This window comes from Neolamprologus brichardi, chromosome 9, assembly GCF_056152115.1.
Source record: "Neolamprologus brichardi isolate AB-2024 chromosome 9, ASM5615211v1, whole genome shotgun sequence".
Taxonomy (NCBI): Eukaryota; Metazoa; Chordata; class Actinopteri; order Cichliformes; family Cichlidae; genus Neolamprologus; species Neolamprologus brichardi.
In genome coordinates, this window is record NC_142112.1 from 10,657,772 (window position 1) to 10,729,860 (window position 72,089).

The window sequence follows — 72,089 nt, forward strand, 5'->3', positions numbered from 1 at the left end:
TCTGGTGCAGGTCTACAATTCTTTTCCTGGTGTCCTTCGAAAGCTCTTTGGTCTTGGCCATGGCGGAGTTTGGAGTCTGACTGGTTGAGGCTGTGGACAGGTGTCTTTTATACAGATGATGAGGTCAAACAGGTGCCATTCATACAGGTAACAGGTGGGGGACAGAAAAGCTTCTTACAGAAGACGTTACAGGTCTGTGAGAGCCAGGGATTTTCCTTGTTTGAGGTGACCAAATACTTATTTTCCACCCTGATTTACAAATAAATTCTTTACAAATCCTACCATGTGAATTCATGGATTTTTTTTTCACATTCTGTCTCTCACAGTTGAAGTGTACCTCTGGTGCAAATTACTGACCTCTGTCATCATTTTAAGTGGGGGAACTTGCACAATCGGTGGCTGACTAAATACTTTTTTGCCCCACTGTACCTCTTTTACAGCAGAGTGTTAACTTTATGATCTTTTTGCAGCACCTCTGGAATCTGTTGATCCAGGAAAAACCTCCAGGATGCTTCATATGTTTTGCTAATGTTTGTTTCTCTCTAAGAGTGCTTGTGGAGGATTCGGCACAGACACAGACAGACATAAGTGAAACGAAACAGGTTGTGTAGTGATTACAGAACATCTTACTGTTGGGCTCATTATCATATCACTGTTGGGCTCATAGTGTGAAAGCACGTGAGTGACATTACTTAAGAAAAGTCACTGGTTACGGTAGTTTTGATTAAACACATGGGGTGATTCATGATTTGGGTAAATTATGGCAACAATAGTGTTTTTAATTATCTGGGGACATAAACTGCACATGGCACACTTGTGTCTGTGGTGTGGGATGCCTTATTGCTCCTATGACCCTACAGTTGTTTCTAAGTGTGACGTTTGTACTTACTCACCGATTTTGGTTTCTAGGTAATTGTGGTGTGGATGCAGGCTCCAGGCAGAGCCAAGAGTTAGACCCACTTAACATGACATTAATGCTGATTTTAGTCTTTAACACAGGGTTTACAGGGCTGAAGCGACATTACTCCGGAGGAGAAGCCCTGATGTTGTCTAAGAATTTGTGTAACTAACCTTTTCCTTTTTGTTATTCTCCTAGTTCTGATGAGTTGACTCATGGGAGAGACCATGTGTCAAAAGGAGGGATTCTAGGTTTAACATGAAACAGTGTTTTTGTCCATGGCTTTTTTACTGTGATTTGTGGGATTAACAGTTCATGTACAGGTATTAAAACCTCTACAGGGGGGTTAAGTCCATGTTCAGATAAGGTTTTGATGTTCTATAAGTAAACTTCACTGAACTGAAAGGAAAATGTGGTTTGAAGCCTCGCTTCTGTCAGTCTGCCCCAGGGCAGCTGTGGCTACAACTGTAGCTGCCTCCACCAGTGTGTGAATGTGAGAGTGAATGAATAGTGGAATTGTAAAGCGCTTTGAGGGTCTCCAAAAGCGCTTTATGAATGCAATCCATTATTATTATGATTATTATGGTTGACATGTTTTCCAAATGGTTAGAAGTTTTTCCTCCTAGTAAAGCGATACAGGTGCAGGAGCCAGAGTATTATTGGAAGAAATCATCCCAAGGGTGGAATCTCCTGACTGAGTCTGGGTGCTGATCAGAAGTCTTCAGAGACCCAGCGAGAAGCAGGGACCATTAATAGCATAGCTGACAGCTCAGGCAGTGGTTGAGGTCAAAGGTCGTGCAGTTTGGGGCCCTACTAGTCATCATGAGAAGATTCCAGAACCACAGCAATAACCATAAAACTGCGTTAAAACGAGAGGGTGAGGGGTGAAAAGAGGGCCCTCCTCCAACAAGGGCGTGCCAAGCTCCAACTCAACGACTGCAGAGCAGACTCTGTGCCACCCAAGAGGGATCAGCGAATGAATGCAGATAACACCTGCTTAAACAGCCAATCAGTTTCCCTGGAAAGCTTAGTATGTTTTTAAGTTGAGGAGGTCATTGGTGTGACGTTGATAATCATTTTATAAATGATATGCATTTACAAAACTCTCCGAACATCACAAACTCTGTTAGAGTCCTGAGCATGAGTAAAAGTGATTGGAGTAATTATAGCATGCAAGTTTATAGCAACTTGTGCGCATTTTGTAGGATAGGTAGACTGATTATCTAGCATGTCAGTTCCTGATCAGTTCATTAGGCCTTTGTTGTCTGAGTAAACATAGTAACAACAGTTGTGAGTTCTTTTGACATGTGTACTCAACTTTGACACATTGTTTGACACCGTGAAGGTAAGATTTTGGGTTCATCACATTTTATTGAGGGATTTTGATCGGCGTCAAACATGCTGGAAGCACCTAAAGAAGGAGGTTGTTCTTCCAGAGTTAAATGTGGTTGGTTTGGTTTCCCCGATTTTTACTACCAGAAATCGTGAAGCACAGGTCGAGGGGGCGGTGTGGCAACAATTTTTCACACCAGTCTATTAATTAATGAAAGACCAAGACAGACTTTTAATTCATTTGAAAGCCTGATGCTTAACATTGTCCACCCCAGCTGTGAAACTCAGAAACCAGTCTTACTTGTTATCATCTATCGTCCACCTGGGCCTTACACAGAGTTTCTGTCTGATTTCTCAGACTTTATATCTAATTTAGTTCTGAGCTCAGATAAAATAATTATTGTGGGTGATTTTAACATCCATGTTGATGCTAAAAATGACAGCCTCAACATGGCATTTAATCTGTTGTTAGACTCAATTGGTTTCTCTCAAAATGTAAAAGAACCCACCCACCACTTTAATCACACTCTAGATCTTGTTTTAACATATGGCATAGAAACTGAACATTTAACAGTGTTTCCTGAAAACCCTCTCCTGTCTGATCATTTCTTGATAACATTTACATTTACAATAATTGATTACGCAGCAGTGGAGAGTGGACTTTATCAAAGTAGATGTCTTTCTGAAAGCGCTGTAACTAAGTTTAAGAATATAATCCAGCCACTGTTATCATCGTCAATGCCCTGTACCAACACAGAGCAGAGCAGCTATCTGAACGCTACCCCAACAGAGGTCGATTATCTTGTTAATAATTTCACCTCCTCACTACGTACGACTCTGGATACTGTAGCTCCAGTGAAAACTAAGGTCTCTAATCAGAAGTACCTGACCCCGTGGTATAATTCTCAAACACGTACCCTAAAGCAGATGACTCGTAATCTGGAGAGGAAATGGCGTGTCACAAATTTAGAGGATCATCATTTAGCCTGGAGAAATAGTTTGTTGCTTTATAAGAAAGCCCTCCGCAAAGCCAGAACAGCTTACTACTCATCACTGATTGAAGAAAATAAGAACAACCCCAGGTTTCTCTTCAGCACTGTAGCCAGGCTGACAAAAAGTCAGAGCTCTTTTGAGCCAACTATCCCTTTAACGTTAACTAGTGATGACTTCATGAACTTCTTCACAAATAAAATTTTTATCATTAGAGAAAAAATTACCAATAATCATCCCACAGATGTAATATTATCAACAGCTACTCTTAGTACCATTGATGTTAAGTTAGACTCTTTTTCTCCAATCGATCTTTCTGAGTTAACTTCAATAATTACTTCCTCCAAACCATCAACGTGTCTTTTAGACCCCATTCCTACAAAACTGCTCAAAGAAGTCCTGCCATTGATTAATTCTTCGATCTTATATATGATCAACCTATCTCTAATGATCGGCTATGTACCACAGGCCTTCAAGGTGGCTGCAGTTAAACCTTTACTCAAAAAGCCATCTCTAGACCCAGCATCTTAGCTAATTATAGGCCAATCTCCAATCTTCCTTTCATATCAAAAATCCTTGAAAGAGTAGTTGTCAAACAGCTAACAGATCATCTGCAGAGGAATGGTTTATTTGAAGAGTTTCAGTCAGGTTTCAGAGTTCATCACAGCACAGAAACAGCTTTAGTGAAGGTTACAAATGATCTTCTTATGGCCTCTGACAGTGGACTCATCTCTGTGCTTGTCCTTCTTGACCTTAGTGCAGCGTTCGATACTGTTGACCATAATATCCTGTTAGAGCGATTAGAACATGCTGTAGGTATTACAGGTATTGCACTGCAGTGGTTTGTATCATATCTATCTAATAGACTCCAATTTGTGCATGTAAATGGAGAGTCCTCTTCACACACTGAGGTTAATTATGGAGTTCCACAGGGTTCAGTGCTAGGACCAATTCTGTTTACATTATACATGCTTCCCCTAGGCAGCATCATTAGAAGACATAGCATACATTTACACTGCTATGCAGATGACACCCAGCTCTATCTGTCCATGAAGCCAGATAACACACACCAATTAGTTAAACTGCAGGAATGTCTTAAAGACATAAAGACTTGGATGGCCACTAACTTTCTGCTTCTTAATTCAGATAAAACTGAGGTCATTGTACTCGGCGCTGAAAAGCTTAGAAATATGGTATCTAACCAGATTCTTACTCTGGATGGCATTACCTTGGCCTCCAGTAACACTGTGAGGAACCTTGGAGTCATTTTTGACCAGGATATGTCCTTCAACGCACATATTAAACAAATATGTAAGACTGCGTTCTTCCATTTGCGCAACATCTCTAAAATTAGAAATATCCTGTCTCAGAGTGACGCTGAAAAACTAGTTCATGCATTTATTACTTCCAGGCTGGACTACTGCAATTCATTATTATCAGGATGTCCAAAAAACTCACTGAAAAGCCTTCAGTTAATCCAAAATGCTGCAGCAAGAGTACTGACAAGGACTAGAAAGAGAGAGCATATTTCTCCTGTTTTGGCTTCCCTTCATTGGCTTCCTGTTAAATCCAGAATTGAATTCAAAATCCTGCTCCTCACATACAAGATCTTAAATAATCAGGCCCCATCTTATCTTAATGACCTTGTAGTACCATATTACCCTATTAGAGCACTTCGCTCCCACTCTGCAGGCCTACTTGTTGTTCCTAGAGTATTTAAAAGTAGAATGGGAGGCAGAGCTTTCAGTTTTCAGGCCCCTCTTCTGTGGAACCAGCTTCCAGTTTGGATTCGGGAGACAGACACTATCTCTACTTTTAAGATTAGGCTTCAAACTTTCCTTTTTGCTAAAGCATATAGTTAGGGCTGGACCAGGTGACCCTGAATCCTCCCTTAGTTATGCTGCAATAGATGTAGGCTGCCGGGGGATTCCCAAGATGCATTGAGTTTTTCCTTTCCAGTCACCTTTCTCACTCACTATGTGTTAATAGACCTCTCTGTATTGAATCATATCTGTTATTAATCTCTGTCTCTCTTCCACAGCATGTCTTTATCCTGTCTTCCTTCTCTCACCCCAACCGGTCGCAGCAGATGGCCGCCCCTCCCTGAGCTTGGTTCTGCCGGAGGTTTCTTCCTGTTAAAAGGGAGTTTTTCCTTCCCACTGTCGCCAAAGTGCTTGCTCATAGGGGGTCATATGATTGTTGGGCTTTTCTCTGTATCTATGAAGCGCTTTGAGGCGACATTTGTTGTGATTTGGCGCTATATAAATAAAATTGAATTGAATTGAATTGAATTGATGTGGGCACAGTAAAGATAATTGTAAATGCCCTTGAGAGGGTTTACACCTTTTAAACAGGCTGACGGCCCTACAATAGTAAAGAGTACAGCACACTGCATAGACAGAGAGGAAAGATCTATAATTCTGTTGTAAATTTAGCTCAGAAGTGTTTGATATATGTTGGCTGTGTGGAAATTCATGGCTACTTCTGGGTTTTACCCCAGACTTTGGGAAGCACTAACTTTGAAGTTAGTTTAGGTTTGTGGTATTCACTTAGGTACAGATATAGTCACTGTCCTTTATGGCAAACATCTGGACAGGGCAAAGCAAATGGCACAAAGGAGTGTGTGTGATGTTTGGTGAGACGTGTGTCTCAATCCCTAATAACACTGGGAATGAGGGTCTTTTACAGAAACCGTTAATAAATTTGGAAACATGGGATGATGAATTTAATGATAAAGTGGAAAATATATCACACACTGAAAGACGTCCTTATCTAAACAACAGGTTCTTATGAAAGAGCAGCTTGATGTAACTAAGGTTAAAGTTTTCTTTTGCAGATGAACAACGAAGGCTGTTTCATTTTGTATATGATCTCATATTGTGTTTTCTTTTATGGTATAACTGCCATCCTTTGAAGAAAGGGTGGAGGCTCAGATGGAGCGAAGATGACCATGAAGTGTGAATTTGTTTTTTCCTTCTGATTATAGGGAGGATGCACGTTATGGAATTTCTTTGAGTACACAATTGTGCTGATGTTATGTTCAGTAGTTAGAAAAGAAATCTCCATGTTTTTATGTGATTCTTAATTGTGGTATCACAAAGGGTGGAATGTGGTGGCAGATTTCTTTTCTCATGTATTAATCACATATTTAATCATATTAGTTATAGTAATATCACTTTCTCACTTTACTATAGTAAGAGCTCTCCTGTCACTAGTTTACATGCATGTGGAAAGTTAACACAGTGAGGCCGTTGTAATGGGAGACGTTAAACAGATAGTGAGACTCCTTCTGCTTATCAGGGATGTAAATCCTTAGGTGATGGCTAAGCAGAAAACAAGGTCATAATTCTCTCTGTGAGGGAGGAGGTATAGCCCCCCGTGAGAGGGGTTTGAGGAATGTTCTTTCTCTGTGTGTCTGTATATAAGATGTGAGGGCGGTGGCCACATTTCAGAGATGGTCCTGGTGTTTCACTGGGATGCTCTCTCCACATTGTGTTTATTAAACCCACTTCAAATCAAGCTCACTGGGTGTGTTGCAGGTTATTGTTAACATTTCCATAACAAGTGTGATCTGTGTGCCGTGGGTGGGTGCGGTCCTTAATGATGTAAATCTGTAGTGGTGGGAGGGGTACTCCACAGGCACTGCCGTTGGAATTACCACACTGTGATGGAGTTTGTCAGGATACTCTTTGCTGTGCATCTGTAAAGGCTGCTAAGAAGTTTGGAGGTTAATCGAAATTTTCTCAGCTTCCTTATAAAGAAGAGGTTTCAAGATTGAAACCATCAGTATCACGAACTGAACACACCTGCAAAGCAGGTTGCTGAATTTAGATGCGTGTGTCATTGAATACCTGTGCCTGTGAAAGAAGTTAGTTGCACATGATTATGTTCTTTCTTGCACATGGCTTTGGAAATAAATATAATTCCACATTTTAGTTATAAAAAGGGGGTTGTCATAGTTTACCCCTTCAACATCAACCAGGTAACCAAAAAACTGAAGACGACCTCAGAATCTGGAGCTTTTTCCTGTAAGAGATCTGGAAGTGACTCAGAAAAGGGAATAAAGACATTTTCACATAATAAATCTGCAACAGTTTTAATATTTTAATATTTGATATCTGGCAAATAGGTCTTTAAATTAGTTGGTGTTGATGCTTCTCATCACTTTTCTCTTAAACCTGTCCATGGGCGTTTGGAGGAAAAACCCATGGACGGTGTCTGCTCATCATACTGGAGTGCTTTTGAAGAGAGGTATTTTGAATATAACTTTGTAAGGTGTATCCCCTCACTTATGTACTCATCAGTAAAAAAGCTGTGCCATCTGAATTTCATGTTAATTACAGACAGAGGAGGATTTTTTTAAAGGTTTATTTGAAGATCATCACACACTGACAATGTTTGTTTTTACATCGGAGTTTCAGTGGTAGAGCACAGAGACAACTATGAAAAAGGCAAATGTATTGATTTATTGATTTGGTGTTGATAAAGTAACTAAACTCTGTAACATTAAAAACAGTCAGAATGCATCGTTTCACTATAAAACAGTCACATCACATAAATCCTGCTGAGGGGCGATTACAAGTGCAGTCTCTTCAGAATCTTCATCTTTATTTCCACCACTCATTCCTTCTGAATGACTTTGCCCTTCATCACTTGAGGTACTCGTTTCATCCTCACCCTTGCTTTGGTTCCCCTCCTCTTCATTCTGTCTGTTTAGTGCCCTCTCCCTCAGATCATCCCCCTCCAAACTTGAGCAGTCATCCGAAGTGTCGCTGTCTTCCTCCTTGTGTTCTCCTTTTTCCTCGTTGCTTAGTTCATTATTAGCTCCTTCTCCACCCCTCCACCCCTCTCCCTCATCTGCCTGTCCTCCTTCTGTGTCCTCCTCGGCATCCTCCTCCTCGGCATCCTCCTCCATGGCATCCTCTGCTGTTCTCTTGTCCCCTGGCCAAAGCTGAACACCCAGGTGGTCCTCCAGGTTCCTGATCCAGGTTCTCAGCCTCTCCCTCACATCTAATAGGAACCTGGGCACAGAGCCGCTGTGGTCTGACTGCTGGCACACGTGATGGAGATATGCCACAAGCACCATCAAAACCATGATGACCAACAGAATGACAATAAGCCAAATCTTCACTGCCTTTCCGGTTGTGGAGGGTGAGGAAGTTGTGCCTGATGGAACAACGGCTGTAACTGAACTGGATGTTGGGGAGGATGTTGTTGTGCCGTTTGTAGCTCCAGAGGGAGAGTGTGAATAGCCTAAAGTTTGAGTAGATGTCACATTGTTCTCTAGAGTATAGTTTTGAGTGCTGGTAGCAAAAGATACGGGAATCAAGAGTATCAGTATAAACACTGACATAAGAAGGATGGCTTTGGTCCTCATGGTGACTCTGTAGATCACTAAAAAGACAAAAAGCAGAAACTGCAGTTAAAATGATGTGAATCACAAGAAATGACCTCAGTAGCTCTAAACCCAATGAACAACCTGTGAACAGATTTGTCAGGAAGTGTTTCTTTAAACACTAAATGATTATTTAGTTTTATTTATATAGCACCAAACCACAACAACAGTTGCCTGAAGGCGCTTAATATTGTAAGGTAAAGACCCTACAATAATACAGAGAAAGCCCAACAACGACACTACCCTTTTTGAGCACTTTGGTGACAGTGGGAATGAAAAACTCCCTTTAACAGTCAGAAACATCTGGCAGAACCAGGTGACCAGTCGGGGCTGTGGGGAGGGAGGCGGTCAACAGTGGGTAATTATGCCTCCCCTACTAAAGAAGCAGCGGCAACAACAGGTAGACACTACAAAGGCACACACAGGAAGACGTGTGTGTAAATACATAAACCCCACATTGTTTGCAATAAACAATTTCTGTAAATGTGCAGATGTGATTATTTGCCAGCAACCTTCCTCTCTATCTGCACTCTATAGCTCCATCCAGCAGGTAAATAGTTACATATTGTTAACGCACATATTTTAAATGTTTTAAAGAACTTCAATAACTCAATAGACTCAAGACATTTGCCTGAATATTTAAAAAAATGATTTATAATGTGATGGTTTATTTTCATTCTTCCATGATATGACCTTAGTGTCTCCTCACTGTGCAGCTGGTCTTTTTTCCTGCTACGTATCTCCTCTCCTGCATATTGCATTACCCTTCTGAACATGTGTCTGTCTCGTGGTTACAGCGTCACCAGTTTGCTCTGGTTTTTCAGAGGTTTTTCTTTCCCACGTTACTGAGTGCTTGCTAAGAGGGGAACTTTGCATTACACTGTATACAACAGACGCATAGAGTCTGACAGATTGGAGATGAAACTACTTTAGCAGAGGTACAAAGGTGAAGAAGAAGCAAGAAATCTGCTATATTTAACATCATAAATGATAAACACACTGTACAGTTACAGCAGCTGTGATTTAGCTAGAAGCCAGGCAAACACTTGCATTTTATTTAGAATTGAACTATTGACATTATTAACATCATATTTTATAAATTGATATCTGAAAAAAATGTTCAGCTATGATTATAAGACACATCTGTGTGATAATCAGTCATTGTTACGTCCCTCTGCAGCCTCTAATCTGCTCAGTGTGTTCAGCTAGTGCTAATTGGCCACACCTAGTCAGGTGTGGATAAAAGCATACCTGAGGCAAGCTTCCCGGGAGCTCACTTGTCTTTGCCTTGGTGGCACCAGCCATTTTAGCCGACCTGACATCCCATTTTAAGACAAAACCTCTGTTCACCTACACTCCGGTATTCGTCTCCTTTTTTATGTTGCGGCTTTGAGCCGGGTTGTAACAGTCATGCTTGTATTAGTTACAGGAAGTATGCTGTCATAAGAGTTTTAGTTGCTTTTAGGATAATTAAAAATACAAGACTGACTGATGAAAAGCACACGGACACTCGCTGAAAACTCCACGAGGTACACCTGGTCAGCTGCTAGTTAATGCAAATCAGCAAATCACATGGCCGCAACTAAATGCATGTAGGAATGCAGTCATGGTCGAGATGACGTCAGAACGGCGAAGAAAGGTGATTTAAGTGAATCTGGTTGTACTGAGTATTTCAGTAACTGCTGATCTACTGGGATTTTCCCATATAACCATGTCTACAGTCTACAAAGAAACTGGTCAGAAATAGAGCAGCAGCAGCTCCCTGTTTGAGAACGCCTCGTTGATGCCTGTTTTGAGCAGACAGGAAGACAACTGTAATAACCTTTCTCTATCTGTGTTGTGTACTCTTCGTTGTGCATTTCAAAAAGAGCACCTTGGGATGCAGAACACATGAAACTTTAAGCAGAACAGAACTAACCCCTGACAGAAAACCACACTGGCTTCCACTCCTGTTAGCAAACAACAGGAAACTGAGTTTGCACAGAACACTCCACTAATAACGAGAATGCCAAATGTCTAAGTAAAAAGGTTAGATTTGCCCTGTTCACTGACTCACACTCATTCAGGCTCAGGATGTGGTTAGTTCTGTGCACTCTGCATCTGTGTTTCACTGAAAACACAGGAAATCAATTTTGCACCTATCTGCAACTTTGCAACAGCAACTGCAGTAACCGGGTGGTTTTCTAACTGGCACCTGTGAATTCTGACTGTTCTATACACAGGACTAAATCTGCACGTGGCCCACCATGTTAAACATTTATAGTGTGGTCCCTGTAATAATGACAGCTGCTGAACTCTTATGAATCTCTGTAAAAGGAAACTCAGTTTTAGTTTAGTTAGTTAAATCATCCCAGGACTGAAGCTGATTCTAGCCACATGTTACACATTTTATTACCTTCAATTCAGATTGATTTCTCTCATACTGTAACACAGGAAACGTTTGTTCTTTAAGAATTAAGAACATTTACAACAGGTAGGCAGAAGACAAGGAGGTGAATAAATATATCCAATAAAGAAATGAGTTAAAATAAATGGGAAACTCTATAATACCAGAAAGATACAATATTGAAACGTAACAAACCAAACTAAAAACTGCAAGTATTTACTTACTCAGTAAAAGAATGATTCAGTGAAGTAATGCCAAGCTCCCAAGAAAGACAGGATGTGAAGGAGGCAAAGTTATAGCTACGTATGTGAGGAGACTTAGAGAAGGGGAAGAAAGCAGACACTGAGGGTGGGTGGGGGAACAACAAAGATGAAGGCTTTAGAAAATAGGTTACCACATGCTCTCATCTCACAGGTCTCATGCAGTCATTTCTCTAACTTTCCTTTTCTAGCATTCAAATGCAGCAGATATAAAATGCTAAAGACAGAAATTAAAGCTGCAAACAGAGAGGGCAGATGTGCTACATTCGAGCGGAGCTACAGCTTGGGCGAGCTGTTGGTGATTATACGCACGCAGTCATTCCTATAAAGCATGTGAAGTTTAGGACAGATTACATGATGTACAACTGAGAAATACAATGTGATGCCCTAGAATAAAACAGCCCTACAGGTCATGTTAATGTCCTAACACAGGGGTCAGCAACCTTTAACACCCAAAGAGCCGTTTGGACCCAGTTTCCACAGAGAAGAAAACACTGGGAGCCGCAAATACTTTTTGACATATAAAATGAAGATAACACTGTTATTATTTTTTACCTTTACGCTTTGTATAAACAACTAAATTGTGTTGCTTATGAAATCCATGAAGTGCTACAGAGAAAATTAAATTTTATTTATGTAATGAACACATTTTGAACTCTTAAAAAAATATAACAAAAAGGAGATACACCCAGGTGAATTAAAAAGCTGAACTTAAATTATTCCTATAGCAAACAAAAACTGTAGTGAGCCGTCATCCTTATATCACCTTTGGGATTTTGCAGCCTGTAGCGGAGCCTTAACCTGAATTTTAAAAATAATTGGAAAAAATCAACTGCTAAAAAAATGAAAAATAAATATTGGCAAAATATCTGGATAAATATTTATTTTACGTGGTTAATGTGTGTGGCGTGGCGTGGTCTGCAGTGCCGCTGCAGGGGCGGCAGCTGAGCGGACTTTAAGCCTCGCCGGCTTAAAGTCTGTGCTCTCTCTGCTGTTGTGTTGGTGTGTGTGGGCTGTGAGCTGGAAACTACAGCTGGCTGTGTGGCGACAGCAACCATGTGTGTAAAGTGGTCAATAAAGAAAAAAGCATGTTCGTGCAAACATCATTTTTTTCCAAACCACGTGAAGCCGCAGTATAAAGACTAAAGAGCCGCATGTTGCCGACCCCTGTCCTAGGAGAAGGCCCGAAATGGTGAAACGAGAACATTTTGACCCTCGTGCTCATTGTGAAAATTTAGTATAAACATTGTTGAAATTGCTGTTGTTGGTGCTCCCTTAGCAGACCACAACAAAAAACAGTGCACTCACCACAAAACAAAGCATGTTGCTGCTGAAATATCTCAGCTTGCATAGGAAACATAATGCCCATCCCTTTGTCAGTCTAAACACCCAAACATACTACTTAAATCCTCTTCTTTCACCATCTCTGAAAGTCTTATGTATATTTAGAAGCAGACGATTTCTCCCAAACCACACCATTAGTGCTCTGTACTCCTGCTACTGTCATAAATGCACAAGAGAGTTTCAAGAGGTGGAGCAAGACTTTTCTCTGCATGTGAGCTGAGGCTACTGCAATGACATCTTGTGGCACTATGGAGGCGTTTGCTATCCCCATGTATGAGACCCACACATTCTCTGCATGTGCGTCTCTCAGCTTAAGCAGTGTCAGAGCGCAAATGGAGCGAATACACCAACATGGCTCCAAATTTACATCATTTCAAGTCACTAAATTAAAGAGGTTATTGTAATGATGTAATGAATCCAATAAAAACACATTTCACTATTTTAGCTTCCTCGATGCTGCACACTGATTAGATATTTTATTTTAGGTTTCTGTAATGCGTCATCCGCCACTATGCACGAGCTCTTTGATCAATTGTATTGCCTTGATGCATTCTCAATCATCCAGGTAAGTAAATCTCCAAAAGTTGATTCTGTTCATCTGGACGTTTTCAGTGGGAGAAACGTTTCGTCGCTCATCCAAGTGACTTCTTCAGTCTCAGCTGACTGCAGGTTTCCCCAATCTTAGAAACAATATATTTGCATAATGACTGAAACCAGCCACTGAAGGAACAATGATGAAGGAACTGTCCTCCCAACTGTCCTCCCAGGCCATTGTTCCTTCAGTGGGCTGGTTTCAGTCATTATGTTTACAAGGTTGGAAACCTGCAGTCCGCTGAGACTGATGAAGTCACCTGGATGAGCGACCAAACGTTTCTCCCACTGAAAACATCCAGATGAACAGAATCAACTTTTGGAGATCGATTATATTATTTGTACTAAAATATACATTTTCAATTGACTTTAACAAAAAGCAGAAGGAACAGTAAAGCTTGTTCTTATTTTTCTTTAAGATATCAAATTACAGTTTTTAGTTACATTCCTGAGCAGAAAAACACGTTTTATTGTTTGAACGTTATGCTTGATTAATGCCTGACTTCCCAGAGAAGTACCAGATTTCTAAAATTCCTGTATGTCTTCTTGTTTTTATGACAGGTTGAAGGTTTCGGCTGAAGTATCACTGCCCACATCAGCAACAGGAAAAGCGCAGCTACAGTGATGCAAAGGCTGAACCAGAAGCAAATTTGTGGCAGTGACACCACACTCTCATCTCTCGTGACACCACACTATCAGAGGATGCATGTAAATGCATGCGGCATGGAAAAAGCATATTTTTTCTTTGTTTGTTTCACAGCAGGTAAGCTTGCTTGTTTTTCTCATCAGCCAATCTTTTTGGTAAAATGGTTCTAGGAAGCATATTATCTTGATATATACACAGTACAGCAGCTAAAATAACTATTGAACACCACTTTTCCAAGTGAATACATTTCTAAAGATGCTGTTGACATGAAATTCTTACCAGATGTCGACAATAATCCATCCAATCGACACATGCAAAGAAATCAAACCATATATGTCCATAAATGATGTGCAATAATGAGAAATGACACAGGAAGTATTGACATGCATACTCTGTGTAAAAGCCTTGTTGTTGGTGATGACAGCTTCAAGGGCTTGAGGGTCCTGAGCAGTATCTTAGCTGGGGTGGCTGTAGCTCAGGAGGTCTCTGTCTGCATGCCAAGTATCCTTAGTATCTACGATGCAAACCTCAAGTTGCTCTCTGATGCATACATCACAGTATGAATGTGTGTGAATGTTAGTTAGTGAGCACTGTGAATGTGCCATGTTATGTAAAGCGCTTTGAGAATCAGTCCATTTACCACCTGCACTCTTCTGGACAGGGATCTTGGATGTTATTCCTGGGATCTGTTGGAGTCACTGCACCGAGTGCTCCGATTACCATTGGGACCACCGTTACCTTTACCCTCTACATTTTCTTGAGCTCGTCTCTGAGCCCTTGGTACTTCACCAGCTTCTCGTGTTCCTTCTTCCTTCCTTAACCATGTTGCTGTCATTCAGTATCACTACATCTATCACTACGGCTGTTATGACATGCATAGGTTCTTTCTCTTCAGCACCCTCTGCTGGTCATAGTGGGAATAATCGCCAGCTTTTATTTTGGTGGGGTTTTCTGTGTTCCCGTGAGTAGAGGAAACAGGAAGCTGGTCGCTTGTTAGCCTGCAGAATATGTTGTTGCTCTTTAAAACGTTTCTGCCTTGGAGAGTTATTGCTTGTGAGTCTTAATGTACAACATGTTACAAGTTTATTTGGTGCATTTCTATTACTGTTTAGAAACCAGTTATTTCATCTGCCAGGTTTATCTTTGAGGAAGCTAAACTCGCTAAGTTGTATTGTGATCAATACTGAGTCGCTGTTGATTACACATACTATATAACAGTATAGTTCATATCCTAGAAGTGTGTGTAAAAAGGTATAGACATCTTGTGACATTTACTTTGTGTTTGTTTTTAGTTTTACGGGAAGAAAAGGATGTCATTCATTGAACTACTGACGAAGTAAAAAGCCTTAAACTTACTTCCGCCTCCAATGTTCATTGAAACCGTTAGCTGTCTGTCAAGTTGGGCAAAGGGACGCACAATAAGGACAGAACAACGGCCGTCTTCTTCTGTTCGTCTACCACCACTATGTCCAGTATATCTACAGCCTGCACCTGGGGTCTCGCCTGGTGTGATAGACCCCAGCCTCTATGGATCTTGTGCTCAGAGCTTGTTGTTGTGCTGCCATGATGAAAAATCTACAGGCAGTTTTAGGTTTAGATCAACAAGCCACAAAGACAAGCATCCCACAGTGAAAAACCTCTAGTATCTATGAATTCGGCATTGAACAAATTTATAGAAAATCAAGTGTTTTAACAAATTAGAGTTTAAGAATTGATTTCAAGTCTTGTTTCTAACATTGATGTTTAGTACAGAGATAATGGCTGCTATTTGCACGTGTACATTTAGTGCAGGCTACCATAAAACTTTCCGTCTCATAGAAACATAGCACTCTGTGAATAGATGGCTCACAACCCCCCAAACATTGTGGTTAGCACCTTTTTTTCTTTTTTCTTTTTTTCCAAATGTAGTATTTGTCTTTAGTCTACTGCGTGTTAGAAAGAATGTTTTTGTTCTATGTTGCTATTTAAAGTTTTGAAAGCTTAGAGGAGGGTTGCTTATGAATCCTGAAATCCTGCAGATGATTGGAGGACTGTTCAGAACTACATAAACTTGTGAAAATTCGGTGGGGTTTTTGTTACCTCTATGCAGAGTGTGCTTAAAAATGAAAAAAGAAAAAGTATTTCATGATCCTCAGTATCTGTGTGTAGAAAATTACCCTCCAACTTGCTAAGAAACTGCAACTTCAGAGGGTTAGATATCTAAACCAATTCTCTCTGGACGTTCGAACTCAGCTTGATCATTGATGAAGCCTGTTACTGTGACCTGAAGGTTTATTGGCTTTACTTTCTACATTTTGTAATCGTATCACCAGACCTACAACCATATGTTCTGGACACTCGGGTAAAGAGAGGGGCTGTCAGCTGATCACCAACTGGTGGTGAGTTGGATCAGGTGGCGGGGGAGGACGCTGGACAGACCTGGTGCACCTAAATGCGTAGTGAGGGTGTGCTGGGACCGACTAGCAGAGGCCCCAGTCTGCGAGATCTTCAAGACCCTAACCCTCTACGACACCAACTCTCTGCCATCTATAATCCAGTTTTGAGTTCCCTTCCCAGACACCTTAACGCCCAATTCGTTTCAATTCAATTCAATTTTATTTATATAGCACCAAATCACAACAAAAGTCGCCTCAAGGCGCTTCATAGATACAGAGAAAAACACAACAATCATGTGACCCCCTATGAGCAGCACTTTGGCGACAGTGGGAAGGAAAAACTCCCTTTTAACAGGAAGAAACCTCCAGCAGAACCAGGCTCAGGGAGGGGCGGGGCCATCTGCTGTGATTGGTTGGGGTGAGAGAAGGAAGACAACTCACATCCTGGGCCATCTGACCTCAGGAAATCACATGATAGGGTGGGGCCAGGTTTCACAATGAGCTCACCTGAAACTCTGGCTGATTGGGACCCACACCCAGTTCCACACCTTGGCTCAGGCAATTACAGGATCATCAGGGGGTCCTTTTGTCCCTCTGTGGGGGGAAACTCCCACTGGGTTTAAATCTGGGACTCTCCACCATTTGACCTTAGAACTGAAGAAGCTTCTTGGATGAGAGGTGAAACGTCTTCAAGTAACTTAAAGAAGTCCAGACGCTTTTCTTTGCAAGCTCCTTTGACTACAATGACCTGGATGACTGAGAACCTTCACAGACAACAAATTGGTGGGAAATCTTTGCTGTGGCTACCTTCTGCAGAGAACTCAGCACTGGACTCTCTTAGAATGGCACTGATAAATTCGTGCTCAATCTCAAATAAAACTTTGATCTCTGGATTTCCTGGCAACTTGGCAGACAGAATTGGATCACACCCCCCTCACTAAACTATCTCCTAAGGATAATTCATTTCACAGCTCACTCTGTTCTTCTGAATGTGCTGGAAGCCTTGGCACAGTTTTTAGGAGTAGCTCTTTGTGCCAACTCGTGAGCACAGATTTATTTTGAATGCGGGTGATTTTAGTCTCCACACAGATGATGCTCCAAATAAACCTGTAACAAAATTCATTAGCCTTACAGACTCTTAATTTTAATGTGTCAGGCCCCACAACAAGGACTTTTTTAGATCTGGGTATGAATATAGTCTCTTTATTCTGAAGAAATTTTTATTTTTGAACACGTTTTTCTTTTTAACTTATTTTCAGATGTAAATAGGGGTCATCATTTTATCACCTCTAATATTTTTAATCATCTTTCTTTGCTGCTATTTTAAACACTGGTGATGCTTTTTTCCTGAACAAAGATGTAGAGATCATGGTTCTGTCATGAAACTGCTGTGCAGGCAGGAAAGGATCCAAAAGCAGACTTCACCAAGGCGTGACGTGAACTCCAAAATCCCAGCTTTCTTTGCTGGGAAAAGGCGATACAAAACTAAACTGGGAAATTCTAACTCACGAGGAAACACAGGGAGAGTGACACAGCCATGAGGGAGGACACAGAACTGAGGGAGGCGGACATAAATGCACAGAAGGATCAGACGTGGAGCACACCTGACACAAATAACCATAACAAGACAGGAGAAGAGCAAAGACTACACGATGCACACTGATGGGAGACTATCAAAGTTAAACAGGAAGTACACTGGAGGGAGAGAGAGGGCATGGAGGAACTGGGGAACGTAGATAAACATGACGAAATGAGGGGCAACGAGAACTCACACCACGATACAAACACAGACACACAGAGGGCAATAACACAGTGGGAAATCTAATAACTAAACTAACAGAACAACCCAGGCACTAAATAATAACAAAAGCAGACTTAACGTGATACAAAATGACATGAAACTATAAGAACACAAAACACTGGCTCAAATGGCCCAGAACCATGACAGGTGCATCCTTTCAATGATCACTGTTCACCCGTTTTAGACAGCCAACAGAAACATCTTTGCCCTGTGTGAAATACAGCACGTGCTGCTTCAAGTGTGGATTTCTCCAGGTTCATCTTTGTCATCTTATATTCTTTTCATATGGTCAAAGATGTGAGGGCTACATATTTGTAAAATTTATCTTTAAACTTCAACACAATCAGAGACATCATTACACCTTTAAGCTCTTCTCTAACTGTTTACTGAAATGAAGAGTATTTTTGTTAATAGCATTCATGATATCAGAGAAGTTATGACCCCTCCTCCTTGCACTCTGACCACATGCCTTAACTGGCTGACAATCTCAAAGATCTTTGTATCAATATCTCTGAACACTCAACAACATCAGGCCTTTAATTTCTGGTTGTTTACCTAAACAAGCTGTTATTTAGCACTGACCCCTCCCACCTTCAGAAGTGATGGCCAGCCAGCTTTCAGAGGTTTAAACTGCTCACAACATTTAAGATACATTTCAGTCTAAATTTCAACATAATATTTACATGATATTTCACATTATATTTTAATGCATAGAGATACAGGTGAATATTCAACCCTTGTACCCTTGGAAGTCTCAGCTGCCTTTCACAGTACCTGACTGAGAGACTTATATCTCAGGGTCGCAGCTCTGGCTGGCTTCTTCCTCTGTCTCTCTCACTAAAGCTTTTCAGTTCCTGTTGCTAATTTTGTGTCCTCCTCTGCTCTCCTGCACTGCTATCGTGTTTGCTCTGTACATCCTCCGAGTTTGACACACCCTGAATAACTAAGAAGTCTCATATCTTTTTTACACAGATGATATTCAGCTGTGCTTGTGTTTCAAACACTAGAACATAGCCAAATTATCTGTCCTTCAAGACTGCATACATACTGCAACAGAGAAGAAGACATCAGAGGGTCTTCTTCTGCTTTTAAAAAACAAGACCAACATTGGCCATTAGACACACAAACAGGACTAGGCCTGAGTTTTTAGCTGTACTAGGTCTTTGCAAGTATTTTTTCTGTATTTCTCTTTGATTACATTGATGCTGATGCACATATTGTAGAAATGTGGAAGAATATACAAGAGAAACCAAAAGATACTTAAAGATGTGTGTTTGAATGATTCTTTGAATGATTTAGGTAACTGTTTGTTACCTAAATCATTAGGTAACAAATGATTTAATTAATTAACATTAAACATGTTAACAACACAAAAGCCATATTAAACACAGACTACTTTAGGCCCGGAAGTAGGATTTGTCACGTCATCACTTAACGACCGGATAGAGAACTGACCAGCCGAGGAAGGGTTAAAAATACGACAGCACCGAGCAACAACAGGAGGATTAACTTTGGTACAAGGAAGGGAAACCTCAAACAAGGCTTATGATCCGACCATACAATGTCTCTAAGTTAGAGACAGGTAAATTCTGAGTTAAAACAAGATCCAACGTGTGCCCATATTTTTGTGTAGGCACAGACACAGGTTGCACAAGATCAAAAGAGTCAATAAGATTTAAAAAGTCCTTTGCCATTGGCTTGTCAGGGCAGCACACGTGAATATTGAAGTCCCCAACAATAAGGACATGATCATATTTGGCATAATTTCAGCCAACCGATCAGAAAAGTCATTTAAGAAGTCCTTATTGTATTTTGGGGGTCTGTAAACCACAGCACAGAGCACTGTGTGAGAGCGACCCAGCTCAAACACACTCAGTTCAAAGCTACTAGGTGATATTGATAAGGGCAGTGGTTTACATTTATACTGCTTCTTAAAAACAACCGCTAGTCCTCCTCCTCTGCCTGATATTTAAGGAGAGTTTAAAAAGCAGCAGTCATCTGGTAAGAGATCTGTGAAGACGCTGGACTCACATGAAGCGCCTTGAGGTGACTTTTGTTGTGATTTGGCGCTATATAAATAAAATTGAATTGAATTGAATTAAATTGAATTGAACTGGCCCTCAACCATGTCTCAGTTTCACAGAGGAAATCCAGTCCTTGGGTCATAAATAAATCCTTTAAAATAAAATTTTTATTACTCAGCAATCTAGTGTTCACCAATCCAAACCTGGTGGAGGTCAGCGTGTTCGTGGCTGACTGTGAGACCCGACACAGCGACCGCAGGTTCTATAGGTTCGCACTGCGCCGACAAAGACATCTGATCCGAGCCAACAACGGGCACCAGCCAGGCATCGATGGGCTCCAGAGAGCGCAGAGAAAAGACATTGTGAGGCACAGATCCACGTTCGTTCCAAGGAGCCGGGGAAGAGCGCACCAAGTACGCCTTAAGTTTTACGAACAAACCGCTGCGTTTGGCCCCGGCATCTGAAACGCTTTCGCCGTGAGGCTAGGGCCAGGATCCGACAAAGGTTAGCTGGTAACCCAGATAGGAATGGAGGTAACATCTTATGTCCAGTATAAGTTGCATTGGTAAGATCACTGGCAACTAGTTGGCAACATTTACATACTATGATGTGAAAAAAGGTAACTACCTGCGCTCTTCTCTAAATGTTTGGATTATGGTGGACACGGTGAATCTACTGATGTTTGGTTGTACCCTTAGTCCGGCCTCCTTCATTGTCATACCATGGACAAGAACATGGTCAATCACAGTAGCTCTGATTTAATCTGATATCACATCATTAGCCACAAGTGTGAGAAATTTTGAGTTGTTGTGTTCAACCGGTAAATGGACTGGTTCTTATATAGCGCTTTTCTACTCTGTCTGAGCACTCAAAGCGCTTCATACAACTAATTCATTCGCCCAAACACTTTTTTCTGAGCTAAGTAGTCTACCATTCACACGCCGATGGATGCATCGGAGAGCAATATGGTGTTAGCATCTTGCCTAAGGATATTTGGCATGCAGACTGGAGCAGCCTGGGATCGAACCACAAACCTTCTGGTTAGTGGTTCGATCCCGGCCTGCTCTGCCACCTGAGCTACAGCGTTTGACTTTTTCCACCTGTGCTCACCACTATGCAACACAGGTGCATCACAATGATAATGTGTTGACAAGATGTGTCTAAACAGATGAAAAGTGCTTATGGTTTTGCCAAAAGAGTGACTGATTCAATAAGTGGGTTCAGGCAACTGAGACTTTGGTTCAGGCAATAGGATTTAGTGTTTTAGCAATCGAGAAAACTGTAAGTTACTTGCAAATTCAAAATAGTGCAGTACCCACTGAAGGTCAAGCTTTGTGCACAGTTGTTGAATGACGCTGGAGAGATTTTGAAGCCTGAAGCTGCAGTAATTGCTTCTTAGTCCAGAGTCAGTCAGTGTTATTACAAACGATCTTGCATCCCATTTTAAAACAAATTTAATGGTGTTTTGACTTATTTATTGTTATTATTAATCAGTGATGATTTTTTACTGTGGTAAAAACAACAGGAAAGGTGATTTACCTGTATGACCTCTTCAGCATCATTGAACAAAGAAAGTAGCTCTTAGTGAGAGGTGAAATTCTGTCTGTCATATTGGAAACATATAAGAAAACATTTACATAGCATTTTCAGTGGGAGAAACATTTCTCAACTGAAAACGTTACAACCAGATGAACAGATTACCTGGATGATTAAGCATGCTTCAAGACATTTATGCAAAAGCAATTTTAGCATTTTCACAAGGAATTCTCATGGAGCCACATCTTCTCTCTCTCAGGAATACTGTGTTGTTTTGGTGGAAATGAAGGAAAGACTGCTGTGAAAGCAAAAGAGAGAGCAGATGTCACCCTACAGACAGGAGAAAGTCCAAGTAATGCCAAGATAATATGGACTTTTGGAGCCGAAAATCAAAGCATGCTTGCCACCATAAAGAAGAGAGCGGTGAAGAGTGACTATGATGAGCGTTTTAGAGACAGACTGCAGCTGGACAGTCAGACTGGAGCTTTGACCATCACACAGCTCAGCGTCCAGGACTCAGGCATCTACAAGTGGCAGGCCATCAGCGACACCATCTTATGGAAGCAGTTTAACCTGACTGTTTATTGTAAGTACATCCGCTCACTCACGTCACTAGACCTGGAAGACAATTTAATAAAAAGGCAACATTTCTTTCCCACACTGATTCATGAAAAGATGCACAACAACTTCTTACTGCTGCTCTGTTTAGATACGTCAGCCTCCATCTCACCTCATTTCTAGCATTCTCCTCTATTACAAAGGCCCTCTGCATGTCCTCCTTCACTACATTCATGAACCTTCTGGTAAACTGATTCTTATATAGCGCTTTTCTACTCTCCCTGTATACAACATTCATTCACCCAAACACAAGTGCAAACTAAACTACCTTCACACACAGTCATACTCTGATGAACACATCGGAGGGAAACTTGGGGTTAGTATCTTGCCAGGGATATTTGGCATGCAGACTGGGGAAGCCAGGGATCGAACCACCAACCTTCCAATTAGTAGCTGATCTGCTCTACCACCTGAGCCACAGCCACCCTTCTATGTGCTCTTCTTCTTGTCTTCATACCACACAGCTTCACATCCTGTCTTTTTGTTAGTGCCTGTCTCCGAACCATACATCATAGCAGGTCTCATTCCCCTTTCACTCTTGCTGTTACCATTCCTTCACAAATCAGTCGGAGACTTGCCTCCACCCATTCCACCCTGCCTGCACTCTCTTCTTCTCCTCTCTTGTGCATTCACAGTTCCTTTAAATTCTTGTTACTTAAACTCATCTACCTTCGCTATCTCTACTCCTCGAACTTTCACTTTTCCAACTGTGTCCTTCTCATTCACACACATGCTTCCACTGAATTTTTTTCCCTTTCCCCTCTTCTCTCCGGAGCATAGAAAATTCATGAGAATAGCTCTTCATGAGCATAGCTCTTCATGAGCATAGCTACTTCATGATAATAGCTCTTCATGAGCATAGCTCTTCATGAGCATAGCTACTTCATGAGAATAGCTACTTCATGAGAATAGCTCTTCATGAGCATAGCTCTTCATGAGCATAGCTCTTCATGAGCATAGCTACTTCATGAGCATAGCTCTTCATGAGCATAGCTACTTCATGAGAATAGCTCTTCATGAGCATAGCTCTTCATGAGCATAGCTACTTCATGAGCATAGCTCTTCATGAGCATAGCTCTTCATGTGCATAGCTCTTCATAAGCATAGCTACTTCATGAGCATAGCTCTTCATGAGCATAGCTACTTCATGAGAATAGCTCTTCATGAGCATAGCTCTTCATGAGCATAGCTACTTCATGAGAATAGCTACTTCATGAGCATAGCTCTTCATGAGCATAGCTCTTCATGAGCATAGCTACTTCATGAGCATAGCTACTTCATGAGCATAGCTCTTCATGAGCATAGTTATTCATGAGCATAGCTCTTCATGTGCATAGCTCTTCATGAGCATAGCTACTTCATGAGAATAGCTACTTTATGAGAATAGCTCTTCATGAGCAGAGCTACTTCATGTGCATAGCTCTTATTGAGCATAGCTACTTCATGAGCATAGCTCTTCATGAGCATAGCTACTTCATGAGCATAGCTCTTCATAAGCATAGCTACTTTATGAGCATAGCTCTTCATGAGCATAGCTACTTCATGTGCATAGCTATTCATGAGCATAGCTACTTCATGAGAATAGCTCTTCATGTGCATAGCTCTTCATGAGCATAGCTCTTCATGATCATAGCTACTTCATGAGCATAGCTCTTCATGTGCATAGCTACTTTATGAGCATAGCTACTTCATGAGCATAGCTCTTCATGAGCATAGCTACTTCATGAGCATAGCTCTTCATGTGCATAGCTACTTTATGAGCATAGCTCTTCATGATCATAGCTCTTCATGAGCATAGTTACTTCATGAGCATAGGTCTTCATGAGCATAGCTCTTCATGAGCATAGCTACTTCATGAGCATAGCTCTTCATGAGCATAGCTACTTCATGAGCATAGCTCTTCATGATCATAGCTCTTCATGAGCATAGCTACTTCATGAGCATAGCTCTTCATGAGCATAGCTCTTCATAAGCATAGCTACTTCATAAGCATAGCTCTTCATGATCATAGCTACTTCATGAGCATAGCTACTTCATAAGCATAGCTCTTCATGATCATAGCTCTTCATGAGCATAGCTACTTCACGAGCATAGCTACTTCATGAGCATAGCTCTTCATGAGCATAGCTCTTCAAAAGCATAGCTACTTCATAAGCATAGCTCTTCATGAGCATAGCTCTTCATGAGCATAGCACTTCATGAGCATAGCTACTTCATGAGCATAGCTCTTCATGAGCATAGCTCTTCATGATCATAGCTACTTCATAAGCATAGCTACTTCATGAGCATAGCTCTTCATGAGCATAGCTACTTCATGAGCATAGCTCTTCATGATCATAGCTCTTCGTGATCATAGCTCTTCATGAGCATAGCTACTTCATGAGCATAGCTCTTCATGAGCATAGCTACTTCATGATAATAGCTCTTCATGAGCATAGCTCTTCATGAGCATAGCTACTTCATGAGAATAGCTACTTCATGAGAATAGCTCTTCATGAGCATAGCTCTTCATGAGCATAGCTACTTCATGAGCATAGCTCTTCATGAGCATAGCTCTTCATGTGCATAGCTCTTCATAAGCATAGCTACTTCATGAGCATAGCTCTTCATGAGCATAGCTACTTCATGAGAATAGCTCTTCATGAGCATAGCTCTTCATGAGCATAGCTACTTCATGAGAATAGCTCTTCATGTGCATATCTCTTCATGAGCATAGCTCTTCATGATCATAGCTACTTCATGAGAATAGCTCTTCATGAGCATAGCTCTTCATGAGCATAGCTCTTCATGATCATAGCTCTTCATGAGCATAGTTACTTCATGAGCATAGCTACTTCATGTGCATAGCTCTTCATGAGCATAGCTACTTCATGAGAATAGCTCTTCATGTGCATAGCTCTTCATGAACATAGCTCTTCATGATAATAGCTACTTGATGAGCATAGCTCTTCATGAGCATAGCTCTTCATGTGCATAGCTCTTCATGTGCATAGCTACTTTATGAGCATAGCTCTTCATGATCATAGCTCTTCATGAGCATAGTTACTTCATGAGCATAGCTACTTCATGAGCATAGCTCTTCATGAGCATAGCTACTTCATGAGCATAGCTCTTCATGAGCATAGCTACTTAATGAGCATAGCTCTTCATGATCATAGCTCTTCATGAGCATAGCTCTTCATGATCATAGCTACTTCATGAGCATAGCTCTTCATGAGCATAGGTCTTCATAAGCATAGCTACTTCATAAGCATAGCTCTTCATGATCATAGCTCTTCATGAGCATAGCTACTTCATGAGCATAGCTCTTCATAAGCATAGCTCTTCATGAGCATAGCTACTTCATGAGCATAGCTACTTCATAAGCATAGCTCTTCATGATCATAGCTCTTCATGAGCATAGCTACTTCATGAGCATAGCTCTTCATGAGCATAGCTCTTCATGAGCATAGCTACTTCATAAGCATAGCTCTTCATGAGCATAGGTACTTCATGAGCATAGCTCTTCATGAGCATAGCTCTTCATGAGCATAGCTACTTCATGAGCATAGCTCTTCATGATCATAGCTCTTCATGAGCATAGCTACTTCATGAGCATAGCTACTTTATGAGCATAGCTCTTCATGAGCATAGCTACTTCATGTGCTTAGCTACTTCATGAGCATAACTACTTCATGAGAATAGCTCTTCATGTGCATAGCTCTTCATGAGCATAGCTCTTCATGATAATAGCTACTTGATGAGCATAGCTCTTCATGAGCATAGCTCTTCATGTGCATAGCTCTTCATGTGCATAGCTACTTTATGAGCATAGCTCTTCATGATCATAGCTCTTCATGAGCATAGTTACTTCATGAGCATAGCTACTTCATAAGCATAGCTCTTCATGATCATAGCTCTTCATGAGCATAGCTCTTCATGAGCATAGCTCTTCATGAGAATAGCTCTTCATGAGCATAGCTCTTCATAAGCATAGCTACTTCATAAGCATAGGTCTTCATGAGCATAGGTCTTCATGAGCATAGCTACTTCATAAGCATAGCTCTTCATAAGCATAGCTCTTCATGAGCATAGCTACTTCATGAGCATAGCTCTTCATGATCATAGCTCTTCATGATCATAGCTCTTCATGAGCATAGCTACTTCATGAGCATAGCTCTTCATGAGCATAGCTACTTCATGAGCATAGCTCTTCATGAGCATAGCTACTTTATGAGCATAGCTGTTCATGAGCATAGCTATTTCATGTGCATAGCTCTTCATGAGCATAGCTACTTCATGAGAATAGCTCTTCATGTGCATATCTCTTCATGAGCATAGCTCTTCATGATCATAGCTACTTCATGAGAATAGCTCTTCATGAGCATAGCTCTTCATGAGCATAGCTCTTCATGATCATAGCTCTTCATGAGCATAGTTACTTCATGAGCATAGCTACTTCATAAGCATAGCTCTTCATGATCATAGCTCTTCATGAGCATAGCTCTTCATGAGCATAGCTCTTCATGAGCATAGCTCTTCATGAGAATAGCTCTTCATGAGCATAGCTCTTCATAAGCATAGCTACTTCATAAGCATAGCTCTTCATGAGCATAGCTACTTCATGAGCATAGCTCTTCATGAGCATAGTTACTTCATGAGCATAGCTACTTCATGTGCATAGCTCTTCATGAGCATAGCTACTTCATGAGAATAGCTCTTCATGTGCATAGCTCTTCATGAACATAGCTCTTCATGATAATAGCTACTTGATGAGCATAGCTCTTCATGAGCATAGCTCTTCATGTGCATAGCTCTTCATGTGCATAGCTACTTTATGAGCATAGCTCTTCATGATCATAGCTCTTCATGAGCATAGTTACTTCATGAGCATAGCTACTTCATGAGCATAGCTCTTCATGAGCATAGCTACTTCATGAGCATAGCTCTTCATGAGCATAGCTACTTCATGAGCATAGCTCTTCATGATCATAGCTCTTCATGAGCATAGCTCTTCATGATCATAGCTACTTCATGAGCATAGCTCTTCATGAGCATAGCTCTTCATGAGCATAGCTACTTCATGAGCATAGCTCTCCATGAGCATAGCTCTTCATGAGCATAGCTCTTCATGTGCATAGCTCTTCATGAGCATAGCTACTTCATGAGCATAGCTACTTTATGAGCATAGCTCTTCATGAGCATAGCTACTTCATGTGCATAGCTCTTCATGAGCATAGCTACTTCATGAGAATAGCTCTTCATGTGCATAGCTCTTCATGAACATAGCTCTTCATGATAATAGCTACTTGATGAGCATAGCTCTTCATGAGCATAGCTCTTCATGTGCATAGCTCTTCATGTGCATAGCTACTTTATGAGCATAGCTCTTCATGATCATAGCTCTTCATGAGCATAGTTACTTCATGAGCATAGCTACTTCATGAGCATAGCTCTTCATGAGCATAGCTACTTCATGAGTATAGCTCTTCATGAGCATAGCTACTTCATGAGCATAGCTCTTCATGAGTATAGCTCTTCATGAGCATAGCTACTTCATGAGCATAGCTCTTCATGAGCATAGCTCTTCATAAGCATAGCTACTTCATAAGCATAGCTCTTCATGATCATAGCTCTTCATGAGCATAGCTACTTCATGAGCATAGCTCTTCATGATCATAGCTCTTCATGAGCATAGCTCTTCATGATCATAGCTACTTCATGAGCATAGCTCTTCATGAGCATAGCTACTTCATAAGCATAGCTCTTCATGATCATAGCTCTTCATGAGCATAGCTACTTCATGAGCATAGCTACTTCATGAGCATAGCTCTTCATGAGCATAGATCTTCATAAGCATAGCTACTTCATAAGCATAGCTCTTCATGAGCATAGCTCTTCATGATCATAGCTCTTCATGAGCATAGCTACTTCATGAGCATAGCTACTTCATGAGCATAGCTCTTCATGAGCATAGATCTTCATAAGCATAGCTACTTCATAAGCATAGCTCTTCATGAGCATAGCTCTTCATGAGCATAGGTACTTCATGAGCATAGCTCTTCATGAGCATAGCTCTTCATGTGCATAGCTACTTCATGAGCATAGCTCTTCATGATCATAGCTCTTCATGAGCATAGCTCTTCATAAGCATAGCTCTTCATGTGCATAGCTACTTCATGAGCATAGCTACTTCATAAGCATAGCTCTTCATGATCATAGCTCTTCATGAGCATAGCTACTTCATGAGCATAGCTACTTCATGAGCATAGCTCTTCATGAGCATAGATCTTCATAAGCATAGCTACTTCATGAGCATAGCTCTTCATGAGCATAGATCTTCATAAGCATAGCTACTTCATAAGCATAGCTCTTCATGATCATAGCTCTTCATGAGCATAGCTCTTCATGAACATAGCTACTTCATGAGCATAGCTCTTCATGTGCATAGCTCTTCATGATCATATCTACTTCATGAGCATAGCTCTTCATGATCATAGCTCTTCATGAGCATAGCTACTTCATGTGCTCCATGAAATAGCCAGCGAGGTTCAGAATCATTTTCAAGGTCCTCGTGTTTCTCTACAAAGTCCTTCATGGTTTGGCTCATTCCTACATTTCCGACTTCAGCTTCCAGGTCCCTCCAGTCAGCTGATCATATGCTTCTAACTGCCATGTGCTCCAGATTTAATCTCAGAGACTTCTCTGTGATTGCCCACAGTCAAATCTGCTCCATTCAGTCTTTAAAAACTTAAAACTTATTTTTACACACTGGCATTTGGGTCTGATTGCTCATTGTGTTTCCTGTACCTTTTTCACTCATGTTAGATCTATTTACTTATTTCCCTATTCCCTCCTTTTTTATTTCCTGACTTTTATTAGACGCTTTGATCAACCTGAGTTTTTTAAATGTTTTTTTTAAAATGTGCTTTGTAAATACATTTGAGCTTTAGTTAACTCGATTAAACAGCTATTTTCAATTAATCATAGTAATCACAATTACATTATGTGTCATGATCACGAGAGAAAGAGTTGGGAGAGCTACTCCATATTTAAATTAGTTTTGTTTATATCCCTTTGCTCTGTTTTCAGAGTATCAATGATTCCACAGCTACAGTTAGTAAAGTCAGAGACTTCATCAGTATGATAACTCTGTCAGCACTTATCAAATCACATCAATCATATTTTCACTCTCTTTCCTTCATCAGGTTCTCTTGGTACTCCCTCCATTACAGTCAGATCGTCTTTCATTAACAAAAGCTGTTCCGCAGTCACAGTGGAGTGCTCAGTGCACAACAGCCAAGACCTGGTCCTGTCCTGGTACAGACAGGAGGGAAGATTGACAAATGTTAGCAGTCCTGATCTGTCCTCCAATCTGTATCTCACTCTGGAAATAGAATCCCATGACAGAGGCAGTTACAGCTGTGTAGCTGAAAACCCTGTTGAAAAAAAGGTGACCAAACTATCAGGAGAAGACACAACTATTAAGATGGGGTCTGGAGGTAAGATGGTGATAAATCATTTTCACCTTTATTAAACTAGAACTATTATGTTTTTGTTTATCACAGTCTTATGATTAAAGAATATCTAAGCCCAAAGCTCTTCTCTCCCCCGCCAAGAGTCCAGGAGCTGGTGTCAGACTGAATCTACAGTAAGACTGGTCATCTCTACTGTCTTTGGCATGGCCTTGATTATTCTTGTTGTGGACCACATCAGACTCCGAAGATGAACCACATGTGCACCAAAGTTTTTCTCAAGCTTCACAAAATGCAGTGTGTCAACACATCTGCTTTAGAGCTACACAGGACATGGGACATAATTCTTTTCAAAAGTCCTTCAAAATTTGATTTTGGATCTCAACCAGAAATATCATAAAGTAAGGTGAATAATACACAGAAACCCCAATAATCAAATGGCCCCCTGTGAGCAATCACTTTGCAACACTGGGATGGAAAATCTCCCTTTTAACAGGAAGAAACTTCCAGAAGAACAGGGCTCGGGGAGGGGCGGCCATTCTGCTGCAAACACCTTAAAAGAAACCCAAGGATGCTTTACAAAAGAACATTAAGAGTAGTTCATTCTTATTTTTTCTCAAAGTGCATATAATACATATGTCATGGTCCTGGTGTTTTGTTTTTATTAATAGTCTTTGATTGCATTGTTAGTTTCTAGTCTCTGGATGTCTGTCTCTATGCTTCCTCCAATTCAATTCAATTCAGTTTTATTTATATAGCGCCAAATCACAACAAAAGTCGCCTCAAGGCGCTTCATAGATACAGAGAAAAACCCAACAATCATATGACCCCCAATGAGCAGCACTTTGGCGACAGTGGGAAGGAAAAACTCCCTTTTAACAGGAAGAAACCTCCAACAGAACCAGGCTCAGGGAGGGGCGGGGCCATCTGCTGTGATTGGTTGGGGTGAGAGAAGGAAGACAGGATAAAGACATGCTGTGGAAGAGAGACAGAGGTTAATAACAGATATGATTCAATGCAGAGAGGTCTGTTAATACATAGTGAGCGAGAAAGGTGACTGGAAAGGAAAAACTCAATGCATCATGGGAATCCCCGGCAGCCTACGTCTATTACAGCATAACTAAGGGAGGATTCAGGGTCACCTGGTCCAGCCCTAACTATATGCTTTAGCAAAAAGGAAAGTTTGAAGCCTAATCTTGAAAGTAGAGATAGTGTCTGTCTCCTGAATCCAAACTGGAAGCTGGTTCCACAGAAGAGGGGCCTGAAAACTGAAGGCTCTGCCTCCCATTCTACTTTTAAATACTCTAGGAACAACAAGTAGGCCTGCAGAGCGAGAGCGAAGTGCTCTAATAGGGTGATATGGTACTACAAGGTCATTAAGATAAGATGGGGCCTGATTATTTAAGACCTTGTATGTGAGGAGCAGGATTTTGAATTCTGGATTTAACAGGAAGCCAAAACAGGAGAAATCTGCTCTCTTTCTAGTCCCTGTCAGGACTCTTGCTGCAGCATTTTGGATTAGCTGAAGGCTTTTCAGGGAGTTTTTAGGACATCCTGATAATAATGAATTGCAGTAGTCCAGCCTGGAAGTAATAAATGCATGAACTAGTTTTTCAGCATCACTCTGAGACAGGATATTTCTAACTTTAGAGATGTTGCACAAATGGAAGAACGCAGTCTTACATATTTGTTTAATATGTGCGTTGAAGGACATGTCCTGGTCAAAAATGACTCCAAGGTTCCTCACAGTGTTACTGGAGGTCAAGGTAATGCCATCCAGAGTAAGAATCTGGTTAGATACCATATTTCTAAGCTTTTCAGGGCCGAGTACAATGACCTCAGTTTTATCTGAGTTAAGAAGCAGAAAGTTAGCGGCCATCCAGGTCTTAATGTCTTTAAGACATAGGTGTCAAACTCTGACATAGGTGTCAAACTCTGGCCCGCGCCAGAGTTTGACACCTATGCTCTAATAGGATATTATGGTCGACAGTATCGAACGCTGCACTGAGGTCTAGCAGGACAAGCACAGAGATGAGTCCACTGTCAGAGGCCATAAGAAGATCATTTGTAACCTTCACTAAAGCTGTTTCTGTGCTGTGATGAGCTCTGAAACCTGACTGAAACTCTTCAAATAAACCATTCCTCTGCAGATGATCTGTTAGCTGTTTGACAACTACTCTTTCAAGGATGTTTGATATGAAGGAAGGTTGAAGATTGGCCTATAATTAGCTAAGACTGCTGGGTCTAGAGATGCTTTTTGAGTAAAGGTTTAACTACAGCCAGCTTGAAGGTCTGTGGTACATAGCCGATTATTAGAGATAGGTTGATCATATTTAAGATCAAAGAATTAATTAATGGCAGGACCAAGTTGCTCTCAGCGTCTAAAACTCCAACCTAAAGAAACATCTGGAAGTAATTTCTTTATTAAAAGCTAATGTTAGTCTACTGCAGCTAGCTTGTTTTAGTTGGGTCATGTGCCAGTTAAGTATCTTCGATGTATTATTGCTGTGTGATTTATTACTATTACCGAAGGCGGCATTACAACCTGCTAGCTGTAAATAATGATGTGCAGTTCTGAAAGCAGACAGAAAGAAAACATATGACTGATACAGAAATAGTTTTCTATACAAGATCACTGCAAAAAGTGCAGACTTACCTAATGTCCACCATTACTCATTTTATAGATTTAAAAATCTAGTTGGTATTGGTATGGCGGGTAACCTTCAGCACCAGTGATTTGTCAGTAGTAATAAGTCACACAGCAATAGTACATTCATGTAGGTGTAAAAAACATGACAATGTAATAAGTAATTCAAAGTATTCAGAATCACACTGAGTGACTTTACAGAATACGTTACAAACAACATTTTAGGGCGTGTATTCTGTAATCTGTGTTTTAAAAGTAACCTTCCCAACACTGCTTACAGTATAAAGCACCTTCAGTTGACTGTTGTTGTGATTTGGGGTTGTATAAATAAAACTGAATTGAATTAGATGCCATTGGTATCAAAGGTTTTATCTTTGTGACAAACTCAACCTTGAGTAGTACCTTTCGTGAAAACGTTACTAAACCGCGATTTTGTTTGTGAGAGTGTCTCACGACAATAACGTACGAGCGTGTGATGCCCGTGGCAGCAACAGACGTGTGCACATCAACAATGGATAACATGGAGTGCAGGAGGGAGTACGACCATGTAGTGTTTAAACTTTGGAAGTACTCACATTATTTTGAGTTTGATTCATTAAAAAGTGACAAAAATATTAGCGTCTGCTGTTCACTTTGTGTGAAGAAAACTTATTTCTACAGTGAAAAAACCCTTAAACACAAGAGTGTAAACACAAGAACATTATTTTATTTTATATGCTGGAATATGCAGAACATTGGTTTAAATGTTAAAGACATTTCTTCTTGCATATAATAATATTTTTGCTTGATGCAATGTGCATAAAGTTAAATGATTAAAAAGTAAATAGGTAACTAATTACTTTTGAAAAACTAATCAGTAAAGTAACGCAATTACTTTTTACAATTGGTGAGGAGATGTCTATTTACATTAGCCGGTAATCATATATAGGTGTTAACTTACAGCTTCTTTGTTTTCAGTCTGGTAGTAAGGAACTAAAACACCTGCCAGGGGGTGACGTTATATAGACTCCGCCCCTTACACAGACACACACACACACACACACACACACACACTCCTGAATGGATGGCCAGTTTGAGCAAAACTTTGCATGAGCATCTTCACACATGTTCACGCAGTTATTAACATCTATACATTTTTTTAAGAGATCCATAGTACATCCCAGTTCTTTTGCTTTTTGTATTCATTATTCTCCTGTGAATGCAATGTTAAATTCTCTTTGCATTTGTTTCACATGTCATGTTTAACATACATCATCCATATATCTCATATGTGTCTAACAGCCACATTCTTTTCAGTCATAAAATCTGTAGACTTCCTGATGCAGATTAAACATGATTTAGAAAGTTCTTGAATATTTATTCCAGTGTCAACAAATATGTTGAAACATCCATGATTCCCTGGAAAGTATGTGGCCATTTTTACTGTTGTTTGTTCAAAGTAGTTTCTCTTTCACTTACATACCCAATAACTTTTTCCAGAAGGACGTCACATTTTACTGCTGAAGTTTATCTCATAAGTGTTTGCTGTAATCACTCATGCTCATTAACTCATTGCACTTTGAGTAACCATAATAAACCCAAGAGAATCCCCTATAAGCTCCATTTTTTTAAACTCCATTATCATAGGGGGTAACCACAGTAGATCAGAGTCTTCAGAGGTACCTGCTTCATTTGAGTTTTACAACAGATGTCCTTCTTGACACAACTCCAGAGGGGGATTCATATGTCTGGAATCACGTTAGTGACCTTTCTTCTTATTTTCTTTAGTTTGTCAAGGGTGTTAATTACCACAGTATTCAATTTTCAATTCAATTTTATTTATATAGCGCCAAATCACAACAAATGTCGCCTCAAGGCGCTTCATAGATACAGAGAAAAGCCCAACAATCATATGACCCCCTATGAGCAGCACTTTGGTGACAGTGGGAAGGAAAAACTCCCTTTTAACAGGAAGAAACCTCCGGCAGAACCAGGCTCAGGGAGGGGCGGCCATCTGCTGCGACCGGTTGGGGTGAGAGAAGGAAGACAGGATAAAAGACATGCTGTGGAAGAGAGACAGAGATTAATAACAGATATGATTCAATGCAGAGAAGTCTATTAACACATAGTGAGTGAGAAAGGTGACTGGAAAGGAAAAACTCAATGCATCATGGGAATCCCCCGGCAGCCTACATCTATTGCAGCATAACTAAGGGAGGATTCAGGGTCACCTGGTCCAGCCCTAACTATATGCTTTAGCAAAAAGGAAAGTTTTAAGCCTAATCTTAAAAGTAGAGATAGTGTCTGTCTCCCGAATCCAAACTGGAAGCTGATGCAGTATGGAGATAACAAGGAGAATCAATTGTGATATTTATAAAACATCTTGTCTATCATAAATGTCATCGAGCCTAATGACAGCAGTGTACCTGTTTACCTGACCTCCTCTCTCATGGTAAAATGGGCAGCCTACAGAGGTTAATAGAGCTCTCTCATTTCACACTCACTCATTTAAATACTGGGCAGACTTCTTGCTGTACTTTACCTGGGATTCATATATAAATATATATATATATATATATATATACTAGAGGTGGCACGATACCACTTTTTTATGTCCAATACGATATCATAAATTTGGATATTGGCCGATACCGATATGAATCCGATATAGTGTTTTTTAATCAGTAAAACTGTTTTTTAATATCTTGCTGCTTTTTGTATAAGTTCTTACTCAAGTTAAAAAAAACAAAAACACTATTCTGGTATTTTAAAGAGTACTTAGCAGAAATATTAAGCAACCTAACTAATAGGGCTGCAAACTCCCAGCAAAAAAAATAAAATAAAAAAATAAGGAACCACCCTCCACCTCATGATGCTTAATTGACGTAATCAACTTTAATTTGCAGTGTGAAAAAAATGCCCAGAAATAAATTATTTTTCAAGAATAATTAAATAGATTCAACATCTTTCTTCAACAGAACTGCAGACTGCACAGATGGTTCCCAAAGGAAAAAGTACTATAGCTTACTAGGGTATATTAGACTTAACAGTTACTATATACAGTAATGGACTTCTATACATTTTACATCAAATCAAAACTTTGGGTGTAAGATTCAGATAATTATTTATTAAAAGCTCGACATTTTAAATGAGAATAAGAAAGAGAAGTATGTCTTTGTGCCCCCTTTTCCCTGTTCATGCTCTATCGGCCCCCCTGGCTAAACTTTGCTAGATCCGCCCCTGCACAGTTACCAGCCGTCAGCTGCGTAGAAAAAGATCCTGGTGTAGAAAGTAATATTAAATAAATTCTAACAACAGCGGGGCGTGGTTATGGCGCTGAACTAGGCACACGTATTTTTGTGAGCTCCTGGCGATATTTTAGTAAGTTCCTGAAAACTGTCCTTTACTGCGTGAACAGTGATAACTATTGCTTGTAACGAGTTATTATCGTATATCCGCGACATTATGCTGGCTAAGAAAGCACAAAATAAATCTAAGGCACACTCTTCTCTGAGTGAGGAAGACGACATCTCTGATGCTAGCAGTCAAGCTAACTCTGCAGGTGATGCTAGCCCTGGGAGTCTCCTGAACGTGAGTACTGGAATGGCCCATAACATGGATGTTATTCAAATACTCGACGGAATCAGAAATGACTTTTCCACAAAACTTGATGTGGTCCTGTCAGCGATCCAAGATGTTAAAAGAGACGTGCAGGACTTTTCGGTGCGCATGGATGGGGCAGAGATGCGCATTAGCAGCGTGGAGGACGCCGTTAACTCAGAGAAAGGCAATACAGATGCGCTAGTTAAACAAGTGGCTCTCCTCACGAACAAACTCGAGGACCTCGAAAATCGCTCTCGTCGTTCCAATCTACGACTAGTTAATGTGCCGGAGAGAATAGAAGGAAACAACGCGGTGGCTTTCCTAGAGAAGTGGCTCCCCGAAGCGCTGGGACCAGCAACATTCCCGAGACAACCTCTCATCGAAAGAGCTCACCGGTTGCCCGGCCGGACGCAACCCAACCGACCACCCTCACCGAGAGTCCTCATCGTGAAGTTTTTAAACTTCCAAGACAAGGTTCGGGTGATGCGGGCGGCTATGGCCAAAGGGAAAGTTATTTGCGGGGATCAAGAGGTCATGTTCTTCCCGGATCTTTCTACAGATCTCCACCGACGGAGGAGGGGCTTCGACCGGGTGAAACAGCAGCTCAGGGCGATGAACGTACGTTACGGATTAATTTACCCGGCGAAGCTACGAGTGTCATCTGGTGGACATACGCATGTCTTTGAGACGCCAGCAGATGCGGAAAAGTTCATCCGAGGTTTGCAGAATACAGAGGACTAGCAGATTATCTAATGGGAACTGCCGAATCCTTCACTATCTGCCCATAACAACTGTAGTTTGAAATTGTTGGATTTAATGGTCAATATCGCTCATCCTTACTGTTGAATTTTTTGGGGAGAGTATTTTTCTTTTTTGTGTTTACTTTGGTTTACCGTTCCTTCGTTCTCCTCAGTTGTATTGGGCATTTTATTTATCCCTTATAGATAACTAGCCACGCCCACTCGTTGATTGGGCTTTCATTTGTGTCTTGGAGTGCTGGTTGTTCGACATACAGTCGGCTTTCCGGGATGAGAGTTATGCTACAAGAAAGTTTGTAATGATCATTATATACATACTTGTTCATGTAGGATATACATTTTCGTCAGGAGACGCAATTGTCCAGGTCAGGACAATTTGTGTTTAGTTCTTTTTATAACTTGTAGTTCTAAATTGGAAGATTATTGTGATTTTGAAATATAAAAATAAAATTACATTTTATTATTTTTTCACCGCTCAAAATAAGCGTCACACTCGCGGAAGCCGGTATACCCGCCGAAACGCCGTGCATTTATCGAGACTTTTGACCCCAGGTAGGCCAGCTATGGATCTTCGGATCCACATTATGTCAGCAGCTCCACCATGAACTATGTTAAAACAAACACCGCTCACGCCTCACAGATGACAGCTTAAAATCCTGCGTAAAGATGAAAGCCCCGATTTGCAGATACTGTGCGCAGCGGTCAGGACCATAAGTCTTATTGTAAACATATCACGACAGACCCGACGATGTTTCCATAAACATGCTTTTCAGCATCTCTTTACTGACCACTTTTCACACACGGTTGCTGTACGCATACAGCCGGCTGTAGCTTTTCAGCTCACAGCCCGACACACACCAGCACAACAGCAAAGAGAGCACAGACTTTAAGGCAGCGAGGCGTGATTGCGGGTGCAGCTCAGGTGCGTCCGCCTCCCAGCGGCGCTGCAGACCACGCCCCGCCACACACATTAACCAGGTAAAATACATATTTAGGCGGAATTTTGCAAATATCTATTTTTCCTTTTTTAGCAACATAGTGCTTTTTTCCAATTACTTTTTAAAAGTCAGGTCAAGGCTCCAAAAGCCCAAAGGCGATATAAGGGTGGTGGCTCACAGCAGTTTTTGTTTACTGGATCATTTTAGTTCAGCTTTCCTTTTGTTATATTTCTTTAAGAGTTCAAAATGTGTTAATTACATAAATAAAATGTAATTTTCTCTGTAGCACTTCATGGATTTCATAAGCAACACACTTTATTTGCTCTGTGGATTCTTTTAAAAACCAGTTAAAAACTTTTCTGTTCAAACAAGCCTTTTGTTGATCTACGTATTTTAGATTCTTTACATTATTTACATTTGATCTTTTACATTGTGTATAATGTCTGTTGATTGTATTGTTTATTTTAATCTTTGTGTACAGCGCTTTGTGACTGCCTCTCTGTGAAAAACGCTTAATAAATAAACTTTACTTACTTACTTTAGTTGTTCACACAAAGCATAAAGGTAAAAAAACAATATATGCAGTGTTATCTTCATTTTAGATTTCAAAAAGTATTTGCGGCTCCCAGTGTTTTCTTTTGCATGGAAACCGGGTCCAAGTGGCTCTTTGGGTGTTAAAGGTTGCAGACCCCTGGTCCAGGTGGTTTGGTTTTGTTTGACCATAATGTCAGCTCGGTTTGGTCTAGCTGCTCCCTTGTTTACATTGGATCAGCGTGTGCACTTAACTGCACCCCAAGGTCAGGGGGAGGGCGGGGTAGGGCGAGGGGCTGTCCGGTTCAGGTTGACAGCTAAGGGGGTTCATTTATGGCAGATTTTGTGTTATTTGTTTGTGTTTTTGTATTTTTCACAACGTGTTGCTTTTTACTGGTTTACTCCCAGCACAACAGTTAGAGATACTGAAAGGTTTACCAACAACCAAATGAAGATACTATGTTGCACAATCTGTTGTATTAATAAGAATAGATGACTTCGTATAAGAATTTTAAATTTACTTCTTGGAATGTGAGAGGAATGGTAAAAGTGGTTAAACTAAAACAGGTTATTACCAGGCTTAAACAACTTGAGTCATCAATAGCGTTTATCCAAGAGACCCATTTACTCAGAGAGGATCTGGTGAAAGTACGTAGGAGATGGCCAGGCAAAGTGCTAGCATCCTCTTGCCCTTCGCACGCGAGAGGGGTTATGGTGTTAATTCATAATTCAGTGCCTTTCCAAGTAAATAACACTATTTATGATAAAGCTGGCAGATTTTTGGTGGTTCAAGGAACTCTCTTGGAAGAGAATTTCAATTTAGTTAATGTTTATGGCCCTAATGATGATAACCCTTCATTTTTTGAGAATTTATTTCTATTGATAGCTACCCTTCCTGGTAGGATAATATTGGCAGGTGACTTAAATTGTACTCTGGACCCGAAGCTTGACCGCTCATCAGGGATAGACACTTCACACTCTCAAACAAGAAAAAAAATACAACAATATTTGAAAGATCTGAACCTCTGTGATCCATGGAGAATTCAAAACCCCAATAAAAGGGAATTCTCATGCTATTCAGCAGTATTTAAATCCCACTCCCGAATAGATTATTTTTTAATTTCCTCATCTTTGCTACCCAATATAACTAAGTGTATATATGACAGCATTGTGTTGTCAGATCATGCCCCAACCTCACTATTTTATGAGGTGGAACAAGTGAATAGCCGCTCAAACAAGTGGCGCTTGCACCCTAAATGGATACATGATTCTGACTTCATGAAATTTGTAGGAGAACACATTGATCTCTACTTCTCAATTAATACAATTCAAACAACTGCAGCCGTTAGGTGGGAAGCTTTTAAAGCATATATTAGAGGTCAAATGATAAGTTTCACCAGCTCTAAATTTAACAAATTCAAACAGACAATGAACGAATTAGACAATAGAATTAGAGAATTAGAGAGAGAAGTTAACATAGATGATTCAACACAGAAAAAACAGGAATTATTGACCCTTAAAGCTAAATACGAGGAGCTGTCTATGCTTAAAGCTGAAGATGGTTTAATAAGATTGAAACAGACGTTTTATGATCAGGGTGAAAAGCCGGGTAGACTACTAGCTTGGCAGATAAAGAAACTTGAATCTGACAGAGCCATTAATATAATTAGGAACGATCAAGGGGAATTATCTACAGATCCCACAGAAATTAATAACACCTTTGTCTCGTATTATAAAACCCTATATAAATCTGACAGCCCACTGGACCTGGTAAGCCAAAATACTTTCTTGGATAGATTGATCTTTCCCTGTATTTCTGAGGATATGAAAAATGAATTGGAGAGAGAAATAAATTTCAATGACGTTTCTGATGCCATTACGAACATGAGAGGTGGTAAGGCTTCGGGGCCTGACGGGCTTCCGATAGATATTTACAAGCTATTTAAAGCAGAATTAATTCCCCCATTATTAGATGTTTATTTGGAATCCTATGAAACAGGTCGCCTCCCTGCTACATTTCGTAGTGCCCTGATCACTCTCATTCTAAAACCGAGCAAAGCGCCAGCCGAAAGCGGTTCTTACAGACCCATATCGCTGTTAAATTCTGACTCCAAAATCATAGCTAAAGCTCTGGCTATGAGGCTGGAGAGGGCTCTTCCAGCCATTATACACGGAGATCAAAATGGCTTCGTTCAAAATCGTCAGGGGTTCCACAACGTGAGGAGAGTTCTCAATATAATCCACGAATGTGAAGAGTCACCTGATACTGCAATACTATCACTCGACGCAGAGAAGGCGTTCGATCGAGTTGAATGGCCCTATTTAATTGAGGTGCTTAAGCGTTTTTGATTTGGTGATCACTTCCGCCGATGGATTGAAATTTTACTTGCTGATTCGGTTGCAATGGTATCTACCAATAATCTCATCTCTAGTCCTTTTGAGCTATCTCGAGGCACCAGGCAAGGGTCTCCGATTTCACCTCTGCTTTTTGTACTAGCCATGGAACCTTTAGCGATAGCAATTAGATCACATCCCTCGATCCATGGTATTAAAATCGGGGAGATGCTACACAAAATTGCAATGTACGCTGACGATACTATTGTGTTTCTATCACACCTTGCAGAATCAATACCATCTCTCCTGAAGCTATTCAATCAATTTAGCAGTTTCTCTGGGTTCAAAGTGAACGAAGAAAAATCATCCATTATGTTTTTAAATATGAACGAGAGGTTGAAACCAGTTGTTTCCCACCCATTTGTGAATGCCGCAGAGGGATTTAAATATTTAGGCATCAGAGTAACCCCAACAATAAGCAATCTTAGTTCAGCCAATTATGAGCCCTTGGTGGTAGGGTTGTCGGATGAGATCACTAGATTAATATCATTGCCTCTTTCTTTACTGGGAAGAATAAACATAGTAAAGATGACTATATTACCTAAATTCCTATATATCTTTCAGTCAATTCCGCTGGCCCCTCCTCCTTCTTTTTTTTCCAAGACCAGAAAGCTTCTTTCTAATTTCATCTGGAACAATAGGAAGCCAAGACTCAGACTCTCCCTCTTGTATTTACCATATGATAGGGGAGGACTGCAGTTTCCAAATTTAAAATGGTACTATTGGGCTGCTCAGCTGAGGACCACTATGTTTTGGTTTTCAAACGATATCTCCCTTCCCTGGTTAGCAACTGAAAGAATGTCCTCAAAGGGTCTGTCGTTAAATAGCTATTTATACTCAGCACCCTTTAAAACTTTAAAGAAAATTACTACTAATCCCTTTGTAAAAAACACTGTTGTTGTTTGGCATGAAGTACAAAAAATGTTGAATGACTCTCCTGGGTTGTCCTGTTTCTCCCCAATTTGGGGTAATGAACTCTTTGCCCCGGCTAAGAATGACATGGGCTTTAAAGCTTGGCTGAACAAGGGCATTGAGAAACTACAGGACGTATATGAGGAATATTCTCTAATGTCATTCAGTGAATTAAGGGCAAAGTTTGATTTACCGCAGAAACACTTTTTTAAGTATCTACAATTTAGAAGTTTTATTCTGGCACACTTAAACAATTCAGTGCACCAACCCCACTCTCCATCCTAGAAACTCATGTTACAAAAAACTGTTTTGGTAAAAGACTGGTGTCCCAGTTTTATAACATGTTAGTTGAAAACCATAAGGATAACTCTGATAGTAAAAGACGGGAGTGGATTAGTGACTTACAAGAAGATATTTCATATACTGAATGGGGTAAAATATGTTCAAAAACACACACTCAAACCATTAACACTCGTTTGAGAATGATACAATTTAATTGGATAATGCGAACATACATATCCCCTGTACAATTAAATAAATTTGATCCTAATATAATTGATCTTGTCATGGTCCTGGGTCATTTTGACCCAGCGTTTTGTGTTTTCTGGAGTTTAATGTATATTCAGCCCTACCTGTGTCTGTCCTCGGTGCTTTGTTCATGTCCCCGTGTTGTTATGTAAAACAGTCTGTGTGTTTCCTGTTTTACTTTGTAGGGTTGTGTCTCGTTATGTCCATTGGTTCCAGCTGTGTCCCCGCCTGTCTGCCATTACCCGATTACCGTGTGTGTGTATATATAGTGGGTGTCGGTCTGTGTTCGTTGTCGGCTCGTCTGTGTTTCATGGTGTCCTGTTCCTCGTCTACGTCTCTCTGCCACTCACCCCGTTCGTATGATCTCCGGTTTGTTATTTAGCTCACCCAGTTTAGGTTTTTGTTCTGTCCTGCCCTCAGTTGTGTTATTTGTGCACTGTAAATAAAACCCTCACTCATATCACCATATCGGCTGTCTGCATTTTGGGTCCTCCTTTTCCTCCACACCACACGGCTCACCCCGCCAGCCGTGACAGTACGAGCCGACCACAAGATGGATCCAGCAGCTTTGTCTGGGGAGAGCGACCTCGCACGCATCCAACGCCTGATGAACTGGGTAACCCACACCACCAACGCAAGTGCGAAAGTGGTGGGGTTAAAAGCCATCGAGGCAATTCTGGAAGGGAATTCCTACCTCTGCCAGTTCGAGGGACTTTCGGACTTAATTCGCAACCTGCGTAAAGCCCGGGAGGTGGTGCAAGCTCGGGAATCCACAGACTTTGTCCAGCAGCAGCGGACTACGGCCGCCCCGGAACAGCCACGTCAGCTTCTCCCACCGGATGTTTTTCCCGGCCCGCCGGAGGTTTTTCCCGGCCCGCCGGAGGTTTTGCCCGGCCCGCCGGAGTCGTCCGCAGGGAGGAGGCGACGATCGCGCCGTCGGCGCGTCACCCCACAGCTGGATACTAGGACTATAGCACTACAGGCTGTGGTGAGTGAGAAGGACCCTTTTTCTGTTTTGGACTGTGGGACAGTTTATTCAGGGGCTTTGTTTTGTGCAGCAGATGACAAGGAGAACTGCTGGTTGCCTGTTCATTCTCCTGCTCAGCTGTCCTTAGCTCGTTTAGCTGCACAGCCGCAAGCTCGTTTAGCTGCACAGCCGCAAGCTCGTTTAGCTGCACAGCCGCAAGCTCGTTTAGCTCGGCCCCCGGTATCCCCACTAGCCCAGTCATCTATGCCATCTTCACCGACTCCCTCTGTACGGGTGGCTGCGTCTGTGCCCCCCGTTTTGGACTCTTTTTCTATTACGTATTTTTTGCAGAGAGACACACCAAACAATCCTGCAAACGTTCCTCAAGAGCTGGCCAGTTCTGAGACTGAGACGCACTCCAGGGCCTCCCCAGAGGCTGGGTTTCAGCCCCCAGCAGACTCTGGACCCCTGGAGGTAAAGAAGCCAGCTGAGGACTGCACCCGGCTGTCGCTGCCTGAGCTGAGTCAATGCTCGGTGCAGCTGCAGTCGGCTTTGTGTTTGCCAGAGGCCACCGTGCCTGCTGGTTCTGATCTGTTCCTGCCAGAGGCCCGTGCGCCTGCTGGTTCTGATCCGTTCCGGCCAGAGGCCCGTGCGCCTGCTGGTTCTGATCTGTTCCTGCCAGAGGCCCGTGCGCCTGCTGGTGCTGTTCTGCGCCCGCCAGAGGTCCCCGCGCCTGCTGGTTCTGTTCTGCGCCTGCCAGAGGTCCCCGCGCCTGCTGGTTCTGTTCTGCGCCCGCCAGAGGTCTCCGCGCCTGCTGGTTCTGTTCTGCGCCTGCCAGGGGCCCCTGTGCCCGCTGGTCCCGAGACTCTTCTCGCTGGAGGGCCCGAGGAGCCCGTCCAGCCTCCTGTCCCGTCCGCTGGAGGGCCCGAGGAGCCCGTCCAGCCGCCTGTCTCGTCCGCTGGAGGGCCCGAGGAGCCCGTCCAGCCGCCTGTCCCGTCCGCTGGAGGGCCCGAGGAGCCCGTCCAGCCTCCTGTCCCGTCCGCTGGAGGGCCCGAGGAGCCCGTCCAGCCGCCTGTCTCGTCAGCTGGAGGGCCCGAGGAGCCCGTCCAGCCGCCTGTCTCGTCAGCTGGAGGGCCCGAGGAGCCCGTCCAGCCGCCTGTCTCGTCAGCTGGAGGGCCCGAGGAGCCCGTCCAGCCGCCTGTCTCGTCAGCTGGAGGGCCTGAGGAGCCCGTCCAGCCCCAAGACTCGTCAGCTGGAGGTTCCGGAGAACCCAGCCAGCTTCCTGCCTCGTCAGCTGGAGGGCCCGAGGAGCCCGTCCAGTCTTCTGCCTCGTCAGCCGGAGGGCCCGAGGAGCCCGTCCAGCCGCCAGCTGCAGCCTTATCATCCTCGCCGCCGGCAGCAGCGGCTTCATCCTCACCAGCTGCAGCCTCCGTGTCTTCATCCTCGCCAGCTGCAGCCTCCGTGTCTTCATCCTCGCCAGCTGCAGCCTCCGTGTCTTCATCCTCGCCAGCTGCAGCCTCCGTGTCTTCATCCTCGCCAGCTGCAGCCTCCGTGTCTTCATCCTCGCCAGCTGCAGCCTCAGCTTCACCCACGCCGTCGCCTGGTCCAGCTCCGGCTTCATCGTCGCCTGGTCCAGCTCCGGCTTCATCGTCGCCTGGTCCAGCTCCGGCTTCTTCGTCGCCTGGTCCAGCTCCGGCTTCATCGTCGCCTGGTCCAGCTCCGGCTTCATCGTCGCCTGGTCCAGCCTCTGCATCAGCTTCGCCTGGTCCAGCCTCTGCATCCGCCTCGTCTGGTCCAGCCTCTGCATCAGCTTCACCTGGTCCAGCTCCGGCTTCATCGTCGCCTGGTCCAGCCTCTGCATCAGCTTCGCCTGGTCCAGCCTCTGCATCAGCTTCGCCTGGTCCAGCCTCTGCATCAGCTTCGCCTGGTCCAGCCTCTGCATCCGCCTCGTCTGGTCCAGCCTCTGCATCCGCCTCGTCTGGTCCAGCCTCTGCATCCGCCTCGTCTGGTCCAGCCTCTGCATCAGCCTCGTCTGGTCCAGCCTCTGCTTCCGCCTCGTCTGGTCCAGCCTCTGCATCCGCCTCGTCTGGTCCAGCCTCTGCTTCCGCCTCGTCTGGTCCAGCCTCTGCATCCGCCTCGTCTGGTCCAGCCTCTGCATCCGCCTCGTCTGGTCCAGCCTCTGCTTCCGCCTCGTCTGGTCCAGCCTCTGCTTCCGCCACGCCACCTACAGGTCCCAAACTGCCGCCTCGACATCGGCGGTCATCTGCCAGGCCGCTTGTTGGGCGTCATCGTCGATATGGACGACCTCCCACAGGCCGCTGCTACCTTCCGCGCGGCCGGCCTCCGGACTTGTGTCGTCGCCGCCGTTGCCGTCCGCACGGTCCGCCGCCTGACCTGTTTCCCCGTCGCCGCCGTTGCCGTCCGCACGGTCCGCCGCCTGACCTGTTTCCCCGTCGCCGCCGTTGCCTTCCGCACGGTCGGCCGCCTGACCTGTTTCCCCGTCGCCGCCGTTGCTGTCCGCACGGTCGGCCGCCTGAACTGTTTCCCCGTCGTCGCCGCTGCCGTGTGCATGGCCGGCCTCCTGAACTGTTTCCCCGTCGTCGCCGCTGCCGTGTGCATGGCCGGCCTCCTGAACTATGTTTTGGGACCCTGTTTGGGAACTCCAGTCTGTGTTGTGTTTTGGACAATCTGTTTGGCCCACTGGAGCTTGTTTTTTGTTTGGTTGTGGTCCCTCCGTCCTGGGCCCCCCGCCGCCCGCCCTGGGTTGGTCGTCTGTTTTTGTTTTGGGCTGTCTGGAGCCAGCCCTTGGAGGGGGGGTACTGTCATGGTCCTGGGTCATTTTGACCCAGCGTTTTGTGTTTTCTGGAGTTTAATGTATATTCAGCCCTACCTGTGTCTGTCCTCGGTGCTTTGTTCATGTCCCCGTGTTGTTATGTAAAACAGTCTGTGTGTTTCCTGTTTTACTTTGTAGGGTTGTGTCTCGTTATGTCCATTGGTTCCAGCTGTGTCCCCGCCTGTCTGCCATTACCCGATTACCGTGTGTGTGTATATATAGTGGGTGTCGGTCTGTGTTCGTTGTCGGCTCGTCTGTGTTTCATGGTGTCCTGTTCCTCGTCTGCGTCTCTCTGCCACTCACCCCATTCGTATGATCTCCGGTTTGTTATTTAGCTCACCCAGTTTAGGTTTTTGTTCTGTCCTGCCCTCAGTTGTGTTATTTGTGCACTGTAAATAAAACCCTCACTCATATCACCATATCGGCTGTCTGCATTTTGGGTCCTCCTTTTCCTCCACACCACACGGCTCACCCCGCCAGCCGTGACAGATCTATGCTATAAGTGTAATATGCATCAGGGTACACTATATCACTGCCTGTGGAAATGTGAAGAGATCCAAAAATTTTGGAGCTCTGTGTTAAAATATATCTCTCAGATCACAACTTCTCCTGTACCGCTTTGCCCTAAGTTATGCATTTTAGGCTTGTATCCAGATGACTGTACTCTGTCGTGTGAGGAAAGAAAAATGGGCGATCTTTGTTTGCTACAGGCCAAACGCTGTATCGCCTTATGCTGGAAGAATGTTGGTAGCCCCTCTTTTAACCACTGGTTAAATAACTTAACATCGAGTTTAGCTCTTGAGAAACTGACCTATATTGTTAGAAAGAAGGCTTCTGAATTTTACAACATCTGGAAGATATTTTTGGATCTACTGAGGAGTGGGGATGTGGGGGGGGGGGGGGGGGGATGTGGGGGGCGGTGAGTGAATAAGACAACAAGATAATGAATAATGTCTGACTTGCTGTTGGGAATATACTGTGTAACCTATATTATGATTTTTTTTTTTTTAATTAATTAATTAATTAATTTTTTTATTGTATTTATTTGTATGGTTTGCTACCTTAATTTATTTAACTATGCATTTATTTGGAATCCTTTAGGATTAACACTTCAATTATCGTTATTACTATTAATATTATTATTATTATTATTATTAGTGTTGTTATTATTATTATTTTTATGACTGCCATACGTTCATTTTATGTTGGTGTTGATACTGTTGAAAAAACAAATAAACATACGTTTAAAAAAAAAAAAAATTCTAACAACAGCTTATCAAGCTTAAACGTGCTGCTGTTGTTCAGCCGCTGGTTTCCTCTTTCTGGTGCAAAGTGGGCGATAAACAAAGAAGAGAGACGGACTCGCGACAGAAAAGCCGATCAGCTGATCATTGATCAGTTTCATGATTGAAGTAGCAACAGCAGACAGAGAGAGAGGCAGTCGCTCCATATATCAAACACACATATCTGTGTATATATATATATATATAAAAATTCCCCACTCGCCCCTGTGTGAGACTGTGAGAGAGTGATCCAGGGAAAGTAATACACATGAGACAAGACAAGGACACAAGAGGCTAAGCAGGGAAGATAAGGGGAAGGAGGAGAGGAGAAAAGTGCGACTGCCTTTGCCGAGAGCCAAACGAGAAACTTGCTTGTCTAATTTTAGGGAGCTATCCAGAACTACTCCAAGATTTCTAACCGTATAGGAGAGAAGACTGGCATGACTGTTTGACCTGTAATCTAATTTTGTTCACCCAATAGTAAAAACTAAAAGTCTCTGTTAAATGGCATAACACAGACTAAACATGCTTACTCTAGGGTCGAACCCTAATGTCCCCATTATTAATACATTAATTATATATTACACATACAAGTAAAATTTATTAACTTAAGATAAAATAAGATAAGGCAAGATAAGATAAGACTTTACTGATCCCACGGTGGGGAAATTTGTGCGTTACCTCAGCTCAGGTACAGATAGCAGAAGAAAAATACAAAAAAATACAAAAAAGTACAAAATAAATGAGATACTGCAATATAACAGTTTATTAATAATTTAGATTAGTCATTGGTTCTGTTGATGATGATATTATTCAAACAATATATATTAAATAGGAATAGTTTGAGCCCTTGAGTCACCGATTAACGGTCACAGGTTAAAATCTGACCTTTGAACTCACTGATGGTGACTTTGGTGACGAGGTCGACGGTCATGTTTCCTCCAGCTTCAGAACCCAGTTCCACTGCAACCCTTACTCGCTCTCTGCCTCTGTTCACACAGAAACCACCACACTATGGGTCAGCTGACATGGAGCAAACATCTGCAGCTACAGCTGCATGGAGAGCTGAATGTTTTCTGTCAGGACATTTCTTGATCATATTGGATAATCAGATGGTCAGAGTCTCATCACGAGAAAAACAAAGACTTCCCCAGAGGTTTGTACGGCGCCCGGGGCACTGATGATAACGTACCTGTGATGAACTGCTGGCTCCTGGTTAACAGCTGAAGGTTTTCTCAGGTTCACAGCAGCACCAGCTCCACCTTCCAAAAGTCCATCACGCCGCCTCCATTCATCTCCTGGATGGCAACGCTTCAAACCCATTATCTCCAACCAGCTCTGTAAATTATATTTTATTATTTATTCTGTAGATATATTCCTGAAGGGAAATTGCACACACTGTGCTCGTCAAATAAGACTGTGTACTAAAAGCAAGCCACTTTAGTACATCTGAAAAAAAGTCCAGATCAACAAAATCCCAGCAAGGTTGCTATAGTTACCCAAAAAAGGTAACTGACATTAAAAAATGAACAGCTGAATGAAATTAAAACTAACCTAAACAATTGTGTGAACTTGGAAAAGTAAAATCAAATGAAAACAGAGGAAAGCCTTTGGCTCTGTTGGTAAAATTTGTTATTTTCCCTGATGAGGCCTGGATGGACAGTGTTTGAGTGTTTTGAAATTCAGTGTTTTTATTGTAATGCCTGTACTGATGTTACTGAACAAACCTAACACTGAACATTTTCAAATAAATCTACACTGAAATGAGCGGAAAGTAAAGGAAACAACGGCATTACTCAAGACATTTTTTACCACCTGCCCTCAGTACGTGAGGATCCAGAACTATGACAGGGTCATCGGCAGTACAGGCACCGCACAGTGAACTGTCCTGGCTCAATTTCTATTCACCATATACTCTGCAGACTTCTACAGCTCTGCTGACTGCTCCCTGCAAAAGTTCTCTTGTTCAGAAACTGTTGGCCTCCTTGCCAATGGGAATAATGGGGAGAACTGGCTGACAACTTTGTCAGTTGATACCAGCCGAATCACCTCCAGATAAACACTAAGATAAACAAGGAGCTGGTGGTGGACTTTCACATGCAAAAACACCCACCACCTACCTACACCATTAAACATCCAGGGCTTGAACTTTGAGACAGTGGACTCATGCCTGGGTCTTTATCTGACCAGTAAAATGGACTAGACTAACAATTCAATTCAAAGATGGGCTTGGAGCAAATTCTCTCATGACAACCTTCCCAAAGTGTAGGTCCATAAAGTATTCAGTTTCATTTTTTGCTGGGCTTGGACCTTGTTCACAGTTTTCTTTAATAAGGTCCAACCTTATTGAATGAATCATGGACTTTAAAGTTTGATTCAGCCGCAAATGGCAAATTATTCCATATTTTAGGAGGCAAAGACAGAAAAGGCTCCACCCCCTCTGAGCTTCCTCCTGGATCTCGGTACCTCCAGGAGCAGCTGGTCAGCTGACCTGAGAGACCGACAGGGTGTGTAGGGATGAAGAAGCTCAGAGAGGTAAGGCGGGGCAAGACTGTGAAAGCAATTAAAAACAAATATTAGAATTTTAAAATGAACTCTAAAAGACACAGGCAGCCAGTGCAGTGAGGCCAGCACAGGGTTATATGCTGACTTTACGAGTTCCTGTTTAACAGTCGTGCAGCTGCATTTTGAACCAGTTGCAGACGTGAGAGCAGCGACTGACTGACCCCCACAGTGAGTTACAGTTGTCCAGACGGGAAGAAATAAAAGCATGGATCATTGTTTCAAAGTGCTGCGTAGAAAGAAAAGATTTCACTCTCACCAGTCGCCTTTAATGATAAAAACTGGACTTGACCACTGCTCTGATTTGGCTGTCCAAATAAAGTTACGTTGAAACCAAGCACACCATTGTTTTTCTTGTGACATTACCAATAAGTTTGATGTGTCTCATGGCCCTCTTCCTATTGAAAAATACTAATGTGCCACAAACAGGACTTTACTATCACCAACCATTCCCATGTTATTACGGTGTATCCATATAAATGGCCCACCCTGTAGTATTATTGTTAATAGGCTATACTGCATTTGTTTTATTCCTGCCCTGTGCACTGGTGCTGCTGTAATACTTCCTGTGACCCACTTTATTTTACCTGGGTCAAGATGGTTTGTATGTGCAGCAGAGTGATGTGGTTCGTTAGACTGATTCTGTCATTTGGAGTGCCATTTTTTCTAGCAGGTTGCCCAACAATTTGATTTATTTCTTTACTTTTTTGGAGGGCCAGCCAGATGGTTCTCTGGGAAACTAACTCATATCCCCATAAACCCATCTCCAACCAGCTCTCTGGAACGTGCCAGAAGGTAAATCAAACATTGCGTGTCAAAAAAAAGCTGTTCACCAAACAGCAAGTCCGTTTCAAAAAAAGGGTCCAGCAAATTGGCACCAAAATAATAAATACAAAAAGCTGAAAACGGCAGTTCCAAGCAAGGTTAATGTGATTACCTAAACTAAACTGGGAAAAGTGGAAAAGCGTTTTAGTTAACTGGATGAAAAACTAGACTTCTGTGTTAAGTTTTTTTCAATATTATCCAATATTACTACATGGATATTGGACTACCTCACTGACCGACCACAGTATGTGAGAACTCAGGCTGTGTGTCAGACAGAGTCGTCTGCAGTACGGGGGCCCAACAGAGAACGGTTCTGGCTCCATTCCTCTTCGCCATCGAAACTGCAGACTTCTCCCACAACTCCACCCAGTGCTTCCTGCAGAAGTTCTCTGATGACTCTGCAATAGTCGGCCTCATCACTGATGGGGGCGACAGGGAGTACAGAGAACTGACCCAAGGCTTTGTGGACTGGTGCCAGCAGAACTACCTACAGATCAACACCAGTAAAACCAAGGAGCTGGTGGTAGACTTCCACAGGCACAAACATCCTCCATTGCAACCATTAAACATTCAAGGTGTGGACATTGAGGCTGTGGACAGCTACAGGTACCTTGGTGTTCATCTGAACAATAAACTGGACTGGACTCATAACTCAGACGCCCTCTACAGGAAAGGACAGAGCAGGCTGTACCTGCTGCAGGGACTCAGGTCTTTTGGAGTGATGGGCCCACTCCTGAAGACCTTCTATGACTCTGTGGTGGCCTCAGCCATCTTTGATGGTGTGGTCTGCTGGTGCAGCAGCATCTCTGCTGGGGACAGGAAGAGACTGAACAGGCTGATCTTGTTCAGTCCCCATGCAGACCCCATGGAGGAGGGGGAGATTTCGCAGGTCTGTCCTCCCCACTGCTGTCAGACTCCACAACAAAGACTTCAACTGATCAAACACACACAAACACACACATGTGCAATAGCAATAATAAGGGCAATACTCTTTTTTTGACTCAGTTGTATGTAGTATTTGTATTGTATTTTATTATATTGTGCACAGTTATGTACAGTATGTTATTCTTATCCTATTCCAGGGTTTTTCTAATTTTTGCTATGTAACTTTGCACTGTCCACTTTCTGCTGTAACAAAATAAATTTCCCATGTGTGGGACTAATAAAGGTTATCTTATCTTAAATTAAAACTAACCAACCTTTGAACTCACTAATTGTAACTTTGGCGACGAGGTCGACAGTCACGTTTCCTCCTTCCTCCCCTCCAGCTTCAGAACCAGTTCTACTTAAGCTCCTGTCTGACAGAAAACACCACAACATGGATCAGCTGACACGGGGCAAACATCTGCAGCCACAGCTGCATGAAGAGCTGAATGTTTTCTGTCAGGACATTTTATGATCATATTGGATAATCATATGGAAACGATCTCATCATGAGAAACTCAGAAACCTCTTCTGAAGCTCAAAAGGAGCCTGATGGCGTAAATGACAACGTACCCATGATGAACTGCTTGCTGCTGTTGAACAGCTAGAGGTTTTCTTGGGTCCATAGCAGTACCAGCTTCATCCTCCATAAGTCTATCACAGACCCTGTGTGTACACAGACCTTGTACACAGAGAAGGGGTAAATAGAAATATACAAAATCTTTTCTTACTTAATCAAAGAACAGCGACGCTTTCAGGAGGACAAGTTCAGAAAGGTTATCACCTCATTTGTATCATGTTTGGATAGAAACTAGCAACATAACTTCCTGATAACTTCGACCTTGATTGAACCTTGTAGATTCACTTTCTTCTCAATGTTAAACTTTATTGTAACAGCTGGAGAACTCTCTCTCCTGCCAGTTTTTCACTCTTCAGCTTCACCCCCTGAGGTCTGAAACTGTCTGATTTGGCTGCTTTGCTCCAGTTTTCTGTTTTTGTTGCTTCGATTGGTTCTCCACACTCTGGGCTCTCTGCTCAGTTCAGCTAAGCTTTCTCCGCTGCTTTGCAGAGCAGCAATCCACTCTGTTCTCCTTGAGTGTTGTGCCAAAAAGTGATTATTTTTATGTTTCTGTGTTTTTAAAGTCTAATAGGCTGCAGTCAACAAAAGCTATCTTTTTCTACAACATACTGTATGAGGTTCACCAGTGGAAACGCTCTTTGTAAATAGGCTGCACTCATTTTAGAAGTTCCTACGGGACCATCTTTGGCACAAAATATCATCAAGTCAGTTTGTGACACGGTGCTGACCACCTCTTTCTTTCATGTTAGCGTAACATTGTTTTTATTGCAGCCCTCACTCGGTTTTGTGGAAGTGGCTCTGACAGCTTTCTATTTCACAAAGATATATGATTACTTGAGGCACAGCACTCTGTGGTACGTGCAGAACAGTTTGCATCTTTAACAGCAGAGATATTAAATTGTGCTGTAGTTGTTTTCTAAATCACAAAGATGACTTTCACTGGTTTCTTCACTTACATCTGCTAACTCTGTCAGCATGTAACATTTGCTCTTGCGTAGCGTCACTGTCATGGCTTAGATAATTACAACCATTTCTAGCTTTAATCTCTTCCAGCTGTTTTTTAGTCCAACGTGTGTTGAAAGTGAAGTGACACCTCTTTCAAAGTTACACTGTAAAAAAATTGTAATATAAAAGTATTTTACAGTTTTGTACTGTTCTTCTAGAATATCATTAAATTCACATCAATAGACTGATTTTACATTTCAAATGTAAATTAACATAAAATCACTGTAAATGTAATAAAACATAATTTTCATGATTATTAAATGTATCTGTGTGTACATGAGCATATTTAGATTGTTAAAATAATTCACAAATGTGTCATAATTTCACTTTTTTTACATCAAATAATAATTACTATTATTGTTGTTTAGGGCGATCGTGGCTCAAGAGTTGGCAGTTCGCCTTGTAATCAGAAGGTTGCCGGTTCCAGCCCCGGCTCGGACGCTCTCGGTCGTTGTGTCCGTGGTCAAGACTCTTCACCTACTGGTGATGTCAGAGGGGAATTGTAAAGCGCTTTGAGGGTCTCATAAAGCGCTATATGAATGCAATCCATTATTATTTAAACCAACTGTTAACTGTATATTTCTGTACATTTACGTATTATTATTCATATTGCTGCATTCATTGACCTTGTTTATATGTAATTTCATTGTTTAATCACATTAAAATGTTCCTAATTTAATGTTTAAAAGCACTTGAAAAAGGCAGAATCCCATGTAAAATTAGGGCAACAAACTGTATTGTCATTACTGAAAATAACCGTATTTTCATGAGTTATTTTCTGGTATTATTTTGGCGCCCCAGCTGCTGGAATATTACTGTTTTTTAAAGTTTTTTTTTTACGGTGTAGTCTTTCTGCGGCCACGTGACTTTATGATTTACTTTGATGTGCAGGTGGGTAAAATAGTCAACAAACCCAAACGACAGACGGCAAACCAACTCAACGCTGGACAAGCCAGATGGTCTCCTTTTTTTCACACAATTGAACTTCACTATCGCTTCCAGACATGCGTCTTGTAACCCACAAAGAGAGATGCCGTAACCCCCAATCGCCAGTATGTTCCCTCTAGTGTCCCTTCACAAGGTATCTACTCTGCACACACCAGCCATCCTGGTAACAATCGCAACATCCTCCTTCAGTTTGTTTTGGTGGTAAATTTTAGTTCAGGATGTTAAGGATTATGTGTATGTCTGTACCACATGTGCTCTCCTTCTGCTGACCTTCTCTCCACATCGACGCTGCACTTCAGCTCCTGTCTGACTCGTTACTGGTAGAAGCCCTCCGCCCCTGTTCACACAGAAACCACCACAACACAGGTCAGCTGACACAGAGCAAACATCTGCAGCCACAGCTGCTCGGGAAGCTGAATGTTTTCTTTCAGGATGCTTCATGATCATATTGGATAATCAGACCTCGTCTTTCTCATCATGAGAAAAAGAAAGACCTCCTCAGAGGTTCAAACGCAGTCCGGCTGCACCGATGATGACATACCTGTGATGACCTCGGGTACACAGTGTCACGCTGTCTCTGCGTCCTCCTGAGCAGCGTCCTGTTAGGCTGTGTGCTACAGCCCCTCCCAAACCACCACCTTCGTGTAGTGTTGGCGGTCTTAATGTTGGCAGTCAAAGAAATCTAAATTTGGAAAAAATGATCAGGTAAAGACAGAGCTGCGGGTTTAAAAGCCGGCTGAGCGTTTCACCTGAATCTAGTCCCTCCACCGCAGCACCTGCTGCGCATGCTTAGTGGTGAGTGTCTTGGTGTCGGGCCAGTTTTACACGGTGACAGTTTGAGGTTGCTCATGATATTGAAGACTTTGACCGGGCAGCAGTGCTGGTGCATCTTCACACAAAGGGAGGTTGTTCCAGGAGCGCCCCCTCACCGAGCTCCTGTCCCCAGCACCACGGCAAGCAGGACACCTTCTGCTCAAAAAACTGAATCATTAAAATTGAAACGAGTTGAAAAAAACATCACAGAGTAACTTTATTCTACTTTTTCCTGTAAGATTTAAACTGGAATCAAGATTAGTGACTTTAAAAAGCTCAGGACAACGATGCAGAATGCCACACAATCCTGCAGAAAACTGTTCGTGAATATTGATATGGCAAAGACACAAGAAAACTCGCACTAGCAACACCAACATCTGAATACAATGAGACTGTGTCTGTGGAACTGTGTGAACTTTAACCATGAGTGGTATCTCCACATTATTGACCAGTTTAGTGCAGGCAGAATCCTAAACTCACAAAAATCTTTTGAAATAGTCAAACACTTTGTTCATGACGCGATGAGTGCACATGGCTCCTCTCAAAACAACTTTGGAAGATGAGGGGAGGGACAACAAAAGCAAAGAATAAAAAATCCTCTGAAACCCAAGGTAAAGACATAAAACACCTGAACAACGAGGACAACCTGAAATCGGACTTCATAACATTCAAAGAAGACATTACCGGTCAAATGAAACACGAACTGAATAAATTCAAAGAAGACATCGACCAGAAGTTTAAGAACATGACTACTAGCGCTGCCACAAAAAATTATTTTGATAGTCGACTAGTCACCGATGATTTTTGCGATTAGTCGACTAATCAGATCATGCGTCCGCTGGACGTAAAACGTACAGCTTATTGCACCAGCAGCATCTGCTCTTAAATAACTATCATTAGCTTACAGCTTGAAGTGTTCAAGGCATGTGCTAACTAAAAATAAAGACGAGATGATAATTTGTTAAACTTTTAATGAAATTTGCAGATTGGTGGACTCGGTGGAGTTTAATAAACTCGGCCTGTTCTTTCTATGTAAAATATAACAGGATACTGGTGTAAATTCTCTACCATCTCACACTTCTGTTTAATCAGTTCTCTGTTTGACATTTATTCATCTGTGTAAAAACTTTACTCTCAGCCAAACCAATTTACTGAGGAACAAATAACACACTGAAAAAAGCAAAATAATAACATTTTTAAATGATCTGAGTGACTTATATATCATGTTTAATCTGAGTAGCGAAAGACCTCTAGCTATCGAGCTGGTGGGTCTCCGAAAACGTCGGAGCACTTTTGCAACTGTGTGATGTCTTAAAAAAAAACGAGCAGATATTTAAAGTTTACACAGCTACATTCTCATCTGAAAATATGTTGAAAGTTTTATTTTGTGACCCAGAAAGAGTAATAAGAGTAATATTAAAACTAAGTAGCTGCTGCCACGGTTGAAAACTGGAATTGGCTGGGCCATGCTATGAATTCTGAGACAGGTTGGGCCACGAAGGATACACCCGACCCATCCTTCAAATCTGGGGTAATAAAGGATGCATTTTTCGGCCGCATTTGGGGGAGTCTTCGAATTTGGACAGGCTTTGCCGCGTTGCTGTAACGTAATTGGTGTTAGGGTTCCTGGGTCGTTGACCCAGTGATTTCAGTTTGTTCGGGTTCAGTTTATTATCCATATGCTCGTGTTTCACTGTGCCAACCTTCTGTCTCTGTGCATTATGTTCTAGTTCCACTGCATGTGTCATTAGTCAGATTATGTTCAGCTGTGTACTCACCGGTCTCCAATCGTCATCATCCGTCAGAGTATTTAAGTCTTCAGTTTCCTCTTGTTCACCGTCGCGTCATTGATGGCGTCTTTCCCGTGTGTGCTCTCAGTTCAGCCAGCCATTCAGTGTTCGTTCATCTTCTGTTCATCCACACTTTATAATAAACAAAACAAACAACAACAACACCTACGCCAGAATGCTGTTTATAGACTTCAGTTCAGCATTCAATACAATCCACCCCTCACAACTCATCAGGAAACTGACAGACCTGGGCATCAGTTCCCTCATCTGCAAATGGTTACTGGACTTCCTGACCAACCGCCCCCAACATGTCCGGCTGGATAACCGCTGCTCATCTACAATCACAATGAACACCGGTGTACCACAAGGCTGTGTGATGAGCCCTTTCCTCTACTCCCTCTTCACCCACGACTGCAGACCTGCCGATGGTTCCAACACCATCATTAAGTTTGCAGATGACACCACGTGATTGGCCTCATCGATGAGGCCGCCTACAGGGAGGAGGTGGATCGTCTGGCTGAGTGGTGCGACACAAACAACCTGCTGCTTAACACTGAGAAGACCAAGGAGCTCATCGTGGACTACAGGAGGAATGCTGACCCACATCCACCCATCCACATTAAGGGGACGGCTGTGGAGCGTGTGAGCAGCTTCAAGTTCCTGGGAGTCCACATCTCCGAGGATCTCATCTGGACGACCAACTGCTCCAAGCTGGTCAAGAAGGCTCACCAGCGCCTCTTCTTCTTGAGGACTCTGAGGAAGAACCACCTGTCCTCAGACATCCTGGTGAACTTCTATCACTGCACCATCGAGAGCATCCTGACCAACTGTATAACAGTCTGGTACGGGAACTGCTCTGCCTCGGACCGGAAGGCGTTGCAGAGGGTCGTGAAAACTGCCCAGCGCATCGCCGGAGCACCACTTCCTGCCATACAAGACATCTACAGGAAGCGGTGTCTGAAAAGGGCTGGGAAAATCATCAAAGACCCCAGTCACCCATCACATGGACTCTTCACCCTCCTGCCCTCTGGGAGGCGCTACAGGAGCCTCCGGACTAAGACCACCAGGTACCAGAACAGCTTCTTCCCCACAGCTGTCAGACTCCTGAACTCTGCCTCCTGACATCTGACCCACGTTAACTCATGGACTGGACATATACACACCCACAACCACCTACACACACACACAATGGACAACCGTACCCTCAAACACACAATAATAACATGGACTGAACCACCACACACAACCACCAGCACTTTATAGCCTCTGTAGAAATTATCCACATATCTCACTTATTTTAACTGCACTACTGTATAGTTCTGTGTAAATAATCATTCTGTACATACGATAATTTTTAATCCTACAATCCTACAATTATTGCTAATATATATTGTAATATATCCATATCACTAAAGCACTTCTGGATGGATGCAAACTGCATTTCATTGCCCTGTACCTGTGCATGTGCAATGACAATAAAGTTGAATTCTATTCTATTCTATTCTATTCTAAACCATCTTAAGTTCATCACTATCCACAAGTCCTGCGTTTGGGTCACTTCTTCGTATCCGCACGCAGCAACTTGACAATTGGCCTACAACTGCAGCCTCCAAAGGATGCAGCCGCTAAATTTGGACACAGCTATGAAACCGGACACTGCTTCTTCTTTTTCGGGGTTTAACGGCAGCTGGCATCCCTGGACATGCAGTGCTGCCATCTTCTGTTTCAGTCCGTTATTACACTCTTAAATCCTACTACTACAAAGCTTCAAACGACGCGTCAACTATTAAATTAGTCCTCAACGATTTTAATAGTCGACGTAATCGTGACTAGTCGTGGTAGTTCTAATAACTACAATTCAATTCAATTCAATTTTATTTATATAGTGCCAAATCACAACAACAGTCGCCTCAAGGGGCTTTATATTTTAAAGCCTGAAGCTCTGGTGCTTCCAGTTTGGGTTATTACTCAGACTACTGTGGCCGTTGACAATGTACAAGGTCTGACTCAAGCATGCCAATCGACTAGAGAGGCTAGTGAGCTCCTACGCTAAGAAGTGGTTTGGACTTCCCAAATGCCTCAGCAGCATTGGACTCTATAGCAACGGGATACTGTCATTGCCTATCCTTAGTGTGGTAGAGGAGTTTAAATGTGCAAAATTGAGGCTTGAGTTGTCACTCACGGACTCCTGGGACCCCATAGTGAGAGGCACTGCTCCCACCCTAGCAACGGGGAGGAAGTGGACCCCAGCCACATCTGTGACACAGGCCAAATCTGCTCTTCAGCATCGTGACGTGGTGGGTCACGTTCAACAGGGCGGAGGAGGATTTGGTCTTGGAGCAGTAACACCTCCGTGGCAACAGGCATCTGTAACCGAACGTCGAAAAATGGTGGTGGAGAAGGTGTGTCGACAGGAGGAAAGCCAGGCATGTCAGAGCCGTAGTGCTGGCTAAGCAGGGTCGCTGGATGAATTGGGAGAATGTAGAAAAGAGAAAACTCTCATGGAGTGCAATCTGAGGAATTGAGTCTAATAGACTAAGTTTCATCATCTGAGCAACATATGATGTGCTACCCTCCCCAATAAATCTGCAGCTTTGGTTTGGAAAGGACCCATCCTGCCCCCTGTGTACAGTCCCAGCCACACTCATACACATCTTGGTTGGTTGCAGGACAAGCCTTACTTAAGGCAGATACACATGGAGACACAACCAGGTCCTCAGGTGTCTAGCAGAGAAAGTTGAGTACAAAGAAAAACCATCAACCCTCAACCTTTCGCGAACCAAGAGGAGTTTCAGTGGGGTGCAGGGGCTTTGTTGCCAGTACAACATCAAAACTGCTTAGAGAGATTGGGATCAGAGGACAGGTGCAATGGCAGGCTATAAGAGAATTAGCTAACACTGCTGAGAGGACCAGCCACTGGCTATGATTAAAAAGGGCTGACATCACTTGGGCAGCTAAGGCAGTCAGCTAACTGCGAGAGAAAGGAAAATATTCCGCTCTTCTTCCCTTTTCTGGGAGGCAGTGGGGAGGTAGAGCGTACAGCCTGATCCGGCGGGGAGGTGTGGGAAGCCAGATCGGGCGCCCCCCTTCCGGCTCTCCTCTCTCCTGTCTTGTCCCTTTTGTCTTACTTCTCTCTATCACCTTTTCTATCCCTCTAAAGAAGTGACGCTCCATAAATGCTAAAGAGGTAAGTATTATTTCTCAGTTGCAGTGAATAGATAGGAGAAAATAAACTGCAGAAAACTAAACAGAAGAAAGAAGAAGAGAAATAACAATTTCACATAAACCAGTGACACACTCCGGGGCCTGATCAACCCTGGCAGGGCCTCCTTGGATGAGGGTGTCTAGTGATAATGGCCGAATCAACAGATGAATCCAATCTAGATCAGATCTCTAATCCCCAAAAATTGCAGATTAGCTTGGGTAAAAGACAGAAAGTTGAGGCACACAACAATGTGTGCTGCTGGTAAAGTTTCTGGGCTGCCTTTCCTCATAACAGCCATTCCTCAAAATTCTCTCCATTTAAAGCAATGCAATATCAGGGACTATAACATCTAGTCATTTTCCTGAATCAGAATTTTTAAGGTAGACCCTACAGTAATACAGAACCTAAAGAACAAGAAGGGAAATCAGAAGCTGCGCTGACCCGCACGGAAGAAATAGAGACGTGGAGCCACAAGGCCAATCAAACCCTAACGGAACTAATGAGAGAACAAAAATCGATGATGGCCAAATTGGATGACTTGGAACTATGATCTACACATAACAATCTATAGATTTATGGAATACCAAAGGGAGCTGAATCCAAGGCAGAATCGCTGGCTCAGTTTCTAAAAGTCTGGCTCAGAGAGGAGCTCAATGTTGACATCAACCTAAAGATTCAACGCGCACACCAAGCGTTAACTCCAAAACTGAGAGGTCTCCCCCCAACGTCAGTCATTGTCAATTTCCAACAATTCCCAACCAAAGAGATGATACTCAAAAAGGCATGGGAAAAGAAAACAGTCAGTCTGGACGGAAGCAGGGTTTATTTTTTATCAAATCATAGGTGCACATCCAAGGTGCAACTATATATATATAAAACTTTAGTCTGAAAAAAGCCTACAGGTTGGGGGACAGGAAGACAAGTCCATCCACTGCTTTAGGCTTTAAAACGGCCCTGTGGCCAGTCACAATATTACCCCCTGTACTAAATACCCTCTCAGAGGGGCTGCTGGTTGCGGGGATGCACAGGTAGCGCTTTGCTTTGGAACATGCTTTCGGCACAATCTACAGTGCACGCTACTCTGTTTTTTGTCAGACTTCAAATAGCCGAAATACCTCCACACTACGTAACTTCTCTGGCCCTTCCTTTTGACGATCTCGCCGGCATTGGAACCGTCATCTGTGTTCTCTTCGGTAACCTGGTCACCCAAGCTCTCGGTTGATTTTTCTCTAGTTGGCACACTCATTTCCTCCATTACACGGCCGGCTGCTTCCCAAACAAATAAACATGTGTGGCTTGGCACTTTTGCTGTACGTAACAAGTCACGTTATGTGATGCTGCGGCTGTGGTTGGTTCGGCTCTGTGCTACTTAATTTGGATTGGCTGTTCTTTTGTTTTAAAAGAGCTCGAATTTACAATATTCATGTTTATTTATTTATTCTGTTGCCCACTAAAACCCTTTAACATAAAAAAACCCCAAATAAATAAAAAATTGCACTTTGGGGCAAATTTTCTTGTGTGATTAAATGTGATTAATTGAGATTAATTAGAAAGCATCATTTTTTTAATCAAGTCATACCCTATATATGAGAGAGGTGTGTGTGTGTGTTTTTTTTTTTAAATGGATCGCGTCAATCACATCGCTGCATTTGGTAAGAAGTGCGTTCATAATTCAACTTAGGCACTGGTACTGATGTTACGATAGTGATGTGTCGGTCGCGAACGAAATGACTCTTAGAGCCGACTCTTTGAAGTGAACGACGGCTCCTTGTTGGCCGTTTTTTTTTTCTCTCACCCTCTCTCTCTCTCTCTCTCTCTCACTTGTTTTCCCGCTTCACTCCGCACGCGAGCCTTGTGCTTTGCGCTGGGCAGAGGGGGGAGGGGCGGTAGTTACACTCACAGTGGCACAGAAACAGCTGGAGGGAAAGAGAGCCAGGGACAACAACAACAGACAACATTGTCACATTAGAAAGATATAGTAATGGCCCACAACTATTTTCAGTTGCAGGTGATAAAGGATTCAGAAAGTTTATTCATGCAGGCCTATATGACAGAGAATGTGCATCTTCTTTTTGTTTTCATATTTTAATTTATATTTAATTGTGTTTTGGTTTGCAGTGTTTTGTGTTGTTTCACTTTAAATTTGTTTAAAAGGAAAAAGCTGAAAATTTAAATAGTTAAAAGTTGAAATGTAAATAGTTGTTTTTTGTAATATAAGATTTATTTATGACATTTTATGTGGAGTGAATAAATAAACGTATATTTACAGTGGCCTCTAGAGACAAAACACGTACAAACTCCAAAACACAACAGAAGTGCTCCAGGATGCTAGGGGCAGTGTTGAGCTTTTGTTACTTAGTGGCTACACAAGCCAAGAAGTACCTACGACTGGATTTGGTGTGTGGGAATAACAGGTAAACGAACATTTTTTTTTAAATTATTTGAATAATTATGAGTGCCCGTGTATAAATACACAAACCATACACATATGCTTTCAATTGTGTAATTTAAGTGATCTAGGTAGCTCTGTTTTGGAAGGTCAGTTAACACTAGCAATGTGTTTTGGAGTTTGTACGTGCTTCCGAGTTTGTACGTGCTTCCGAGTTTGTACGTGTTTTGTCTCTAGGGCCACCGTATATATTTATATGTAAACATATAAATAAAACCACTTTTTTTTACATTAGTAATTTATTTTTTGCATAATTTTATATTGTTGTTGATAATAAATGAATTAAAGCAACAAACTCATTTCTGTGCTTGTCCTGCTAGACCTCAGTGCAACATGCATTACTGTCAACCATAATATCCTATTAGAGCACGCTGTAGGTGGTTTGTACTGCAGTGGTTTGTATCATATCTAATAAACTCCAATTTGTTCATGTAAATGGAGAGTCCTCTTCACACACTGAGGTTAATTATGGAGTTCCACAGGGTTCAGTGCTAGAATCAATTCTGTTTACATTATACATGCTTCTCTTAGGCAGTATCATCAGAAGGTATACATAGCAGACAAACTAGGCTTTAGGAGGGACCATCACTGAGTAATATTTAATTTTCTCATAAAGATTAATCATTTTGTCAGCTACATGCACTGCAAGACACAAAAACCCAGAGTTAGAGATCGTAAATTGTAGATTTTCAGGCAGATACTCTTTTGCCTGTTAACAGCAAACACCTGATTCTGATTTAGCTTATATCCAGACTAAATCCATCTAGGACTGACAGGGCTGCAGGAGCACGACAGGTCGGATACAAAAGGACACCAGAATGTTAGAAAACCCTGCTGTGCAACCCTAAAATAAGGGATATACAGTACACACAGAATACACAGAGTACTTCAGCTCCACACTATGTCTTGTTTTAAACTCAGTTTGGTCAACGGAAATATCAGAATCAGGATTACATTTCAGCAGGAAATCACAGCTGCTGTGATTGGTCTGTTCAGCACTCTCGATTCCTCCTGGGCATTTCTAGATACTTTTTAATTGCATTTTTAAATTTATCAGCGAGAGAATACTTATACTTTAAGGAATAATAATCACAGCATTACCTTAATGACTCACACGTCAGCAGATTCCTGGAGGGCCATTTCTAAAGCTATGAGAATGGATGTGAACACAGCAAGGGCGTAGATTTAGCATAGACGGAAGGGACATGTCCCAACCAATACCCAGCGATTATTGAATTTTCCCCACCAATAATTTGATCTCTTCGAGTAAAGAGAAACAAAACGGATAGAAAGAAAAAGCGATCTGTCACCGTCTCATTCAACCAGCGGTGCAGAAAGAGTTAAATTACGTTCTCTACTGGAGTCCTACCTCATGTGACAAATATAGCCAATGTGATTGGCTGTGCCATTCAGGGAGCTCTGTTTAGTTTTAGCAGCGGCAAGCCTGCGCTGCGAAGACCTGCAAGGAGGAGAGGAGGACGGCAGCAAAGAGGAAGAACCTGGATATAAGAAAGTATTTTTCAAAGAAACCTGCAAGTCACCTAAAGTCAAGCTCACTCATAAAATGTGTCCGTCATAATAACGTTACAGGCTATGCTAGGTTTTGGCCACATCATTTTAAAATTGTATGTAACCACGAATAACGTGTTTTGGAAACTAACTGCACAACAGGCAGCACTATTAGTTCTCTCAGTCTCCCAGAGTAACATTTCTAATTTTGACTGAAACTGTTAGAGAAAACGGCAGCCTCGAGTAAGCCAGGATATTAGTTTACAGAAGCTGTTAAAATTATACGTCTAACGTTAAAATTCCATCCTAATGGTACTGACATATTCATAAGGTTAATTTTTGAGACAATATATCATGAGGTAGCCATGATTTTGCAAATATTCCACCTTGTAGTGCAGTTTGCACAAATTGTTTTAAAAATGCACTCACCTTACAAACATGACTGATGAGTGACTCATCAGTCATGTTTGTATAGTGTGCCTAAAATGTTGCATAATTTTGCTGAGAGATCTGTTACTTTGTGGTAATCTTAGATGAGTAGTTTTATGGACAAAACCCACCAGGTCATTCAGTGTTCCCTTAGTGCTAATGTGTATAAGAGATGTTGGTGTAATATTACTGAAGTAATGTTGTTAAGCCCTTAAAGTCATATTCTTTTATTGTCATGACTGTATTTGAAGCTATTTTTATTTTTGTATGATACCTGATTTATATGGAATATGGCTGAAGCAAACTAAAGTATAAAATACATTTGTTTAATAGTAATTTAACATTATATAATTCACATATTAAACTATGAATTAAATGGTTTAAAAGCATGTAGAATAGCATATGTAGGCAAGTATATTTCTCCTTTTTTTAAATTTTTTTTATCAAGAAGCCAAGACAAAAAGGAAAAACAAAGAAACAGGGCAGGGTTCGGTGGTTGAATCATCCGTCCCCACCAATGACAAAATCAAATCTACGCCCTTGGAACACAGAAATAAGTGGAAAATCTGGAGGGACAAAAAACATTGACAACTGAAAACAGAATAGCGGGAGTACCCAGTAGGAGAGGAGCTTCTAACTCACTGTTGCTGAAGCAGGACATGCATTTTTGTTGATAACACTAAAACTAAAATGTCAGTTTAAAAACAGAAGGATAAAAATTAACAGCAACTCAAATTGGAAGTCAACATTTAGCGAGCGAAAGACCTTTGGTCTCCATTAACAGCAGTGAGATACAGGCCAAGTCAGGTTTGGGGACTGTTCAGAGTATTAAGGCGTAATAATCTTATTTAGCAGCAAAATGTGAGATCAAATTTATGGAACGCCAGGACTGCCATAGTGAATTAATTAAATACACCATTAGATAATTAATTAAATGTGTCAATAATTAATTAAAATGGGAAATAATTAATTAAATAAATAGTTATGACACATGTAATTAATTAATTATTGACACATTTAATTAATTATTTAATGATATATTTAATTAATTCATTATGGCAGTCCTGGCGTTCCATACGAATTCAGCTAGAGGCCTCTGGGCTTTCACCGCTGCTTTCCGTCACTAACAGTTAAGGACGGTAATATTACAATGACAGTACTTTGTTATGTGCATAAACTTATCCATGTTACCAGCGGTTTAATTAGGAGAAAATCTAAACAAGCACCATGTGTCGAAAGACCAACGGACAATAAAGTTAAGAGGTGAAATTTGTGTCTTCAAACTGGTTAAATCTGGTTTCTGCTCACAGACTGACGAAAAAGAAAAAAGTTAGCTTACCTAACAGGTGAAAAATATCAGCGGTTATGCTAACACTGCCAGAACCCCCACAGACAATAAAAACTTTATAAATAATAAGGTTCCTACTTCTTTCCCTTTCTCGCCGGGTTTAGTGGACCGCAGTCCCGCATGCTTCTCCAGCGCCCTTCTCTGTCCGGTCGGGAGCTTTGCTGCACAGGCGTGTCCGCTAACAGCTCTGCCAGTGAGAAAAGTTACTGTCAGGTATGTGTCAGGTGAAAATGTTCCACCCTAGCTGCTGTTTGTTCCTCTTCAAATGCAAAGCCTTTGAGAAAAACAGCGAAACAGAGTGGCTGGAAACGTCTGTTAGTTCGGAGCAATAAATCTAAGGTGCATGCTCCAATCACGCATTCAATCAGCCAATCGCCGAGCTGCAAACCTCGTGATTGGCTGATTGTTTGTTTTTTGTTTTGTTTTTTCCCCTCTAGTTTTATTTCAACTGGAACAATAACAGCAAATATTATACATGGAGGAGACGTTGTACAATTGTAGTGCAAAATTATAATAAAGTGGAAGAGTATGTATAACTAAACAAATAAGATAGAGACAACGATTAAAAGGGAGAAAAATAGAAAATTACGTTTTTGTTGTTTTTTTAAAAAAACAAAACAAAACAAAGCAAGACGCACAGTGACATTTTAATAATCAAATAATAGTGATTTTTTAAAGCTTTCTTCTTGTGATAAGAGAAGATAAAATAAGATAAGATAAGATAACCTTTATTAGTCCCACGTGTGGGAAATTTGTTTTGTTACAGCAGTGGACAGTGCAAAGTTGCACAGAGAAATTAGAGAAATAAAACTGGAATAATATATCTATGAGATACTGTACACAATAGAATAGAATAAAATAAAATAAAAATACAATACTATATACAATCAAATAAAATAGAATACATATGCTATATACAATTAATAAATTGATCAGTTGAAGTCTTTGTTGTAGAGTCTGACAGCAGTGGGGAGGAAAGACCTACGAAATCGCTCCATCCCACATCGTGGGTGCCACAGCCACTGAAGGACCTGCTCAGTGCTTTTAGAGTCTCCTGCATGGGGTCGGAGATGTTGTCCAACAGGGATGACAGCTTAGCCACCATTCTCCTGTCACTCACCACCTCCACTGGGTCCAGAGCTGGCCTGTTCAGTCTCTTCCTGTCCCCCGGTAGAGACTGTCCCGATTCGTGATAGAGGTGTGAGACAAACGACCACTGGTCCAAGTGCGTCAAAACAATGATTTTATTAAACACATGTATGGGAAGATACACAGCTCAATATTGTCAACACAGATCTCCCGTCAAAACATACTTTCAGAATAGTTTTATTATGTCAGGGTTCATGCCTCTTCTCGCGTCAGAAAGAATATCACATGCATAGGTTATAATTAATGACAGTTAAACAAGTTTCCGTGTTCAACAGCATTTTGCCCTATATGGTTGTCTGGCTTCTCCAGATGTTTCCTGTAGACTTATTCATGGCATGCTTATCTTTAACACCTTCTGCGTCACTAAGCAGAGACAAGCAGAGTATGATGTGCTTCACCTTTACCCTAGAAATTGTACTTAATGTCTGTGTGTATGTAAGCATGTTGCGCATTCATTCACAGCACTCCAAGTCATTCCTACAATATATCAGTTCAGACATCACGCTGAACGAAGCTTCCGACGACCTTCACAGGACTGAGTGCTTAACTCTCTCATGAGCACATATGCAATGTGTGTAATAACATGATTAAACTATATGTTTAATAAATTGAATAAATGTTTTCATCAACTGCCACTGCTCAAAGCTTAATAAAAAGGATATAAAAGAATAAACATGATATAAAAATGATATAATTCCCACAAGAGGTTGTCCAGCAGACCACACCGTGAAAGATAGCTGAGGCCACCACAGAGTCATAGGTCTTCAGGAGTGGGCCCTTCACTCCAAAAGACCTGAGTCTCCGCAGCAGATACAGCCTGCTCTGCACTTTCCTGTAGAGTAAATGGTAAATGAACTGATTCTTATATAGCGCTTTTCTACTCTCCCGCAGTACTCAAAGCACTCTATACAACATGCCTCATTCACCCCCACTCATATAAGCCCACTCTAAACTTTCATTTTCATTTCATTTATTTATTTAATTCACACTTGGTACAACAGTTTCCACAGTTAGTTCTTTCAGACAAACCAACCACACTTTCAATCAGTAAAGCAGGAAGAAGAAAATATTCTTATTAAACCCCGCCCCCTATCTACAATCCAACTTATATTGCAAGTGGGCACCAAAAATCAAGGAACAAACTAACATTAACATTTGTCTGCGGTCCTAACTCAAACCAAACAACACATTTACAATCAGAATATACCACTCCACATAGTAACTCCAATTTCATTCACATTCTTCATATTGAGTTATCGTTTTAGACATGTAACACTTTTTAAAACTATGTAAATTTATACAATTCTTTAAATTATAATGAAGAGAGTCCCACAGTCGTATACCTCTAACCGTTGGACTCATTAATCTTTGTGTAGTCCTAGCTAGCTGATGCTTAAAATAAAATTTCCTTCTGCTGTCTTCTCCCCCCGAACACATTAAAAATACTCTTTGTAACTTAAAAGGCAAAATATTATTTTTAGCCTTAAACATAATTAATAGTGTCCGTAGTTTCACTAAATCTCCTAATTTTAATAATTTAGATTTTTATAAATAATTTATTTGTATGTTCTCTATATTTAACATTATGAATCATTCGTATCACTTTCTTCTGTAATAAGTTTAGAGGTTTTATAGTATTCTCATATGTATTCCCCCAGACTTCGACACAGTAACTAAAGTATGAGAAAAACAATGAAAAATTTAAAATGCGCATTGCTTTGTAGTCTAATAAATCTCTTACATTTCCCAAAATATAAATGTTTTTAACCATCTTCTTTCTAATATACTCAATATGTGATTTCCACGTCAAATCTACTATTACACCCAAAACGCGAAATTCAGTAACTCTTTCAATCAATTCTCCATTAAAGGACATAATGACTTCTTCCTCCTTTACATGATTGCCAAATATTATGAATTTCGTTTTTGTCAGATTCAAAGATAATTTATTTACATCAAACCATTTTTTAAATCTTAAGTCTGATAAAATCCTCATAAAAATGAATTTTTTCTTTGTTTTTGGGTAAAAAATAAATTAAATGATCAGTTATTGTGATTATCGTTTCACAACCAGAGTCAGCTGCTTTAACAGATGATCACAGACGGGTTTATGTCAAAGTTCATTTAAAAAGCTGTTTTTAAACTACTTCAAGTTTTTACTGGCAGCAAATAATCACATCTGTTGTCCTCTGGGCTCAAAAATGACCCCGTTTGCTTTGACTGTTTATAAAGCAATAAGTATAAAATATCATCATCTCTGTGTTTCAAGGTTTTATTCAACTTTATTCCAACTCGTTACCTGACAGTTTTCTATATTTTGGCATGGTAGGACAGCAGGGCATGGGTCTGAGTGAAGGCAAATTTTCATGAGGACAAAGACGTGTCCATATTTGACACAAGTGCAGGAGGAAGCTCAGGTTTATTCCTCTGCACTGGTCCCATCAGGAGGAAGCTCAGGTTTATTCCTCTGCACTGGTCCCATCATGGACAGCTTTCTTTCTGCAGTTGCAGGCCAAGGGTCATATACAGTAAACCAGTTGTTACAGGTGATTGTTTTCTTTTGGAAACCTGCAATGTTAGGGACAACTGTGTCCTGACTGCAGGACAGACGGTTTGCCATCGTACACTAGCATGTTCCATGTACAGCTGGATCTGCATCACATGCTGCCCATGTTTTTATCTCATCCCTGGTTTACTTGGATGTTCTGTTGGACAGAGTCCTCTGAAGGGGACGTGGTGCTCATACAGTCACATCAGTACCAGGATCTGACATCACAGCAGGAGAAACACCCACTTGTTCCATACACCTCAAATGGGAGCACGTTTGTGTCATGAACGGCGATCATCTATTGTGTCTTTATCAAGAAATTATATCCTTTTTGTGCTTCTATGATTAATCTTGTGTCACCTTTAAAACTTCTCTCCCAGACTCAGGATGTCATAAACTGGCCGTAGCGACTCTACTGGATGCGCTGCAGTAAGAATCAACACACCCACATATGCCTACAGTTGCATTCGATCCATTTTTCTTCCTCTCTCGTTGTTCCTCCTTGTTCGTCATTGAGTTGGCTGCAGAGCAGGTCATCTGCTAATTGGATGGTTGTTGGTTCAATCTCTGTGTGCTCTAGTCTGGAGTTCTTACCAAGGTGTCCTTGGGCAAGTTACTGAACCCCAACTTGGTCTCTGATGCATCCATTGGCATGTGAACGTTAAAAAGCATAATACAAGCAGAATACACTGTGTGTAATGCTTTCAGTACTCGAGTAGAAAAGTAACTGAAGGAGTATGGGACCTGGCACATGTGCTTGGACTGTGGTAGATCGTCTTTCTCTGAGGCACATGAGAGAGTCATGCATCGTCTGTCACTGGGAAGGATAGAAGACCAGATCAGTGTTTCCTCACATTACTGCAAATATTGTCTCAGCTGACTCCTCTTTCTTGTTTGATCTTCATCATGATTGAAATAGAAGATGTGCAGTCCTCTGACACATCTTCTATTTCAGTTTCACATTCTGACAATTCAAGAAACTTCAAGAAGCCCAGTCACTTTCTTTCCAAGCTCCTCAGACTACCATGTCCTGGATGCCTGAGAACCTACTTGAACATAGTTCAGATTCTTCCTCATCATCATCTGCATCACTTTCCTTCACTTCATAGCCTTCTTCCTCTTCTGCAGGTGGGTGATGTGCTTTTTCAGAGAAAGGGTAGCATGTGATCTAAACATTGACAATACTTTCTTTATCTTCTAACAGCCGGCTGCATGCGTACAGCAACCATGTGTGAAAAGTGGTCAATAAAGAGATGCTGAAAAGCGTGTTCATGGAAACATCGTCGGGTCTGCCGTGGTATGTTTACAATGGGACTTCTGCTCCTGAACCTCTGCGCACTGCGTCTGCAAATCGGGGCTATACGAAGTCACTTTCATCTTTACGCAGGACTGTAAGCTGTCATCTGTGAGCCGTGAGCGGCGTTTTTAACATAGTTCATGGTGGAGAACAGCTGCTGACATAATGTGGATCTGAAGATCCATTACTGGCCTACCTGGGGTTGAAAGTCTCGATAAATGCACGGCGTTTCGGCGGGTATGCCGGCTTCCGTGAGTGTGACGCTTAATTTGAGCGATGAAAAAATAATAGAATATAATTGTATTTTTATATTAAATCAATATCACAATAATCTTCTAATTTAGAACTACAAGTTTAAAAAAGAACTAACATAAATAAAATACACTTCAGCTAAATACTTCCCAAACCACGCGGAGCTGCACTATAAAGACTAAAGAGCCGCAGGTTGCCGACCCCTGCCCTAAACCATGATGGTGAACAATCTTTGTCTTCAGGTCATCTGAGAGTTGTTTTGAGACCCCCATGTTGCTACTCTTCAGAGAAAATTAAAAGAGGAGGGAAACTTAAAATTGACCCCCTTAAATACTCTTTCTCATTAATGGATTCACCTGTGTATGTAGGTCAGGGGTCACTGAGCTTACCAAGCCAATTTGAGTTCCAATATTTAGTTCTAAAGGTTTTGGAATCAATACAATGACAACAGTGCCCAAATTTATGCACCTGCCTGATTTTGTTTAAACAATTATTGCACTTTCTGTAAATCCAATAAACTTCATTTCACTTCTCAAATATCACTGTGTGTGTCTCCTATATGATATATTTAACTGACATTTTTTATTGTAACAACCAATGATTTATACAGGAAAATAATGACTATTAACAAGGTTGCCCAAACTTTTGCATCCCACTGTCTAGCATTTGTAATCTCCTCAATTTATTTGATTAATGACAATGATGTCATTTTTAATCTGAATCCATATTAACTGTCAGAGAGTAATTTATATTTATCTAAGAATTTGTCTAATAGTTTATTAAACAGGTTTTGTAGGATTTTGGAGAATTGTGGTTGTAAAGAAACAGCCATGTAATTTGTGAAGTGGTGTCTATCCCCAGTTTTATACAGTGGCAATGTATTTTGAATTTTTCCCTCTTTCTTCAAGTAGTGTGCTTTCCTGTCAATGTCCGCATTTAGTTTTTTCATCATGTCTTCATTCATGAAGACATCGGATCCTTTCAGATTATTTCCTTGTTTTATCAGTGCGATTTGTGTTGAAGATGGCTGGTTTGTCACTGTCATTTTTTCAGGGTAGAGGGTGGCAAGCCTCAGTGTTGTTGTAGTCCACTTTAACACCATTGCACCATAAAGGTAACCACTTGATGTTCCGTGGAGTCGGCATCTTCCTCTCCTGCCCCTCCTACGCTGTGAGAAGCCCGAGCATCAAGAAGCGCTGTGTGCAGGCAGGAAATTGGACCCAAAAGGCAGGACTCAAAACTCAAATAAATAACTCAAAATAAAGCTTTATTTATTAACTCAAAGGAGAGATACTAAACTAGACTGGGAAAATATAAACTTCACAGAGAGGCACACTAGGGAACAGCATGAGGGATGACATAAATACACAGAAGGCAATGAGGGATGTGGGAACACGCCAGGAGCACAGCTGAGGACAATTACACATAAGTGC

At 41.8% G+C, this 72,089-nt stretch overlaps 3 protein-coding genes and 1 long non-coding RNA gene across 7 annotated transcripts; 2 read left to right on the top strand and 2 right to left on the bottom strand.

The window, feature by feature from the left end:
* Positions 1–7,591: 7,591 nt before the first annotated feature.
* LOC102788131 (uncharacterized) lies at positions 7,592–21,808 on the bottom strand. Of its 2 annotated transcripts, XM_087845587.1 has the most exons (3): positions 21,744–21,808; positions 21,582–21,645; positions 7,592–8,614 (listed from the first exon to the last, which is right to left on the bottom strand). In XM_087845587.1, the coding sequence occupies exon 3, from the start codon at positions 8,595–8,597 to the stop codon at positions 7,755–7,757; it is 843 nt and encodes a 280-aa protein (XP_087701713.1). In that variant the 5' UTR covers positions 8,598–8,614; positions 21,582–21,645; positions 21,744–21,808; the 3' UTR covers positions 7,592–7,754. The 2 variants fall into 2 exon arrangements, with proteins under 2 accessions (XP_087701713.1, XP_006808745.2); XM_006808682.2 differs by lacking the exons at positions 21,582–21,645; positions 21,744–21,808 and adding an exon at positions 11,226–11,553.
* On the top strand, positions 13,899–29,982 carry LOC118455825 (CD48 antigen-like). The gene is made up of 4 exons (XM_087845588.1): positions 13,899–13,959; positions 21,838–22,164; positions 29,384–29,677; positions 29,795–29,982. Exons 1-4 carry the CDS (start codon positions 13,899–13,901, stop codon positions 29,902–29,904), a joined length of 792 nt encoding a protein of 263 aa, XP_087701714.1. The 3' UTR covers positions 29,905–29,982.
* A 12,511-nt stretch (positions 29,983–42,493) lies between these two features.
* Positions 42,494–49,082, top strand: LOC148101203 (uncharacterized). The gene is made up of 6 exons (XM_087845481.1): positions 42,494–43,082; positions 43,137–43,513; positions 43,709–43,801; positions 44,093–44,218; positions 44,438–45,431; positions 48,946–49,082. Exons 1-6 carry the CDS (start codon positions 42,494–42,496, stop codon positions 49,080–49,082), a joined length of 2,316 nt encoding a protein of 771 aa, XP_087701607.1.
* Positions 49,083–51,377: 2,295 nt separating this feature from the next.
* LOC148101204 (uncharacterized) lies at positions 51,378–58,981 on the bottom strand. Of its 3 annotated transcripts, XR_015719546.1 has the most exons (7): positions 58,653–58,981; positions 56,459–56,602; positions 54,617–54,848; positions 54,409–54,549; positions 54,114–54,204; positions 51,908–52,016; positions 51,378–51,704 (listed from the first exon to the last, which is right to left on the bottom strand). It is a non-coding gene; the product is annotated as an uncharacterized LOC148101204 (long non-coding RNA). The 3 variants fall into 3 exon arrangements; XR_015719545.1 differs by lacking the exon at positions 58,653–58,981 and having other exon boundaries at positions 54,617–54,836; positions 56,459–56,877; XR_015719544.1 differs by lacking the exon at positions 58,653–58,981 and having other exon boundaries at positions 56,459–56,877.
* Between the last annotated feature and the right edge of the window lie 13,108 nt (positions 58,982–72,089).

Bases quoted from the DNA above. Each gene is read 5' to 3' on its own strand.
- LOC118455825 (XM_087845588.1), top strand. From the start codon at position 13,899: ATGCATGTAAATGCATGCGGCATGGAAAAAGCATATTTTTTCTTTGTT. The intron at 13,960-21,837 runs GTAAGCTTGCTT...TCTCTCTCTCAG, and splicing joins CTTTGTTTGTTTCACAGCAG to GAATACTGTGTTGTTTTGGT. The intron at 22,165-29,383 runs GTAAGTACATCC...TTCCTTCATCAG, and splicing joins GTTTAACCTGACTGTTTATT to GTTCTCTTGGTACTCCCTCC.
- LOC148101203 (XM_087845481.1), top strand. From the start codon at position 42,494: ATGGATCCAGCAGCTTTGTCTGGGGAGAGCGACCTCGCACGCATCCAA. The intron at 43,514-43,708 runs GCCCGTGCGCCT...CGCCCGCCAGAG, and splicing joins CTGATCTGTTCCTGCCAGAG to GTCTCCGCGCCTGCTGGTTC. The intron at 44,219-44,437 runs CCCGTCCAGTCT...TCCGTGTCTTCA, and splicing joins CAGCTGGAGGGCCCGAGGAG to TCCTCGCCAGCTGCAGCCTC.